This window comes from Cajanus cajan, chromosome 1, assembly GCF_000230855.2.
Source record: "Cajanus cajan strain Asha chromosome 1, NIPB_CcT2T_4, whole genome shotgun sequence".
Classification (NCBI taxonomy): domain Eukaryota; kingdom Viridiplantae; phylum Streptophyta; class Magnoliopsida; order Fabales; family Fabaceae; genus Cajanus; species Cajanus cajan.
Window position 1 is genome coordinate 35,252,307 of NC_138517.1, and position 72,089 is coordinate 35,324,395.

A 72,089-nucleotide genomic window follows, 5' to 3' on the forward strand; every position below is an offset into this window, starting at 1 on the left:
ACAGGAGGTGCATGATTTTTTCTGTTTTTCTTTTTCATAAATGTGGTCCACGTAAATGAATTTCAACCAATGAAATTGTTCTTGTCAGTGCTAAGCTCCGTTGCTTGCATAAGCAATTGTGAAAAAAATATAAACAACTGAGTTGCTACGTAGGATAAGTCCAATGACAATTTCTAACAAGCACCGTTGCTTGTCAGTAAGCAACACACTAAGAACGTGCCGCTGAAGGTGCTCTTAAAGTCTCGGTAGGACAATTGCTGATGCTCGCTGTGCTTGCTCGAGAAGGATGTTAGGATAACTCTTTTGTTATTTGTTTTGGTGGATATATTTATATTAAGATTTTATTTGTTATTTTTATTTGTTGATTTTATATAGAATTTTATAAAGGTGAGTTATTATCTGTTTGGATCTAAATTTTTATAATTTTATTTTTATTATTATTTAAAAGATTTTTCGATCAATAAAATATATATATTTTTTATATAAAAAAAATTTCTTATTTTATCGATGTAAAATTTTATTGTATTTTCAATAATTCTTTTATCAAACAAGGAACCTAACCTTTTATTTAGTGAAATCTGTCTATGTATTTCATTTTTATCATTTAACACTTTTTTGTATCATTTTATTATTTATCACTTTTTATTATAACTTATCCGTTGTCATCAAATTCAACCTACGTCTTTAAATGACTAAGATAAAAGAAAATGGAGAGAAAGGTGAAAATTAAATTGATAAGAAACAGGTAAGAAATATCGTAAAATTTATAGTTAATTAATAGAGTAAAATTAGATAAAAACAGAAAAAGTTGATATTTTAAAAATTATATTTTATATAATTAAATTTTTATATAAAAATAAATAATATATAAAATTATCATTTTACTTTTTTCTCTTTATTTATGTTTATTTTTGTCTATACTAATTTTACTATATTTAAATATAGTAATTTTTTGCTTAAAAAAAATATAGTAATTTTTACGTATAATGTATTATCTATTAACATAATGCATTAGTTGCCAAAAGGAACTTCACTTTTGATAATTCATTATCTATTACTATAATACGACACACACAGATAGAGATAGTATAAGATAGAATAAAAAAATAATATTATCTTTTGATTAAAATCCCCATCAATCTCCTCATTTTTTTCAATATAATTCTTTGTCGTATACCCCTCTACATTCCGGGGCCCCATGCATAGGTGTTTTTTTTAATTACTCTCCATTCCACACTCCTCTCTTCATATACACTCTGATTCACCTGCAGATACCTAACACCATATACGCTTATAAATGCTCATAAAATATTCATGAACAAAAAATGGAAAGCAAGACCTGCTGTGAAAACGAAGGGGCATGGTCTTCTCAGGAAGAGGGTATCCTTATCAACTACGTTCAAGTCCATGGAGAAGGAAATTGGGGTGACCTTCCCTTAAGAGCTGGTACACATGCAACTAAAAGTGTATATTTATTTATTATATTTTAATTTTTTTTTTACTTTTTTTATACTAATTTCCATATTTTATTCTGTTTGCTTTCTATATATAGGCTTGAAACGATGTGGTGAGAGTTGCAAACACCGATGGTTGAACTATCTCAAGCCTAGAGGAAGAAACATTTCTTTGGATGAACAAGAGCTCATAATCAGACTGCATAAGCTCTTGGGGAATAGGTATTACATTACTTTATTCTCATTAACTTTGTGAGGATTTTTCTTCCCTATGCTTTTTTTGCATTTTTAATTTTTAAATCCAGATCTACTATGTGGTCCAACAATACAAATCACTTTTCTTTATTTTTGGAGGTACAACCTCATGAATATTAAAACATGTAGATAATTTTAGTTTTTTTTTTTTTTGTATATTAGTGTATAGTATTTGTATTTTTGGAAGATAAATGTTTATATTTTATTATATAATTATAATTTATAAATAAACAAATCTTTTAAATATATAAATTATAGTATAATTAAAATCAGATCTCTTTTTATTTTGATTAATTTTTCCCAAATAATTATCCAAAAAAACTAATTTAAACACATTTTTAATATAATAGTTATGAGAGATGTCACAGTTTGGCACTATTTATATACTAAGCTCTCTCTTGAAATTAACCACCTTCTCACAAAGTTTTGGTTGTAGACTTGCGCTCAGCATTTGTTCATTCAATAAATACAAAAACAAATTAAAACATATTATTGGGAAAAATGAATGAGTCGATTCATTAATTTAGTGAGAAATTCTATGATACTCATCTTATTTGAGAGGGTATCAGTATAGTTTTTTATATTTTATATTTTTAATAATTTATTTAAATAATTTTTATGATATTTTATTCTTTTAAATTTTAAATTATTTACTCACTTTTTTTATTTTATATATTCTAATTTATTTGTAATAATATTATTATATATTTAAATAGTTTAATTTTAATAATTTTTTAAGTATATTTTTATCTTTTCACTTAAAATTTTTGAATTTTTATATTTTAATTTTAATAATTTTTTAAGTATATTTTTTTGTCTTTTTCTCTTAAATTTTTGAATTTCTATATTGTAATTTTAATAATTTTTTATTTTTACTATTTATTAAATTTTCTTTTTTTAATATTTTATAATATTATTGAAATCTTATAATTTTAATCTCTATAATTTTATTTTACTTTTTATTTTATAAGTATAATTTGGATTATTCATTTTATAATTAAATTAATTTTTTTTTAAAATTTTTATGAGTTTACATAGAAAAATATATTGAAACTCCTCAATCTTTGAGGGTACCGTAGCAACTTCCTAATTTAGTTAACTGAAGTACAACTTATGTATTTATTATAAAGGCTAACCCAAAGTTAATCATAACTGACTCGTGACCATTCAATTGCTAACAATAGCAGGACTATTAATCCTAACACCAGCCTCTCCTCAAGTTGGAGAGTGTATATTGAGCACTCCCAACTTAGACATGAATTCAGAGAACATTGGTGGTTCAAGAGTCTTGGTGAAGAAATTTGCCAATTGATAATAAGAAGGGATTGGAAGCAAATGGAAAAGATGGGATATATTGAAGCTTCTCATGAATTATGTGATATATCAATGTCAATGTGTTTAGTTGATTCAAGAAAACTAGGATTGCTTGCATTGTTCCAAGCTGATCGGCTATCACAATATAATAAGGTCGATGATGTGAAACAAACCTAAAGATCACGAAGAATATAAGTCAACCATTGAATATCACAAATGGTAGAAGTAAGGGCACCATATTCTGCTTTTGATGAGGAACGAGGAATTGTATTTTGCTTCTTGTATTTACAGGAGACCAATGAAAAACCAAGGAAAATGTAATATACTGTAATTGATCTCCTAGTGGTGGGCAAGAAGCCCAATTTGAATCATTAAATGCTTGTAACTAAAGAGTAGAAGAGGAAAAGCATAATAACCCTTGTGTTGGTGCAGTCTTAATATATCTAACAATTAAAATGATGAATTATGGGAGATTACATGAATTGAATGGGTTGTTGAACCACAAAACTAATATTCGATCTTGCAGTGGTAAGATAGAAAAGTATACCAATTAAGCGTCTGTAGGAAATTGGATCATGTGGTAGGGCATCAGATTGAAAAAGAAGTTTATTATTCTTCACCATTGGAGTTGCAGGATTTGGAAGCTAGTAAATCAACATCAGATAGAATATCCAATGCATACTAGCTGACATAAATGGATTCCTTGTTTTGAATGAGAGACTTCATGGTTGAAGATATTTGAGGTCACCAAGGTCTTTGATGCAAAAAGTTCTTGACTGAATTAATTTCCTTAATAGAGTTTCTAGCTAGCAAGTATAACATCAATAACATAGATCAACAAAGCAGTAAAGGAATTAATCTATCTTTCAAAGAATATGGAATGATCATGTTGTGAATGAGCAAATCCGAGAGACAACAAGGCAGAGGATAACTTGGCAAACCATTGCCTACTCACTTATTTCAAGCCATATAATGATTTGGTTAGCCAACGAATTTGATTGGATGAGGAAGGAACAAGGCCATAGGGAAGTTCCATGTAGACTTCCTCATTGAGATCCCTATGTAAGAAGGTATTATCAACATTGAGTTGCTTCAAATGCCATTGCTGAAATACTACAATGGCTAGCAATAATCTCACAGTGTTGAGCTTTCCCATTGGTGAGAAAGTATCAAGGAAGTCCACACCTTCTTGTTGTGTATACCCCTACAAGACAAGCTTTATATCGTTCAATAAAACCATCATCTTGATGTTTAATCTTGTAGATCCACTTGAAACTAATAACAACTTTTCCTGAAGGCAAATCAATCAAATACCATGTGTTATTTGCCTCTAAGGCATTCAATTTAGCCTTCATAGGATTTACCCAACCCAAGTTCTTGACTACTTGTTGGTAAGTTTTGGGTTCATAAAGGGTGAATATATCAAGAGTGTAATTTAGATGAGAAGGATAAATGGAAAAATACGAAAGAACAAAAGAAATATGACGAAAAGTATTACTTGATGATGAAGACAAATTGCTACTTGCTGAGTTAAAGTGTTGGTAGTGAAAATCTTGTAAATAATTTGGAGCTTTTCTAGTTTTGGTTGACTTGTGAATGGGTTGGGTGGTGTTCGAGTTTGATGGAAACTATTGTTGAATTGGGAAACTTGGCTGGTGATTGAGTAAGAAGCCTAAGAGGTTGACATTGGGAGTGAGCGAATGGGTTCAAGGAGAAAATTGAATGTGTCTAACAAGGAATTATCATCTTTGTGGTGTGAGGTGGGATAAGGGGAAGACTTATAGGGAAATATGTTTTCATGAAAAAAAGGACATTTCTGGAAACAATGATTTCACGAATTTGAAGATCAAAGACAAAGTATCCTTTGGTCTCATGCTTGAAACAAAGAAAAATGCATTTTTTTGATCTAAGATCCAGTTTAGTCATATGTTGTTCCAATGTCGATGCATAGCACAATGAGCCAAAGACCTTTAGATTAATGAGGGTTGGGGATGAATTGTGTAATAGTTCAAAAGGTGGCTTGTTGGAAAGTATAGGAGATAGTAATCTATTAATTAGGTGGACAACATGTGCAACTGCATAGGACCAAAAACATTTTGGAAAGTTAGAATGAAATAAAAGGTTACAGGTCACATTGATGACATAACAATGCTTTCTCTCCATTGTGGAGTCTCTACGCAAGAAGTTTGGTAAGTAATGCCAAACTGTGCATAGAATTTAGGATAGTAAAAATTCACTTCCATTAATTGATTGAATTGAGTTTGAACAAAAATAACAAAATCATGCATCATGTTTTTCATTTTATAATTTGGTTTTCATTAAAAATAGCCAAATGTGACGTTTGTGATTATCCACAACAGTGAGAAAATAACGATGTTCATGTAAAAAAGGGACACCAAGGGGTTCACTTATGTCTATATAAATGAGGTCAAAAGAATGCATAATGACAAAAGTGCTTGAAGGAAATGATATAGCCTGGTTGGTTTGGCCAAGTGACAATAGTCACAAATTTTATTTCTTTGGTATTTGACATAAGGAAAACTATTACGTATAAAATTGAGAACTTTATTTGAGGGAGACCTAGTCTAAAAAGCCAAAGATCAAAATCAAACTCAAAGTTCAATTTGCAAGATATATACGAAAACGTTGGATGGTTGAAAAGGTGCTTTTGGCTCCTTGAGATGATATAATTCACTATGAAGCTCAGCATGCCCAATCATCTTTATTGTAAGTGATACGGGTATAGGTGGGTTGAGTTGGACCCAGTTTGGATAAATCTGTTATATGATCTAATCAAAATTTAACAGGTTGAGTTAGGTCAGGTTTGTGTATTTTTTTTTTTAAATTCAACCCAACCGAACTCATTCGTGAGCAGATTGTATTAGGTTTGATCAATCAGGTCAATATAATTAAATTTATTTATTTATTTATAAAAATTTAAATTTTTTATAATAGATGTAAACTATTTAATATATTATTGCAAATGCAATGTTATAACCTATAAAATAAATAATGATATAAAATAAATTCCAAAATTAATTTATCATTTTGTTACATTGTTATTAATTCTAACAATTAATATTAATACAAAATAAAATTTAAAATAAATATGTTGTATTGTTACAATATTATCAATCTAACAATACAAAATTTATTACTAGGAGAGAGTGATAGAAAGTATTATGCTAAGTAAGTGATCATCAAAATACTAACTTATTATTATTATATTTATTTATTTTAATATATTTTTTTATCATACATGGTTGGGTAAGGTTAGGTCACAGGTCAAAAATACAAAACTCGTTACCTAATTCATATAGTGTTAGATTTTGATCGAATTGAATTGGATTTGACTCGATATTAAAAAAATCTTATCTAAACTCATTGAATCGATTTGAATTGATTCGGATTCACGAGTTATCCGTATCTATTTACATCCCTACGCGGGTTATTAGTACCTATTTACATCCCTACTAACTGACATAATTAGCAAAGGTCAGTTGACAATTTATGGAGGAAATCAATTGTTGAATAACTCAGGGATGTATAAGACATTGAAAAGTTGTAAATTAGCTGAGAAATGAAAAGTGCGCGAGTGTTTGACTACAACTATGGAACTATTTGGTAAGGTGACTCGAATAGGTTTGATACTATGGAATCTAATGAAGTTGGATTTGGTAAAGGTTACATGATTAGTGGCTCCAGTATCTAATATCCAGCAATTTTGATTGGGCTTATGTTTACCTAAGAAGGTTTTTGGATCTTGTTAATGTAGATGACTCACCAACAAAACAAGAAATTGTTGGGGAGTTGTTAACATCAGGGAGCACTCCTCATAATGGGTAGTGAGTAAGTCACACAAGTGAGCTTGACACCACAACATAACCTAAAACCTTAAGGCGTTAGGTAGGTGGGTTTTTCTCACTTATATATTACTCAACATGCCCAACTCTAACCAATGTGAGACTTCACTTCACACTTGAACTCCAACACTCCCCCTCAAGTGTGAATCCCTTCCACATGGTCATGCTCCTCCTCAAGTGGAAGCTTTTTATTTCGTCCACGAGTATTCAATGGTGACCTTATTTGCACTACTGTTGCACTTCAACGACACACGTCCTCCACACCTATAGGGAGACTTTCAGTACAAGGGATGATCCTACTCTTGGATCTCCTGCCAATTCTATTTAGGATCGCACTTTTGGATCCATCTAATACTCGTCTAAGCCGATCACCAGTCATTTGGTCGAACCATCGGCTCTGATACCAATGTTGAGGAGTTTTTAATGCCGGGGGAGCACTCCACATAATGGGTAGTGAGTAAGTCACACAAGTGAGTTTGACACTACAACATATCCTAAAACTTAAGGTAGGTGGGTCTTTCTCACTTATATGTTACTCAACATGCCCAACTCTAACCAATGTAGGACTTCACTTCACACTTGAACTCTAACACTCCCCTTCAAGTGTGAATCCCTTCCACATGGTCACGCTCCTCCTCAAGCGGAAGCTTTTTCTTTCGTCCACAAGTATTCAATGGTGGCCTTACTTGCACTACCGTTGCATTTCAGCGACACACGTCCTCCACACCTCTAGGGAGACTTTCAGTACAAGGGATGATCATACTCTTGGATCTCTTGCCAATTCCATTTAGGATCCCACTCTTGGATCCAGCTAATACTCATCTGAGCCGATCACTAGTCACTTGGTTGAACCATCGGCTCTGATACCAATGTTGGGGAGTTTTTAACGTCGGGGGAGCACTCCAGATAATGGATAGTGAGTAAGTCACACAAGTGAGCTTGACACCACAACATATCCTAAAACCTTAAGGCATTAGGTAGGTGGGTCTTTCTCACTTATATATTATTTAACATGCCCAACTCTAACCAATGTGAGACTTCACTTCACACATGAATTCCAACACTCCCCCTCAAGTGTGAATCCCTTCCACATGGTCACGCTCCTACTCAAGCGAAAGCTTTTTCTTTCGTCCACGAGTATTCAATGGTGGCCTTACTTGCATTATCGTTGCACTTCAATGACACACGTCCTCCACACCTCTAGGGAGACTTTCAGTACAAGGGATAATCCTACTCTTGGATCTCTTGCCAATTCCATTTAGGACCCCACTCTTGGATCCAGCTAATACTCGTCTAAGCCGATCACTAGTCACTTGGTCGAACCATCGGCTTTGATACTAATGTTGGGGAGTTGTTAACATCGGGGAACACTCCACATAATGAGTAGTGAGTAAGTCGCACAAGTGAGTTTGACACCACAACATAACCTAAAACCTTAAGGCATTAGGTAGGTGGGTCTTTCTCACTTATATATTACTCAACATGCCCAACTCTAACCAATGTGGGACTTCACTTCACACTTGAACTCTAACAGAAATGACCTGATTGACTTTGTGGGATTCATTGAGCTTGGATTGCTACAACAAATTCAATATATCTTTCACTTGCTTAGGACTGAATCGACTGAGTTTGGCATCAAAAGCTTTTGCTTGGGGAAAAATCGAATCATCTACATATGAACTTGATTGAGAACTTGATCCCTCATTAGAAGTAATATTATTTACTGCGTGATTGCTCTTGTTCTTGGAGCTATAGAGATAACCTAGTGGAAAGCCATGTTTAAAATAGCTGCTCGATTGTGTGGCCTATTCGAGTGCCAAAAGTGCATTTTTTGATGAATTTATTCCTCTTCCTCTTTCATTTCCTAGACCCTTTCCATTTACATTCCCTTGGATATAATTTTGCCTCTAGTTATTATTATTGTTTTTGTTTACAAAATTCATCATAACCTTTGATTCCTCTACAGTGTTACCAGTAATCTCTCTCTTGTTACAAAACTAGAGAGAAAACCTTGTTTATGTTAGTTAGGGGTTCCATCATCAAAATTTGAGTTTTAATTGTACCATAGATTTCTCCAAGTGCCATTTAGAAAACAAATCACTTGTTCAAATTCTTGGTTTCGTTGGACAGCTTTGAAAAGCTTACAATTACTGCATTTGGTTGTGTAGGAACAATATGGAATTTGCCTAAAGTCTCTAATTCTTTCCAAAGAATCTTCATCTCAGTGTAAAGTTGTGAAACAAATTTGTCACCTTGTTTAATCAAGTGGATCTCTTGAGGGATATGAAATTCTGAACTAATTATCTCCCTTTGAGAACCTTTCCTTTAGATCATCCCCATATGGATCCTTGGCATTTTTGATGTAGATATATAATGCTTTGTGCTATTTGCATTGATAGTTAATTTTCTTGTGATCCATGATATCACCATCATATTGCATATTTCCTATGCTTCAAAGATCTCATCAATTTTATTTTTTGACCCCAACGTGCTCTCTATCACACGACTCCATGAATGATAGTTTGCACCGTTCATTGGAGGTGTAACAAAAACCATACCTGGATTTTTTCTAGGTACGTAATAGATAGCAAGGGCTTGAAGGATTCTAAGATTGATCAATGAAGTCTCTATTTTAATAAGATACTGATTATGCCATCGCAAAGAAGCATGAACAAGAAATAGAAGAAATGAAACTTCAAGAACAAGAGGACAATGCAAAAGCAAAGCGGGTTGAACCCTCTTTGATACCATATTGGGAAAAATGAATGAGTTTAGTCATTAATTTAGATAACCGAAGTACATCTTATTTATTTATACAAGAGGCTAACTCAAAGCTAACCATAAGTGACTCATGGCCATTCAATGGCTAACAAGACTAATAATCCTAAATATCTTATTATATATAGATGGACCATATTTTGAGTTTGATCAAAGGAAAAGGAGTATTTGAATAAACTTCCATAAAAATACTTTTAAAGGAAACAAATAAGAAAAAAAATGTTTTTTACAAGTTAATTTATAAAGGTTAGCTAGCTCTCTCATATTAGTTTTTTCATAAACTTATTTTTAATTTATATACAAACTAGTTTTAATTTATGAACAAATTAATTTTATTATTTTCTTTTTGTTTGTTTCTCCTAAAAATATTTTTGATAAATTTATTCAAATATAATCTAAAAACAAATTTTCTGAATAAAGTATTATCCTTTATAAAATCCCTATTAACAATTTCTTTCAATATCTTCTTAATTTTCCCCTTTTTATATGACCATGTATCTATTTCAACATTATTAATTATTTCTAAATCTATCGTGTTTAAAGTCTAACATTCACTGCCATCCAGTATGACTCGACGAATAGCAATATATATAATAACATTTTCTAAGTTTGGTAGTCTCCATTTCAACTATATATCCTACTTTATATAATGTGTGACAATGTGACATCTTTATTAATATCTTTATTATTTTGTAATTAATTTTAAATATTTAAAGTTAGAAATATATGGTATAACATTCTCTAATAGTTACTTCATGGTTAGTTCATCATATATGTCTTATATAAGGTAAATATAATTGTTCTTTTTAAAAACTTTATACAATATTTCTCTTGTCCTGGATCACGTTTTTCAAAGTGATAAAAATTTGATGTAATATTATCATTCATATATTCAATAAATACAATAAAGAAATCATAAATTTAGTACTATTTTAACATGTACAATGTACATGTTAAATGTTAATTATATATAATTAAAATTTAAAATAAATTATGTATATAAATAAGTATTATATTTAAATATATAAATAATTTTAAATATATAAATTATATTTTATATTTATAATAAATAATTTATATTATAATATAAGATTATTTTTATTTATTTGATAATCTATTTTAAAAATATTAAAATTTAATTACAAATAATTATAATAAATAAAACTGAATTAGATATAAAGTTAAAGAATATCTAAATTAAAACCCCTCTTATTAATTAAATAAAAATATTTAAAAATGTTTTCAAACAACATAATCATTTGTGTTTTATATATAAAAGTTTATTTTTCTCATAATATTTTTATTTTATTTTATATAAAATAATGTTGGTCTTCCAAATTTCGGTTTTAAATTTTGTAAAAATATTTTCTTTGATTTTTACCGCTTCAAAATTTAAATTCATTATTTTTTAAGCTCTAATATTTATTTTAAGATAAATAAATAACATTAATTTAGAAATCAAAATTTTCTTAGGGAGTTAAATATTCTTTTCCTAGAAGATATTTCCTTTAATTTTCATGTCTCCAAAATTTAAAATCATTATTTTTAATTTATTACATTTATGTTATATAGGAATGATAAATGACATATAATTTAGAGGTGATTTTTTTTTTCTTAAGGTGCATGTCGGCATGAAACCACATCTGTGTTATTGGGTGTTACATGAGATGGTCATATAAATACCATTTTCTTGAGGCATAAACAGTTAACCAATGCCATATGAAGATAAAGTCCAAAATTATTGATTTTGAATTTTAGATAATGAAAACCCAAAAAAAAATAAACATTTACAAGCACTAAAATCAAAAAAAAATTACTCAATTTATATGAAAGTCAAAATCATATTTAACTTATTTATTAGAGGCATTGATAGGCTGATAAGTTGCTATACATGATCACAGGTGGTCTATCATTGCAGGAAGGTTGCCTGGACGCACTGAGAATGAGATCGAGAACTTTTGGAATACACATTTTAGTAAGAAAGAAGGAGAGAAGCCCAACAACAACGAAAAACCAAGCACAAGTGTAGCCACAACTAGTAAAATGCCTAGTTTTCAATCTTTCAAGTGCACCAAATTGTGTAGTGATTCTACAGAATCTACCTACCCTGTGATTAAACCTAAAGTTGTGAGGTTAACCAAGTCTGTCTGTCATGCCACACACAAAGGATGGAAAAGCCACTATCCTTGATGCATCCACTTTTATGTAAAATAAGATGAAAACTATCACAAAAATTCTTTAGGAAGCATTTGGACCAAGAAAAATATTTACTTTATTAAAATCTGATACCTAAAATGTTAATTTCTTACGTTTGATTTGTTATTTTAATAATATTATTAGGAAATATTATTCTTCAAAATGGCTTTTGTAAAGGTTTTCATGGAATTATTCTCATTGAAGAAATGGAAAACTAACTTTATAAAATAAAAATAAAGTTTTAATGTGGTAAAAAGATCGTGATACCTTTATTTGCTTTTTTAATGTAGTTAAAAAAATATTTTCAAGTAACATTTATAAACATGCAAGAAACATATTTACGACCAATGTAACATCTCAAATTTTTTACTAATATAATTGTTTAATTATTATTTATTTTAATATTTATTAGGGTTATTTTCTTATAATTGTTTTAATTAATTGAAGGAATTTTATAAAATATTTTAGATGTTTTTAATAAATATGACTATTTTAATTAAATAATAAAAATTTATGAAAATTATTTTATATAATATTTATTAGAGAAATATGTATTTTTATGCAATTTTGTTATAACAAGTAATTGGAGAAAAATATGTGTTTTTATTATAATTATTTGTTTATTTTATTTTAATTATAGTAGTGTTGAGAAAAATATATTTATTTTATATATTATATTTCTTAATTATTAATTATTGTATTTTGTAATAATTATTTGAATTGGGAGAAATATTTTTATTTGATATATTATTTATTTATAAGTTTTAATATTTGAGGGAAAAGAAAAGAGAACTATATGTTTAAAGTGTTTTAATAAGGGTTAAACATGGGTGGGAAAGTTTTAAAAGAGTGTTTTAAGAGTAAGGAGCCAATTTAATTACATTTTACATTTCTCAATTCTTGTTTACACTTTATGCTCTAAAAAATGAGGAGAAAAATCAAAGATCGTTGGGAATTACTTTGGAGATTCGTGCCCTTTTTCTAGCCTTCATTGAGGTAAGGAAGGAGATAATAGTCTTGCTCTAAGCATGACATGTATGCTGGGTAATGAGATTGACCCTCAATCATGTCTTTGTTATTTGTTTTGTATGAGAGGGATTTTCCCAAAAGTGTGTCTTTATCTTCTTTGTGATTCTTTGGTAAACTATTTAATGGTTATTGTTATGTATATGTATTCAATTTGGTATTTGATTTGATAATTGTGAATTTTGAGTTGCTCGTGAGTTCTTGTGAGAACCCTAAGAGAATGCATTTTAGTGTTTGTATAAGGAGATGGTATGAACATTTGAATTTATGTAATTGATCGCTTAATAGAGTAATTTTAGGCTTTTAATCTATGATTTTATCAATTAATAGATGGTCAATTTTGATGAATTTTAATGATAGGATGAGTTACAAGGTATAAGAATAAAAATTTGCACATGTTAGACTCCACCATGAGTGTGACCGAAGAGTCATGGCTGTGATTAGTCTGTCATAGGTGTGACTGACGAGTCACGAGTGTAACTAGTGAGTCACAATCATGATGTATTTGAAATTTGGTCTCCTTTTGGTTTTGCCAAGCTAGTCACAAGCGTGACCGACAAGTTATGGATGTGACCAGTCACAATTGTGATTCGTGAGTCACGATTGTAACACATTATGATGCTCATTTTTCTCATTCTTTTCTTGTCTTTTCTTCCTTTTTGTCACCTTTACTACTTAAGATGAGTTATACTTATGAGTTTGAGATAACTTGAGGATGATTAGCTTGAGGATAAGATCTAGTAAGTATAAGGAAGTAATTGAGTTAATGTTCAAAAGATGTAGGGGCAAGAATGTTCTTATAATAATTATAATTGGAATGTTTTAGTAGTGTGGCTTGGGACTATGATTCATAGTGTTAGCATGAAATGGTTTACTCTTATGTGTTAATGATATGAATGCTTTGTGATATCTATATTAGTGCTTAGGAAAGAGAAATCATGAGAAAGGACAATTGGAAATAAGTTACGATATGAGTTAATTGTTAACAACTTGAAGTATTTTTGTTGATAGTTATGCTTAAGGACTTAATGTGTGATAGTGTTAACGTTGCTAGATTAGTTAAGCTATTAATTTAGACTCTTAGTGACATTCATCTCTTAGCGATTATGACCAAGGTATTAACATATGATTAAACGATCTCATAATGATTCTTTCTTGAGGTGTATCGGATGTGGTGTAATCATTGTATTACTTAATATTGATAATTGACTGTAGTATGTGAGTATGTCATTGATATGATATATTGTGAGTCATGTATGAGTTGATTGATGTGCTTTGACATTGATACAATTAATGTGTATGGATCTTGTGAAGGTCATATGATGAGAAGTCTAAATAAGGCTTAGCCATGATATGATATCATATGACGTGTGATGTGTTATGGCATGAAATCATGTGAAAAATTATGCAAAGTCTGTTTGACATGCATCATATGCATAAAAGTGTTTTTATGGGTACGATATGAAATACACTATCAGAGAAGGCCCCTTTATGTAAAAGCTTGGAGATTAGTCATTGGAGATAACTTGGTTTAGAAGTCCTAGTCTCGCCCTTTGTGTGCATGAGATGTATCTTGTGTGGCTCAATTCACTACAAGAAAAATACAAATTTTCGACGGATACAAATCTATTGGAAAATATAAATTTTTTGACGAAAAAATCCGTCAGAAATTTCTGACGGATATTTATCCGTCGGTAATTTCTGACGGATATTTATCCCGACATTGCCGACAAATTTTTCCGTAAAAAAATCTGTTAGAAAGGTGACACGTGGAAAAACTTTTTCCAACAATGCCTTTACAATTGTAAATTATAGTGATAGAGATAATTCAATTTTGAATTTAGTATAAATATTTTTTTTTATATTTTATGAATTATAAAATAAAATAAAAAAGAATTAAAAATTTAGGTAGAAAAGAGTGAATATGTTGTTGTCAAATGTCATCTACTTACATTGAAGTGAATATTAGAATATAAGAAAGGGTTGAATTGTTTCCTTTTAAAAAATATTCCTTTATGAATCTGTTTCTCAAAAGATAAGTTATTTAAATTAGTTTTGATACTAAGTTTTTTTTTCTTTTGAAAATAGTTTCTAAATTTAGTTGTTTATGAAGTAGAGGATGCAACAATAAAACAATAAATGCAATAGGACAAATAACAAGTAAAAAAGATAAGAAAAGAGAGAATAGACACAAGATTTATATTGGTTCACTCCAATTAGGTTACATTCAGTCCTCACACAATCTTGTGAAATTTTTCACTATGAATACAATCAACTGCTATAATAACTCAACCACCTGCTAATACAAATAATTGCTACACATTCACTTGTTATTATTAGTAGCCATACTCAACCACCTGTTGAGAAACTTCATTTAACCATTTGTTGTGATCCATTTTCCTTTCCTACACCACTACACGTTTAATTTTGGGTAGGAAGTATTTACATGAATGAGTTTCTTGTGTTTTTGAAGATTACAAAAACCACAAGTAAATCCCCTACAATGGAGCTTCCACTAAGAAGAGTTCACACTTCTTTTCTATTACAAATTAGAGTTATAAATATGAAGCAGATGTCATTGAAAAATCAAATGATGAAGAAGCAAATATTTAGCTTGTTAAGCTTGAGTAATCTTTTTTCTTCTTTGTTCTTGTTTGCTTCAAAATGGAACCGTTGTTGTCCCTTTATAGGCATCTAACAAATAGATCTATTAGAGTTTGTTTTGTTCTTTTTGCTTGATGTTGACATCACTGTACTTTCTTATATCTGTCAACTTTTATAAATGAGGTGACTTCTTAGTAAGTCTTTACTTTAAGCTTTCTAAACCAGGTATTTAAGACAAGTTTTTTGAGAAACATTATTTCAATTGAAGGCTTTTGATCAACAAGTTGGGATAGTTATTTACTTACTTGGGATGGACATTGACACTTGTGCTAATCAACAATCCTTAATATATATTGAATTTCCTTTTAGGTTGTTATAAAGATGTCTTGTGAATCTTTTAATTTGTTCAAGGAATTATCAAAAGTCATATAGCCTTATGATGAATCTTATTTTTGTTAAAATACTTGAACAAATTTATTAACGCACATATGGATACTCTTTTTTTAAAATTTGAGACTAAGAATTTGTCAATATTAAAATCACATTCAGACAAAATTCAACATTCATGACATAATCTTCTTTTATAATATATACTAGATAATAGATAATACATAGATTTTATCATTTGTTTTCATTATTTATTTTAAAATTTTATTTCATATAATTTCTAATCTTAGATTTTAAATACTTTTAAATGTTGGTTCTAGATTGGATTAAACTATCAAAAAAGAAATAGGAATTTTCAAAATTTTAAACATTTTAAAGTTTTATTATAATATTGAATTGGATAAATTTGAAACGTACCAATTCATCTTAATTAGGTTAAACCATAATGTGAAAAGATAAAAATTTAAGTATAATATTTTTTTAGTATGATTGGAATTGATCTCCAACTAAAGATTAAAGAAGTTTTCCTAACTCTTGTCAAATATAAAGTATGAATTTATTATTACCCCTGACCACATGCCAGGTTATTGAGTTATTCACTATTTTTACCGCCTAAAATACTAGCAGATAGGGATATCCGAAAAAAAAAAAAAAATTATATGATTGGAGACCACCTGAACCGCACCATTCTTTGCCTGACACGTCATCATCTCTTCCCCTATAAGATTAAAAACCTGTGATTACGTGCGGTAAATATTGATATTTGATGGTATACCACGCTCCCGAAAGTACCCAATAACTTCTCCCGAAAAGGACAATCCTGAAATTGACTCTCGTTTTGAATCGCGCTGGTCACTCGGCCGTACCTAAATTACAAGCTACTCTCGAGAGACAGAGTTGAGAGGCAAAGAGGGGTTTCTTCCACGTTCTCTTCTCGCGTGCGATGGTGCTTCCTCTGTCACCAACGCAATAAGAGCGTTAGGGTTTCGCACTCCTTCGTCATTGCTTTGGAGCGTTAATGGCGTCCGTGTACATTCCGGTGCAGAATTCGGAGGAGGAGGTTAGGGTTGCTCTCGATCAGCTTCCGAGAGACGCTTCCGACATCCTCGACATCCTCAAGGCCGAACAAGCCCCTCTCGATCTCTGGCTCATCATTGCGGTTCGTTTCGCGCTTTCAATTCCGCGTTATGCCAATTGAATGCTCCAGTTTCGGTTTTCTAGTTGAAACTGCGTGTGGTTCTGAGGTTTTGCTTATGCCATCTCTGTTTTTTTGTGTTGCGACGAGTTCAATTTTAATGATAGTTGGTTATCGGGTTTTCGCTGTGTTGGTTCAATCCTCCTACAAGCTTAGAAGTGCTTTTGAGAGCTTCAGGAAAATACTCTTTATTTTAAAGTAGAGAATCTCTCAAAGCAATTGTAGTTTGTATCCACACAAGTTCGTTGTAATCTTTCTCACTGAAAAAAAATAAAAATGGACGGGCATTTATTGGCTCTAGTGGTTCTTTTGACTCCTGTTTGCAAGGAGTATATGAATAATGTCTAATATATGGCAATCCATGACGAGTTTAATGTCCATGCTCCCTGTGTAAAAAGATTACATTGTAAACTGATCAGAAATTATGCTAGTTATGACTTTTTGAAAGTGGTTATTGTAAAATTCAATAAACTTGTATATTTGGTGATTTCTGATTGATTTGACAGTCTAGAAATCCTTGACACTGTCAGTGTATGTACTATTTACTTATCTATGATTGTATAATAGTGTAAAACATTTATACTTTGAGTGTATTTTTATACCTACGCATCATCCCCTATTTAAAAGTAAAGATTGCATTTTTTTTTGTTTTCTTTGCTTTGATAATAATTGTACCCATGTGAACATCTAAGATCATGTATGTGCAGAGGGAGTACTTCAAGCAGGGAAAAATTGATCAATTTCGCCAGATTTTGGAGGAAGGATCCAGTCCAGGTTTAATTTCTTTATAGATTTTGGTGCATATTCTATTCACTTGTGTATGGGTTTGGTCTATTAACCATATTGATTAATAAACTTAACTCTGTTGATTGTTTTCAATGCATTTTGCAGAAATCGATGACTATTATGCTGATGTCAGATATGAGAGGATTGCTATCTTAAATGCCCTTGGAGCTTACTACAGCTACCTTGGAAAAATAGAGACAAAACAAAGAGAAAAGGAGGATCATTTCATTTTGGCAACACAATATTACAACAAAGCATCTAGGATTGACATGCACGAGCCCTCCACTTGGGTTGGCAAAGGTGAATATATAAATTTGCTTATGTTTTATGAAGTGTGTCTAATTGAAACTAGATTGTGATCAGTAATTTCAAAACAATGAAAGTAATGCCTGTTAGAGTTATTTTGGATTGGGTTATAGACATATTGAGTTATTTCAAAACAATGACTTTAGGTAGCATAGAGACATTGTAGCAAAATATCCAATATCCCTTTTGAGACAACATTCATAAAACTCAAATTTTCAGAATTTAGTTCTTCTTGAAATTTTGAAAGGAGTTCATTTGATTATGTTTTATGGGCCTTTTTTTAACATTTTTTTTTAATAAAATTAGTAATTTTCTACTCTTTGATGTATTTGTGTGCATTGTTTTTTTTTATATTTTAAATTCTGAATTTTTTAATAAAAAACTCTTGTCTGCCTCTTAAAAAATCACTTTTTATAATTTGTTTTTAAAACAAAATGGCCTTATATCTCATCATATGATCTTGTATATCATGATGTTGTGTATTTTTTTTTGGCATATTGACTATTTAGAAACATCTGTATTTTGTTGAATGACACTAAAACATGTTTGATTATTGACATAAATTTAGGGATTATTATTTTTTTTTGGCACATGATGCTATAGTAATTACCTTATGTCATATAAGTTACTAGTATCTAGATTTCCAGACCTTATGTTTGTCCCGTGTCATTAGAAGAATGTATCATGCACTAAAGATACTTAATGAAATTAATGCGTAGTTAATTCTTACAGGTCAGCTTTTGCTAGCAAAGGGTGAAGTAGAACAGGCATCTGCTGCATTTAAGATTGTGTTAGATGGAGACCGTGATAATGTGCCCGCTCTTTTGGGGCAGGTATACTAGTAGATATATTAAGTTTGTGTTCTCACATAAAGATTTTAGCATTTGTCATTTCAACACATAATTTTAAGAGTTGTGAGATGGTTACAAGTTGGCTTCTCTTCATTCAACTACTTTTTATTTGAACAAAGGAGTTCTGTGATTAAACAGACTCTGCATTGAATACATGCTTGGAATCTAAACCTGAATCTGCTACATTTTTACTCAAAATTTGAAAAGCATATGTTTTCATCTATGGTTTATCTGTTATTCTTTTTGTTTTCAGAATGTGAATGCTAAAACCTGTAGCCAGTTTTATGTATCACTTAGTTTCATCATATATGTATTGTATTTCTTATAATATCTTTACTGAATTTCTACAGGCATGTGTTGAGTTCAACCGCGGACGATTTTCTGATTCACTTGAGTTGTATAAGGTTGGTTGTCTAGGCATATTCTTTGCTGGTGAGAAGTGATGTATGAATCACAGTTTACATATGTCCACATTTATCTATATGTATTCACATATCTTCATTTTCATTGAGGATTTACATAAAAATGCTAAGTATTAATAAATGTAGATTGTTCTATTTTAGCACAGATTATTCCTTTTATTTTCCTTTCCCTTGTAAGTGTAGCAGATTTGTTTCTTTATTTCCTTATTAGGGGAGATTTGTTTAATCTAATTTAGCTCCATTTTGTGGGGAAGTAGTTTTAGTTATTAGTTATGTCTATATAATGTAATATCCTTTGTACAATTTTATTAAAAAAACAATATTCAAAACTCCTTTTTATTTATTCAAGTTCAAATGATTACCCTTTGAAACTAGATCAGTGTTGCTCACACTAACTTTGATAGGATTTAATTTCTGTGAGGCCATTCTCTTAACATATAACTTCGATGACGATCATGCCGAAATTCTAGTGGATTGGGGATTAGTTTTGTGATTTTGTAACTTGTCTTTTAAGATAGAATGTCAATGGATTATATGAATGATATTAAATTCAGTGGGTAGATATTTTATTTTGATGGCTGATTTCTTCAAGCTATGGACAAAAATATAGAACATGCAAATGTAATAAAATGGTGTAGAAATATCATTATTAACTTATTATGCCTTGCTCATTACTTGAATTGTGGCAGTTCTTCTGTTCCTTGAACACATCATAATACCACCTTTTTATTTGATTTGCAAACCTTAAGAGAGCATTGCAAGTGTATCCCAATTGCCCAGCAGCTGTGAGACTTGGCATAGGTCTATGTCGCTACAAATTAGGTCAATTTGAAAAGGCTAAACAGGCATTTGAGCGTGTTTTACAGGCAAGTGAATCTTTTAATAACTAGTGGTTCAACTTTGAGTTATTTGCTGGTTCTGATGTCCTAATGCTTCATGGTTTTATGCTTTTCAGCTAGATCCAGAAAATGTCGAAGCTCTTGTTGCCCTTGCAATAATGGACTTGCGTACTAGTGAAGGTTCACCTCTTCTTCCTTCATCATTTTCGTATGCACTTCATACATATTTGTTAATTACTCTAAGCTTCTTGTTTAGTTGACTAATTCTGATTCTGTATAACATCTTTCAGCTACTGGAATCAGGATGGGAATGGTAAAAATGCAGAAGGCATTTGAGATATACCCGTACTGTGCGATGGCTCTGAATTATCTTGCGAATCATTTCTTCTTCACTGGTCAGCATTTTTTAGTAGAGCAATTGACTGAAACTGCATTGGCTGTTACCAATCATGGCCCAACAAAGTCTCACTCTTACTACAATTTAGCCCGCTCGTATCATAGCAAGGTTGGAAGCTTGCTCTTTTTTCATTTTTCATTGACAATTTTCTGAAACTTTACTGGGTATGTATGGTTGGTTGAACTCTGTCAGAGGTTGAAAGATGTTTGAGTTCCAAGATGAAGTGATGCTCTAGTCTTCTAAGTGCATCTATTTTTTTGCTCATAACATGATAACACTACTGTACTTGATAGAAACCTTAGGCTCTGGATGATGGAAAGGGTTTAGATGGGGATCAACTTTTAGGCCCAGGTTCAAGTAAGCCACCCATATGGGTGGTATATTCTAGAAGGGGAACTAGGCAGTGAGGGAATGTTTTCTATGATGTGGATTTGCTGATGTCGCTGAGTTAGTTAGGCCAGACAGCATTATAGGGGGGAGTAGGGGGCTAGGTGAGAATCATGTTAAGGAAGATCATGGTTGTTTGACTGAGTGCTCTTTCAGAGGAACCTTGGCTCTGATAGCGTAGGAGAAATTGTAATTTCTCTGGTTATCTTTGAGTTAAATAATACTGTGAGTTTAAAACTATTGCTACTCTCCGCATATTCTAGTGTTCTATCAGTACCTTATTGTTTACTAATTTCATCTATAAATTTCATAGCACGATTGATCTGTAGCTTTACTATTCATCAATCCTCGAGAAATCACTTAAGAAGGAAGTAGATGCACCACTGTCAGCTTTCTTGTCATAGATTGAAGCTAGAATGATAATCAGCATAATGAACAAGAATGGGTGGCTAAAATAGTCTCTTTTTGCTTATTAATTTGTATTCGAAATCTTACTGTTTGGTTTGCCAATGTTGTGACATCCATAAAAAGTCTCTGTATCTAGTGTGTTAGACATTGAATAGCATCCACCTTCCATCCAAGTTTTATTATGTTCTCTTACAAAGTAGATGCATCAGCATTATGATGATCCTGCATCTGCAATGTAAATTGCCTTGGCAGCAAGATATTGTCCAGCACATTGGTAAAATTGATTTTTATATCTTTATTGTCTGTCCCTATATCTCATGGAAATCTCAAATTTTACTGATTTATTTGCTTTAATTGACTAATAAATTGCTATAGATCCATTATCCATATATTCTTGTTTTTTCAAATAAATACTTATCTTTTCTTGCTTGTGTTTTCTATAATCCTCTTCTTGACTTTCTTGTATTTTAAGGATGATTCTGAAAATTTTCACTAGTCACTATCTTTGTATTTTTTTTTTTGGTGTTCCAACTTTCAAGTTGCAATATTGCTGATGTCACTAATTTTTTCTTCTCACCACAGGGAGACTATGACAAAGCTGGGGTGTATTACATGGCATCTGTCAAGGAAGTCAACAAGCCCCATGAATTTGTGTTTCCTTATTATGGTCAGTTGCTTGATAATATTTGAAACTCTATCATTTCTGCATCTTTGTTATATACAATTATACATGAAAAGGGTATTAGCGATGTAACCATTTCTATAAAAATCTTCATTGCTTCTTTGGTTAGCAAATATACCTAGATTTTGTACCCTCCTATTTTGACACTAATAACTGATATTTAATGTGTACTTTAAATATTCAATTATGTTTTGGTTATTGGTTTTGTGATTGATTAGGTCTAAGGTCCTGTTTCAGTTATATGAAAATGTAGCGTGTGAATAATTATGTTATTCTTGATTCTATTATTAGACACTTGGACTATTTTCTTTCATGTATTAATTGTTTTGTGACCTTTTGAAAATCTTACGTTATTTGAAGGAAAATTATGACTTAGGAGTAGTATTGGATTTTATGCTTGTGAATTTTTTGCTTTTGTTTAATGATGTGATTCAGAGGTTATTTTCATTGTCTATGTGATATCTAGGCGTTTGTATATGTTTTATAATTCTCCATTGAGTAGAATCTTAAGATCTATGTGAAAGCTTGATTTTGATAATATTGCTTGAACCACAGACATTTTGCATAGTATCATTAATCATTATAATTGCCCACCTATTTCACTGTTTTAATTTTTAATGTTTCCAGGCTTGGGTCAAGTGCAGATAAAGCTGGGAGATTTTAAAAGTGCACTCTCAAACTTTGAAAAGGTCTTGGAGGTGTACCCAGATAATTGTGAGACATTGAAAGTAAGTGCTTGAAATCAAACGAATTTTGATTTTTCACCCTTTTTACATCATTTCTCCTTTTAGAGCCTGAATGATTTTGTTGCCACAAAAAGCATCATTTAACTTCTATGTATGCCATAATGTAAGGTTCAAGGTTGAAAAATATCAGTTGAGAACATGCCATTCTGTTTGGAGAAATTGGTTTAGATTCCATAACATGTAGATTAGTCTTCAAAATCATTCATTGTTCAACATCAATCCCTACAAATTTCATGATCATGTATATATTTATGTTTGCTAATAAGCCCATCAGTGCAGTAATTGTTTAATTCAAATTTGTTTGGGAAAAATTAAAAAAAAGGAATTCATGGTAAAAAATATTATTAGTTGAGGAGGGATTGGTTTATAGTTATACTTGTGAAAGACTTAATATCCTTACTCCAGGACCAGGACTAAGTGGATACTCACTTACTCAATAACCATCCTTTGATTATCCGTTATCGTTAACTAGTCTGGTTGTTAATTATTCCTTAAATGAAATAATTTCCCCAATTTTTCACTGAAAATTATTGAAAAAAATACCGAAATTTAGGGTAATCAAATGTACAAAATATTTGTATATTGGAGTACAGATGTCTTAGCAAAAGATATCAATGATTAGGTTTGTGTATGAGGCAAAAGCTATTAGGAGGATTAGATCGTCTTTCTTTTTGTCTGTCAGTGGATGTTATTTCTTCCTTCTCCCCTATTGTTGTGTTGATTTATTGTCTTTCCTTATAGGCGCTTGGGCATATATATGTTCAACTTGGTCAAACTGACAAGGGCCAGGACTTTATTAGGAGAGCTACAAAAATTGACCCCCGTGATGCCCAGGTGAAAGCTTCTGGTATTTTTTTTTGTATAATTTATTGAACACCTTTGTAAAGATATATTTTGGATTATTGATAGTGTTATCTGTTGGAAACTGTATATGTTCCTACTGTTTGTGGCGAATTAATTTCTAGGAAAGCTGAATAGGCATAGTGGCTTATCATGCTTCTAGGAAGTTGCATTTTATGTTTATTGCTCTAGAATGTATACTCAATCAGTGTAATTACGAATAGTGTTGCTGCTGAGTGCTTACTCACATTTTCCCAAAAATCCAATCTTCCATGGCCACTGTGGTTGTTGAAATGACCACAAGAGCCAGTTCAACCACCCCGATGTTGGGAAAACTGAGATCTAGGTTCTTGATGGGCAAAGATTTGTCTGTGCCGGTAGGGCGAATTAAGTCCTATGCATCCAAACGACCGCAGAAGGGAAGGGATGGATAAGACTTAGTTCCCTTTGTTTGGATGTCTTTTTTCCCATTTATGTTGCCATGAGCCCTTCCTTTTCCTGAAATGATTATTCATTTCTTAGTTCATAATCTTCATTAATTAAGATCCATAAGATTCTCTAAATTGATTGCTTGTGTTGCTAAAAGTGAAGTTTATTTGACCAACATTCTTGATCTACCTATTTGTTTGTCTTATAATTTTTTTTTCACTGTATTACAGGCATTTCTTGAGCTGGGAGAATTGTTAATTCTTTCCGACACAGGAGCTGCATTGGATGCATTCAAAACTGTAAGGGGCCAAGAGCTTATGATATGCTGTTTTGTAGTTTGGAAATGTCATCTTTACGAAATTTAATTAAATATTTCATTTTTTAAGTTCCATAATCTGTTATAATCTATGATATTGTAATTCTGGTTCAGGCTCGTACACTTTTTAAGAAGGGAGGTCAAGAAGTACCGATTGAATTACTCAATAATATTGGTGTCCTTCAGTTTGAAAGGGGGGAATTTGAGGTTTGTGCTCTTGCTTAAAATGCTGCAAAGATCATGTTGTGGCTCCTTCACCTGCACACATACACTGTTAAGCTCTATTTTCTTCTATGTATCAGCTTGCTCAACAAACTTTCAAGGAGGCTCTAGGTGATGGCATTTGGCTATCTTTCATCAATGTGGAAAATAAGTCTTCCATTGATGCAGCTACTTCTACACTTCAATTCAAGGACATGCAATTATTTCATGACCTTGAAAGCAATAGTCACCATGTGGAAGTTCCTTGGGATAAAGTCACTGTACTATTTAACCTGGCTAGGTTACTTGAGCAGTTAAATGAATCTGGAACTGCAAGTATATTGTATCGCCTTATCTTGTTCAAGGTATGTGTATGAATGTAGCATCTTGTTCATCAAGATGCATATGTAAACATGTATGAATGAATAGACTCACAAGATTAACCAATGTGTGTCTCCAGTCTTGGTTTTGATATACTTGTAACTTCAAAACACCAATTATTATTATTGTATTTTTGTTGTTGTTGTTACTCCTGTGATGTTTGAAACTTATTTCAATTAGAAGTATTGAATGTGTAATGAAGCAATCTATTGCCAGTTAATGATTTTAATATGGTAAGGGTGTTTGAAACCATACAGTGACCTCCTCATTTGCATAATACATATGGTACTGTTTCACTCTTTTATTTTTCTATTGAACATAAATCTTAAAACATCAGTTGGACTGCAAATAACCAAATTAAAACTTAATGGTCTAAAAACATTCATTTTTTATTTTTTGGTCAATCATTAAATTATCATTGCCCTCGGTCAGATTTTCAGGTAGCTTCTTTACTTTTGTTTCCGTGCTGACCTGAATTGAATTTTTCCTTTTAAATAAATAATGTTTGTTATTTCCTGCTCACTTTGAACCAATCTGGTAATGCCTATATTATTGCATAGGGTTTTTCAGTTACAAAATGCTTCTATCATGCAAAAGTTTAACTGGATGATAACTAACTCTCCATTTGAAGACTATTTTAGTACATGGGATGTGATTTATCAATGGCTTATTTGTTTCTTTTGATTTTATTTTGCCTCCAGTATCCAGACTATATTGATGCGTATCTGAGGCTAGCTGCAATTGCAAAAGCTCGGAACAACATTCTGCTAAGCATTGAACTGGTTACTATTATCCCTATGGCCTTCTTGCTTTTTCTTACTTACAATTTATATAGATTTACTATTTGACATTCCTTTCTGTAGGTTAATGATGCCTTGAAGGTGAATGACAAGTGTCCCAATGCATTATCTATGCTTGGTGAGTTGGAGTTAAAAAATGATGATTGGGTTAAGGCAAAAGAAACTCTCCGAGCAGCTAGTGATGCAACTGATGGCAAGGACTCATATGCTACCCTTTCTCTGGTATTTCTGCTCTTCAGTGCACATTTCACGTTATTATATTTGTATCCCAAATCCCTGTAATCCTGTTCCTGCAGCATTTTTTAGAATATCAATGGAAAAAATGTGTGGGCATATGTAACAAGTCCCACATCGGGGAGGTCTCCTTACCAGGGAGGCCTTATAAGGCGGGAGGTTCTCCAACCTCTTGGGCCGGCTTTTGAGGGATGGTTCCCCTCCTTAGCCTTATGCTCGTTACAATGGTGCTCTCGTTGAGAGCCAGCCAAATCGAGAAGGGCTACCCACGGAGGGTTCTGACCACCGGAGGGTTCTGACCGGCAAGGGCCGAGTGAAGTACCGGTGAGTAAAGTACCGTGGAGTGCAGCCATCGAGGACGCTGGCTTTCGAAGGGGGTGGTAATGTAACAAGTCCCACATCGGGGAGGTCTCCTTACCAGGGAGGCCTTATAAGGCGGGAGGTTCTCCAACCTCTTGGGCCGGCTTTTGAGGGATGGTTCCCCTCCTTAGCCTTATGCTCGTTACAGCATGTGGCTATTCTACCAGTTGTTCATCCCATCTGTAGCTTCATAATGATTATGTCCTTATAATTTTGTTACTAAGATAATTCAGTTGATACAATGGCGTCTGCCTCTGAATTGAATAGGGAAACTGGAACTACTTTGCAGCAGTTCGTAATGAAAAGAGAAATCCAAAGCTAGAAGCTACTCATTTGGAAAAGGCCAAGGAACTATATACTAGGGTAGGTCTTTTCATTTTTATTGCTATCTTATGAGAATAAGAGCTATTTTTTTGTATTTTTTTTTTGTTACTTCTCAACTTTTGGTTTGTAAACTTATATTTGCTTACAATGTCTCCATTAATCATAGCATTTCATTCACTTGATGTGCAAAGAAATTGTTAAATATATAATTTGATATAATTTATTCCTTTATTAATTAGGAAAACTTGTACAGAAAAATTAGGGATTCTACTTATTTACCTGTTATCTTTTATTACCATATTTTCTTATTTTGTATCAATATTACATGTGTGGTAACAAATACACACAATTCCTACAATTCCTCTATGGTATCAGAGCTAAAGGAGCTGTAGGTTTTCCAACGGCGGCGTTCCACCAAAAACGTTGCCGTCAGTCCCCCGCACATGTCCTCACATGTGTTGCCTTACTCTTAAACACCAACAATGTGGTGAACATTAACCACGCGGTTAACAATGCTGGATCTTCCATTTGCTGCTCCACGATGCTTCCGATCAACAGTGTGCGATCACTTTCAGCAAGGGAAGTCTCCGGTGACCTGTTCAGTCCAAGAACTGCTACTATCTGTCGCCTCATGTGCCACCACACTCTGACCCGTAATGCTCACACGCTTGACACAAATGTGTGTTTTTGCCCATTTCTATTCCCGAGTACAATGACCTTCTCTGGCTTGTACCTATTAGAGAAGAGACTAGGATAATAAATACTTCTATTATTTTATTGTATTGATATTGTATATTTTTTGTTTTCTGTTAAGAGTTGCCAACTCATCAAGTTGGTTAGATTTGTTAGGTCTATATATGTAAGTGATATCTCACGGATATCACTATCTTGTTTTTCATCAATAATACAATCTACTGAAATTCGCTCAACTCTTTCCCTCATGGTATCATTGTGAGCACGGTGAGATCTTGGACTGTTTTTTCTGCTCGCGCCCTCTCTGTGCGGCTCTGTTTTTCTGCTTGCGCCCTCTCCGTGCGATTTTTTTTTTGCTTCGCTCGCGCCCTCTCTGCGCGATTCCGACTTGCTCGCGTCTCTTCTTGATTCTCGTCTCCGATCGCGTCGTCTTCGTCGCGTTGCTTCTGTCTATCTTTCTGCCTGCACTTGTCCTGCGAAATTTGTTATGACTCTTCTTTTCCCAATCTTGCTCCAATGGCCTCCGCTTCCGCAACCTCTGACAATTCTGTTTCGCATACATTCTCCCAATCTATCACATGCAAACTGGATGAGAAGAACTTTATGACCTGGCAACAACAGGTCACTGCTGTGATTTGCGCACATGGGCTTGAACGCTTTGTCGTCAATCCAAAGATTCCACTGAAATTTCTTACTGCTGAGGATCGTGACGCCAATGCTATCAATCCTGAATACACTGCCTGGGATCGCAAGGATTCGCTGCTGTTTTCCTGGCTCCTCACAACACTTTTTGAATCAATTCAGGCTCGTATTGTCTTCTGTCGTCACTCGTACCAGATTTGGGATTTGGTGTTTCAACACTTTCAGTCACTCACCAAAATCAAAGCGACACAATTGCGTCTTGAGCTTCGCACTATGAAGAAAGGAACAAGATCGTGTTCTGATTATCTACTTCGCATCAGCACCATCATTGAGACTCTTGCTTTGATTGGTAGCCCTGTTTCAACCCGCAAACATGCTGTGTGCATTCTTGGTGGTCTCCCACCAGAGTATGACTCTCTAATTTCTACAGTCATTGCTTTCGTCAGTCGTGATGATATCCTTTCCCCCGCAGAACTTGAGAACATGATTCTTGCTCAGGAAGCAAGACTTGAACAAGCAAAGGCCGTTGTAATTCAAGACCCCTTATCCATCAATCTTGCCCAAACTACCTCTGTTCCAAATGTCCATTTGGCTTTCCAGCAGCCTCAGATGTCAAACTCTCAGCCTTAGAATTTCCCGTCTCAATCCCAAGGTGGCTTCAATAATCGTGATGGAGGACGTGGCCGTGGTGCTCGTGGTGGACGAAATCGTGGTTCTTCTGTTCAATGCCAAATTTGTCACAAACGTGGCCATGAAGCCTCCACGTGTTACCAGCTTTCCAATAGCTTATCCTTGGGTGGTTTTGGATTGCCCTTCCACTCACTGTTTGCTCCTTACCCCACCTATGGTCCCAGTCCTCAACGTGGGTATGTGCATCAGAATCCTGGCCCTGGTGTTGTTCCCTACTATGGATCTGTCAATATGCTTGGACATTCAGGTCCAGTCTCGTGGCCTACTTATCCCTTGGGTGGCTCTTTTTCTGGTCCTGGTCTTCCACCTCCTGGCTTCACTTTTCCTGCAGTGACATCCAACCAGTCAAGTCATTCGCGTGCTGCATCCCCTGCTCAACATGCTGCTCCAACTCTAAACACTGCTACAACATGGATTTCAGACTCTGGTGCTTCCCATCATGCCACCCCTGATCCTCAATATCTCTTGCAGAGTGCTCAATTTACAGGAGCAGAGCACATTGCTATGGCCAATGGCCAAGGTACATCTATTGCCTCAATAGGTTCTAATATGTTTCGGTCTCCTATTCATCCTTCCACAATTTTGTCTCTAAAAGACCTATTACTTGTTCCCACTTTAACCAAAAACCTAATAAGTGTTTCAAAATTTGCCAAAGACAACAATGTCTACTTTGTTTTCTATCCTCATTCCTGTTTTGTCAAATCACAGGATTTGAACGAGACTCTTCTTGAAGGGAAACTTGGTGAAGATGGTCTCTATCATTTTCACCCACATCTAGTGAAGAAGGAATCCATCAATATTGACATTGAGAAGAATTCAGCTTTTCTTAAATCTAACCCTTGTATTTTTCTTTTTGAAAAATGTAATCATGTTGTTTCCAATACCTATAAACAGTGGCATTTACGGTTAGGGCATCCACATCATGATGCCCTAACTAAAGCCCTACAAACTTGTAATATTCATCTTCCCACTGTTAATAAAATTTCTGATTTTTGTGATTCATGCTGTATTGCCAAGTCTCATAGAATTCCTTCTCAATCTTCAACTACTGTTTATTCCAAACCACTTGAACTCGTTTTTCTAGATGTTTGGGGACCTGCATCATTAGAATCTAGTTGTGGTTATTTGTATTTCTTAACGTGTGTTGACGCTTGCACCAGATACACGTGGATTTATCTCCTTCGTAGAAAATCAGATGTGTATTCAAATTTTCTAAATTTTAAAGCTTTGGCTGAGAAACAGTTTCAAACTCCTCTCAAATCTGTTCAAACAGATGGTGGTGGTGAATTTCGTACTTTAATCCCGTTTCTACAACAAGAAGGCATTATTCACAGACTTACTTGTCCCTATGCTCATCATCAAAACGACACTGTTGAACGGAGACACAGACATGTAGTTGAACTTGGATTGGCAATGCTTCACCATTCGGCCTTACCACTAAAATTTTGGGACCATGCCTCTTTAACTGCAACTGACTACCCTCCTCTTCAGTTGGTTTTCAATCACCCTACAAACTGATTCATAACAAGGATCCAGATTATACATTTCTAAAGGTCTTTGGTTGTTCTTGTTTTCCATTACTTAGACCCTACAATCAACACAAGATTCAACCTCAGTCAGAGGAGTGTCTATTCTTGGGATACTCTCCTAGTCATAAGGGTTACAAATGCTTAAGTAGGTCTAGCCGAATCTATATCAACAAGGATGTGGTATTCAATGAAGGCAGATTTCCCTACAATGATCTTTTCATTACAAAATCCCAAGCTTCTATCCCTGCCACCTCTGTTTCTACACTTCCCTCTCTTGTTTGTTCTCACAACCCATCTTCCTTTACCACAATACCACCTGCCATTTCTTCGAGTTTTGGCTCCTTAGAATCCAATTCCCTTCCTCTGATCAGAGTTCTTGGTTTGACAGATTAACATCTGTCTTGCTGAAGCTTGGGTTCCACAAAAGCAAGTGTGATCCTAGCTTGTTTATTTTCTCTACTCCAACTGCTACTGTCTACATGCTTGTTTACGTGGACAACATTATCCTCACTGGCAATTCTCCCTCCTTATTGCAAAAATTAATTGATCAACTCAATGAAATTTTTTCTCTCAAAGATCTTGGTACCTTGGACTACTTCTTGGGTATTGAAGTCAAGCCAATCTCTGACGGGCGGTTACTGTTATCTCAACACAAATACATTTTTGATCTTCTTACCAAGGTAAAAATGGAAGACTCTAAGGGAATATCCACTCCTATGATTGGTGGTCAGCAACTTGCTAAAGCGGGGACCTTGTTTGATGATCCTACTTTGTATAGGTCTGTAGTTGGTGCATTGCAATATGCCACATTTACACGACCTGAGATTGCTTTTAGTGTTAATAAGGTGAGTCAGTTCATGTGCTCTCCAATGGAGGAACATTGGAAAGTGGTTAAAAGGATACTTAGGTATCTCAAAGGAACTATTAAACATGGTTTGGTGTTTGCTCCTGCTCGCTCATCTTCTTCCTTCAATCTTACAGCCTTTACTGATGCTGATTGGGCAGCTGATCCCAATGATAGGAGATCTACTTCGGCAGCCTGTATTTACCTTGGTCCTAACCTGGTGTCTTGGTGGTCCAAGAAATAGTTGCTTGTTGCAAGGTCAAGCACTGAAGTTGAATATCGAGCTTTAGCTCAAGCAGTAACTGAGGTCTTGTGGATCCAATCCCTTCTAAAGGAATTGAAAGTTCACCTAAACACTCCTATAGTGCTCTGTGATAATCAAAGCACAGTAGCACTGTCTCACAATCCAGTTCTACACTCAAGATCTAAGCATATGGAACTTGATATCTTTTTTGTTCGAGAAAAAGTCATCAGTAAAGCTCTTGTCTCGCATGTCCCTGCTCAGCATCAATAAGTAGATGTTTTAGCCAAGGCACTGTCGCCCAAAAGATTTCTGTTTTGCGTTCCAAGCACAATGTTGCTGATCCATCTGCTATGTTTCATCCCCCTTGAGCTTGTGGGGGGTGTATTAGAGAAGAGACTAGAATAATAAATACTTTTATTATTTTATTGTATTGATATTGTATATTTTCTGTTTTCTGTTAAGAGTTGCCAACTCATCAAGTTGGTTAGATTTGTTAGGTCTATATATGTAAGTGATATCTCATGGATATCACTATCTTGTTTTTCATCAATAATACAATCTACTGAAATTCTCTCAACTCTTTCTCTCATAGTACCTACTATTACTGCCTGATCAAATGACCCATTGACAAGTATATATTCATCAAATCCCTCTAGGGCTCTCAAACAAGCTTGGCTCATATGACATATATGCTCCAGGTTGAGGGGGAGTGTTAAATTTATGATTTGATATGATTTTTTCCTTTATAATTAGGGAAACTTGTATAGAAGAAAATAGGGATTCTACTCATTATTGCCTGTTATCTTTTATTTTCATATTTTCTTATTTTGTATCCTTATTCATTATAAATAGAAGATTACATGTGTGGTAACAAATACACACAATTCGTATAAAAATAAAATCAGCTAAAGTCATTTGGGAACAGCTTAAGCTCCAGGTAGACTTGGTCCTTGATATGGAATTATAGTGAGTTTGGTCCATGCAGTCTCCACAATTCTTCATATTTGAAACTAAATTTCAGCTGCAGGCATATGCATTTTCTGTACTTTAAGCCAAAGAGTTCGGGCATGAGTTTTTTATTTTTATTTTGTTATAAATCATTCCTTGTTCTTAACCTAATAGCTGTTGAATACTATAGAGGAAGATAAAAAATAATGTTTTTGAGAATTTAGAGAATGAGAACATAATGCACAACTATATCGGCTTTTTAACAACATTGTTCAAGAGAATGTTCTACATAGGTTTTGCATATCATCCACACATACACATTTTATATGTTGATTTGAATCTATATAACGAAGGATCATATGATTTTTAAATTTGTTAAAGTTTTGTAGACTTAATCTATATATTAAAATTTTTTAATTTAACGGTTAAATCTTGAAATTCAACATACATCATGAGTTATTGAGTGAAGTAATTTTACTAAGAGTTATTATTCTTTAAGTAATTTGATTCCCCTTCATATATATATATATATATATATATATATATATATATATATATATATATAGCCTCGTGATAGACTTGATGGGGACTATTTCTTAGGCTAATAGTAATTGAGTGTAACTCCTTACACACTAATACCCATGAACAGTAGATGCATTTTATCATGCGACACATGAAGGTACTATTTACCAAGTGCATTACTATTATTATTTCCAATTCCAACAATAGCTTAGGCATTTTGGGAGAGATTTTCATGACCAAAACAAAGAAGAATGAAGAAGGAAATTTTGGTAGTCTTTATTACGTCCCCCGTCCCATTCGTAGAAGATGAAATTTATTAGGAAGCAGTATGAACTGGGATTATTTGTGTATCTTATGGCGATTCAATATTTCTGCTCTAATTATATTTTCCTGAAGCTATGTATACTTACACAATTTAAATATTGTCCTAGTAATGTAATTGTATTATTTGATATGTATTCCTCTTATTTTCATACATTTGCAGGTTCTGATTCAACATTCAGCTAATTTGTATGCTGCCAATGGTGCTGCGGTAGTCTTAGCAGAAAAGGGCCATTTTGATGTGTCAAAGGATATCTTTACTCAGGTTACTGTCATATGTCAGCTTAACCTTGAATATAATAGGCATAAACTTTTATCTATAGGATTTACTTACTTTTATTAATTTTTGGTAGGTTCAAGAAGCTGCCAGTGGTAGTGTTTTTGTCCAGATGCCTGATGTTTGGATAAATCTGGCGCATGTTTATTTTGCTCAGGGGAATTTTTCTTTGGCTGTGAAAATGGTGAGCTTATCCTATTTTACATTGTATCTCTTATTTGCTTATAAGTTCCTAGTCTTTAGCAATCATATGCTGATGACCTTTCTTACTATGCAGTATCAAAATTGCTTGCGGAGGTTTTATCATAACACAGACTCTCAAGTACTGTTATATTTAGCTCGTACCCATTATGAGGCTGAACAGTGGCAAGACTGTATAAAAACTCTACTGCGAGCCATCCACTTGGCACCCTCAAACTATACTCTAAGGTTTGATGCTGGGGTTGCAATGCAGAAGTTTTCAGCATCAACACTACAAAAGGCAAAGAGGACGGCAGATGAGGTTTCTTTTTTATCCATTGAATATATCTTACTAGATTTTTTTTTAATATTTTTTTCATTATAATTGCTCATAAATAGTGTAGGATGTCTATTTTCACCTTAAATAATAGTGGGGTTCTTTGAAGTAAGAATGTCGAATAAATTGCTCCCTAAGTTTGATCATGGAAAACTTTATCTTACTTTAGTATATCAATAATATTTTTTTGTTGAAATTTTCTGTAATTTCATTATTGCTCTGTAAATTAATCTTAGAAGGTCAGCAAGAGGCCAAAGTAAATAAGACTGGAAACCTATGAAGCCAAGATACTATAAAATGGAAAAGCATCATTCATCTTATACCTGTATATTTATGATATGCTTCTTCTATATATATATATAGATAGATAAATAGATAGATAGATAGATATATCCAGGGAGTATCCTCCTGGTTTATTATTATTATTAATTATTAATGATATGCTTGGGATATGGTTTTTGATACTTAAAAATGACTAAAATTACATATGCTTCTCTTTTTCTCTATATCCTAAAAGTTATTGTATATAGTAGTTGATTATATAGAGCCAAGATTTCTTTTGAATATTACGCAGGTTGCTTTTTTTTCTGACATGTTCAGAAACTATGTCAACATGTACAAATTAATGGTTAACTAAGTTTTTTTTTACGATAACCATTATGGACATCACAGAAGGAACTAAATTGATACAGCAGTCTTGTACAGAGGCAAAATATAAAATATAAAATATATAAATCTAACAACTTTATTACTTTAATTTGCTTTATGGAGTTGGAATGTTGAATAAAGGATATGTTAATAAATAACGTGTGGATGCTGGAAGATGTTTTCTTACAAAGGGTCATGTCATGCTATCAATTGCTATAAAAGCACTAGTGAAGAAACATTACATGTTTGATAAAGTTTTCCTTTTCACTAAACATCTTGTACTTTTGTTAACCAGTATCCCAAGGACTCCTGATCTCCTTTGTTAGAAACCACAAACAGAATTAAGGAACAATAATAGTGAACAACAAACACTACTAAGAAATCAGTGTATTATGAAGCATAAAAGAATACAGAGGAATACTAATTCCCACTTTCCAGAGCAACGCTCCTTCAAAGGCACAAATGCTCTCCTGCCCATAACCAACTTCAACCTCCAAAATTACCTCTCAACCCCTTCAAGACCCCTATAACAGAATTCCTTTCACAACCCAAAATCTACTACTCTCTCTCTGCCACCTCAGCACTCACTCCTTTTCTTATTTCTTCTGGAATAAACCCTCCAAATTGTGGGCCTTGAACTTGAGCCTGAGCCCACATTTGGTGTGCTAACCTTGTCCTTTAAATAATAATATTAGTTTATGGATCAAGGTAATAATAATTTGAGTTTATCAGGGCTATAACTTTTAAGAGATGTTTAGCTTTTGTAGAAGGATAGCTTAAGCTGTCAAGTCATTAGAATTTGTTTTCTGCTGTATGACTCACCTTTTTCAAGTTTTTATTCAAATGATTCCCTTACTAACCGTCTAGTTTTTATAGATGATCATACTTAAGTAGGATCTAGTTTGATTCATTGCTTTGTGATTGATATTGGTTTCTTAATGTTAGGTGAGAACAACTGTTGCGGAGCTGCAAAATGCTGTTCGTGTATTTAGTCAGTTGTCTGCTGCTTCAAACCTACATATTCATGGGTTTGATGAGAAGAAAATTGACACTCATGTTGGATACTGCAACCACTTGCTTTCAGCTGCAAAAGTTCATCTTGAGGCAGCTGAGCATGAAGAGGTACAAGCACGAAAGAGACAAGAACTTGCTCGTCAGGTTGCATTTGCCGAGGAAGCCCGGCGGAAGGCTGAAGAACAAAGGAAATTTCAGGTGTGCTGTTTTAATTGCTCAGTATCTACTACATGTCTGTTGGTTGTGATGTACAAGTTTTCTCTATATAAATTACTTTCCTTTTATTTTAATTTGAAATAGATGGAAAAGAGAAAACAAGAGGACGAGCTAAAGCGAGTGCAACAACAGGAGGAACATTTTAGGCGTGTCAAGGTGAGGATTCGTAAATGTTCTTTTAAGAGAAGAAAGCCACTTAGGGCTAATATGCTTTTTGTCTCAAAATATCTTATTTTACAAAAAAGGGTTCTCTCTTTAAAAAGAAGTTTTGTATTGAAATTGGTTAATCACCAGTTACAAGCAGCAGAATAAAAGAAAGTAATAAGAGTCAAATTGATAGTTCTTGTGGTAATCAAACTAAGTGACTAAAACAAGGTGATTTTAAGATTGTGTAAAAAGGTGTTCTTTCTTTTTAGAGATTTAATGAAAAGAATAAGCTATTTTGTGTTTGGTTAAAATTATAAAAAGCACTTAGAATTTTAAAAGTGGTTTTAAGTTGTTTAAATGTAACAACTTATTACTTTTTTTGTCCTCAGAAAACAATAAAGGACTTTACATATCATTTCTCAAGAAAGCTTACTAATTAATAATAAATTTTACTCTTTTTTTTTGGGACACTCAATAAGGATATTTTGTCTAAAAAACTGTTCAGTGCCTTGCTAACTACTTTCCCTCATCTCCCAGAGTAGATTATTTTGAAAAGTCATTCACAACAGCTTCTAAAAAAGAGCAGAAAGCATATTTTTTTATAGTCTTTTTCTTTTTTCAATCTTATTCTTATCCATGCAACTCAATAACAGTATTTTTTTTATTATTAAAAGGGTGTTTTATTTTTGTATAATAATCTCAAGTGAACAGGCTTTAAATCTCCCAATTGCAGTGTTGTGTATTTTATTTTGAAGGTTTCTGGCTCGTTGCCATAGTTGTTAGAGTCTTATGGTTCCTGATTAGTATTGCAAGCCTCCATATATTTCAGCTAACATTTGTTTGGTATCATGTGATGAATTGCAAATGCTTTTAAATTGTGCGATACAGTGATGAATCGATGTGATTCCATGTAATTGATGTGAATTACATGATTTAGCAACTCATTATTTTATTTATTTACTTTTCCTTCTCCAATTCTCATCAAAGAAATTGAAAACTCAAATAAGTTTAACTTGTTAAATAAAAAGGTACTCAAGAAGCACTATTGAATGCTTCCTATTTGGTTATTCCACTCTTCTGAAACAAGGATTTCACATTGTCACTCATTCTATGCATGCTATTTAGCTGTTCATTTCTATTGTTGTCATACTTCTGAAATAGAGGTTTTACTTTCACACTCATTTATGACGCACGATTATGTTGTGACGTTGAGCACCATACATCACTTGCATTCTTTCAAGTTAATTTTCATCGTCTTTGAATCTTATAACTCAATATGGTTTTTGATTCATCATTCAAAAGTCAGCTTAAAAAATCATGATTTGAATCAGAGTTTGGTAACCTTACTCTTGGCTGTAACCTATATAGCCTGAAATCAAGTCCTGTGTAACATTACGTTTACATATTTATAATGCTGTGCTTGTAGATGCATTTCTCCTTCCAAATGGATTTTTTATCATATAAAAAATGTTCCTTGCAAATGCTCTTCATAACTTAATGGTAGTAAAGTTGTTAGCTGAGATGGATAATGTCCCTTGTCCTCTGTTTTCATCCAAAAGTAAGGATGTTTTTCCAAAACTCTAAGGGGGACTAAGGGGATTTATTTTTAAGTTTGCCAGGAATGGTAGATTGTGAATGTTAGTTTCTTATGTTTGGTATGAAATTTTTAAAAAGCATTTTCAGGAAGCTAATATTCCCAGGAATTTTCTTTTAATTATGTTTCCAACAAAACATTCCCGTGGGAGGGGGTGAGAATCCAAGATTCCCATGAAGGTAGAAAAGTTTTAGCCATATTCGTGATAACATTTCCAGGAATCTTTTAAACATACCAAACCCAACTGGAAGATTCCTGGAAATATAATTCCCCAGAAACATGAATCCCAGGAAATATAGTTTTCAAAAATAAAAATATAATCTACATGTCAAATGCCCCCTAAACTTCCATTTGCTATTATAGGAGCAATGGAAGAGCAGCACTCATTCAAAACGGAGGGAAAGATCAGATGATGAAGAGGGAGGGACTGGCGAGAAGAAGAGAAGAAAAGGTGGAAAGCGGAGAAAGAAGGATAAGCACTCAAAATCACGCTACGACAATGAGGAACCAGAAACTGATATGATGGATGAACAGGAAATGGAGGATGAAGAAGCTGACATAAACTACAGAGATGAGCCCCAAACTCAGATGAATGATGATGCTGAGGAAAATGCTCAGGGTCTACTTGCAGCAGCTGGGCTTGAAGATTCCGATGCGGAGGATGAGACGGTAATTAATTATTTAACTGGATTTATGACTTTTGAAAATTATTTTGTTTTCCTCGCATTATCCTCTGTTGGGAATTTATTTTTCTCCATCTGACAGTGGACTAATTGGTAATAAAACATCTGTTTGGATTTGTATTGAATATCTAACTGCAGCATCACATCAAATGAGTTGGTTGTTGGTTAAACCAATTTATTGTAAGCTCATAATAGTAGAATCTAATTACAATTCAGGAAACATTTAAACTTGTTTTGCTGTTTTAAGCTATATAGATACATTATAATCTATATCGTTCATAAATTTTTATTTCCATCTTTCTCTTCGTTTCTTCCAATAACCGAATTTGCTTTGCATTCAATCTCTGAAACTTTAATTTAATTCGGCTGGAAGAAATAATTGGCTGCTTTTTCTTATTGTACAAGGCTGCACCTTCCTCAAGCATAGCCCGCCGAAGACAAGCATTATCAGAATCTGATGATGAACCATTACAAAGGCAGACAAGTCCAATAAGAGAAAATTCTGCTGATATGCAGTTGAGTGATGGAGAAATCAGGGATGGGGATAAGACAAATGGAGATGATGTCAGTGATGAGGAGAAACAATATTGAATTTTGGACCCTACAAGTTAGTCTATATTATCAGCCAAATGATTTGTTAGTAATAACATAATTGAAATTTGATGTACATATATACTTGAAAAGTTAAAAAGGTTTTGTTTAAAAAAGCCAATTTCCTTTTTTTTTTGTGGTGCCAAAATAAAGAGTTAATCATCAATACACTATCAGTGTAAAGTTTTTTTACACTGGCAACCAATCAGATCTTTTAATAGTACCATGTTAGTTGTTTATTTAATGAAATAATAAAATAAAATAATTTAAAAGATCTGATTGGTTAATGTAAATTTTTTTTATACCGGTACTGTATAGGTGATTAATTCAAATAAAAAAGCAAAGAAAAACTTTATTCTTATGTCAAATGTAAGGCGTCATTCGTAGCCCATTATCACTACAGAATTTTAGGATTCGTGTACCTGTATTTTCATTTTTATCTCAATTAAAAAATGTCATTGTTTTTAATTTGTTTCCTGTTTTCAAAGATTTATATACGAAATACTGAGAATGTTTTTTTTTTTCCTTTTTGTATTAATTTTTTTAAATAAAAAACATTAAAAACAATGTGACATTTTTGTAATTATGTAAGTAAAAACCCGAGAAACGAAAGAAAATGTTTTCCCGTTTTCGGCTTCAGCACAGTTGAAAATGAAACGGAATACGGCAAAAAGAAAAAAGAGTAACCCCAAAAAGTTGAAACATAGATATAAATAATCTGAGAATCTGTTATTCCCCGTGGACGGGCTTTTGTAGCTATTATGAGGCACAAAAAACTGTACTCTTTATCTACGCCCGACAAGATTATTGCCAATATTAAAACTGGTTAGTCTTTTCGCTCATGTTTAACTATAGATGATTTTTCCGGCATTATTTAATTTAATCTACCAACACACTACATACATATATGCAAAATCATTCAGAAATGGAACCGGTATTTTTCGAAAATTACATTTTATCCTTAGTAGTTTCATTACTTTTCTAATAACTCCTAAACATTTTTAAATCATCGCAGAAGATATATTTGTTCAAGCTTTTTTTAAAAAATTATAATACAACGATTTTCGGGACTTTTTACCAGTCTATTAGTTTTAATATGAGAAATGAAGTATAACAAGTTTTAATAAGTGGGGGTGCATGTCTTGCTCTTCTAATCTTAATAAAAGATAGAGCAAGTTCTAATTCGGGCTTAAAAGAAACAAGTTCGTATTTTTAGAATTTATCTCCATCTTTGTCGGGTTTGAGTAAAAATGTGGTAAATGTCATTTTTTTATAATTTTAATTTATTTATATTTTAAATTTTAAGTTAGATATTAATCTATTAATTATATATTAATTCAAATAATATATAAAAACTAATAAATAAAACAATTTAAAAATAAAAACTTGAGCATTAAATTATATTTTTAAGTTAAATGCATATTTTAAAATCTGTTATTTTACTATTGTTATAATTTAAATTATTTAATTATTGGAGTATATCATTTTTAATTATTATAAAGTATTAAATCTAACACAGAGAGAGAGAGAGAGAAAGAAACAAACTTATAATAAAACAAAATCCAGTGGGACGGGCACGTGGCGTGTCGAGGTATTACAATCCGATTCTCCATGTTTAAAAAAACAATCCAAACCTAAACTTTGATCAAAGTAGGTTTTCTACCATTAAAGTCGGGTTTGAGTTGGACATGTATCCGTGAGTTCAGATTTTATAGTCATGCTTAATCTTGTTAATGAAACAAAGGTTATAACACCGATTATTTTACCAACTCTTGTTTTAAGTTATTTTAATGAATTACAAGAGAAATTTAAATTTTATTTCTTGGAAAATGTAATAAATGAATATTCAGTGATTTTTATGTAAGTCTTGACAGAAGATTCTACTGAAATCAAAACTGTATTACGAATTAATAGAGTAGGAATTCACTGTTAAAGTGGGTAAATAATCAGAAAATTCCTGAAATTAATTATGACTAATATTTGTTAATTTAGTTAAGTCTCTAGAATTGATTTGTTTTGTTAAGAACCATTCATTTAAAATAATGATACTTTATCCAATTCTCAGTAGTATTCAAGTTTATAAGTTGAGAAAGTTTCTTTGAGCCAATCTTTTTAATTCCTGAATATCTCTAATTATCTTGGGGAATCACTTAGTTATTTAGTTTTGAGTTATTTTGACCCAAAGAGAATGAGATATTTTGAGAATGTTTAGTAGTGGTTAAAACGAGTTTAAGATTTAAAGAACTCTCATTTCCATTCATTTTATTTACCACCAAGAAACCCCACTCTTCCCCGTATCCAAACTCTCTTTTCTCTCGTCCCCTCATAAACATTTTCATTACTCTCAAAGTTTGATTTTGATTCTCAAGAGTATATTTTTCTCCCCCACAAGCCAAAAGAAATTGTATGTACTTTATTTTTATTTAATCCAACACAAACGCAAGTCTTTCTTGTAAGTTAGGCGATCTTCTTGTCTCCTTTTTGTTTGATGTTATTGTTATTGTAAATCTTTCACTTAGATTATATTTAATCATTTTTGTTAAAGGCAAGATACACCTTAGTTTGTTCTTTGTCAAGAATGGAGTACAAGTTCTATAGCTGCAAAACTGCTAAACAAATGTGGGAAGTCATTAAGGTAACTCATGAGAGTATTGAAGATGTTAGACTCAAATGAATTACTACTCTTTAGAGATACTATGAGTTGTTATCTATAAAGGAGAATGAAGTCATTTATGAGATGTTTAAAATATTTCAAACTATTCTCAATGGGCTAAAATCCATGGGAACTGAGTTCTCCAAAACTTAAAACAATTTCAAGATCTTGGATAGTCTTTCAAAGATTTGGGAAATTAAAGCCACCACTATGTCAAAAGCTTGTGACCTTAAAACTATTACACTAGATGAACTCTTAGGAGTCATGAGAGTTCATAAAGTTCATCTAAATAATAAGGATCATCTGAAAGCTAATGATTTTATAACTTTAAGGACTAGTGAAACCATCAAGAAGAAGGATAAGGGCAAATATTTAAAGATTGAGTCTAAGCATAATAATTCAGACCAAAGTTTTGAAAACTCCATGGATGATGAGATATCTCTCATGTCCAAGAAGTTTAAGAACATGCTCAAAGAAAAGGAAGACTTAGGAGCTTCTACAAAAAGAATGCTAAGTTCAAAAGACCTTTCCAAGAAGAAAGTAAAGAGGTTATTTGTTATGAGTGTAAGAAGCATGAACATATGAAGGTTGAATGTCCAACACTCAGAAAGTGCTAGACCAGCAAGAAGAAGGCCAAGAAGAGTCTAATGTCTTACTTATTAATTTGTCGTATATTATTTTATTAATATATTTACTTAAATGTATCGTCTTTCATATGAAAAGGTATCTCTCACATTTAATATTTTTCAATGATTATAAAAAAGGGATTAATAAATCATGCATGGAATAGTGAGACAATGAGAGATGTTGTTGAATCAAAATTGAATGATCTGTCATATCTTCTATCATGTTTTTTCATCTTACCAACCACATTTTCAAATAACAAAACCAACTTTTCCCCATTACTCTAAAACACTTAACCACTCTCACATACACTCTCCTCTCTTAAAGAACCTTAAGACTTTCTCTCTTAACCTCTTCTCAACTTCTCATAGAAATGACACCCAAACCACAACCCACTCGCAGAAGCAAGGTCCGGGGAATACCTAGAGCCTTCCTTCCTCACTAGAAAATATGTAGACCTAACCCAATCGATGGATAATGGATTTCCTATCTAGCATTACCTTGATAAGGTAGGGTGGTCCAACTTTACATAACTATGGTACAACTGGTATCTTGCACCTTATTCATGTTTTTGGGCATCTGTAGTGGCCAACGATAATGTCATTGTTGGACTGGTCAATGGCTTGGAGGTTAAGATCACTCTAAATTTGATCACTAACCTTTTGAGATGCAAGGGGGACAAGATGACCTACTCTAATGATTGGGAGCAAGTCATTACCAAGGAAATTGTGGATGTCATGCTCTATCCCTCGAAATGTCCATTTGACAAGGTGAAGTTGAAGAATTTCATCCATGCAACAAACACGAAGTCTTTGTGTAGGTTGTTGCATAATTTTTTGTTCAACACGTTTATCCATCAGTCTAGCTCCAGGAATAATGTTTTTGATGTTCATAGATTCTACCTCTATCATCTCTGTCTTGGAGTTGTTGTGAATCTACCCAGTCTAACATTCAACCACTAGAAGACCTATCTCGGCTAGAGAGATCAAGAATGGAGCAATAGGACATTCATTCCCTATGGATGCTCTTCACAAAAGTCATTAAGTTTGTCAATGTCGATACCAACAACTTTGAGCAAGGAAAAAAGGTGATAGAGATCGATCTCACCACTTGAGAATAGGTCAGGCCAGACTTTGAATATATAGGTTAAACATGTTTAGCAAAATTAAAGTATAAACTTGACCTATTATTTATCATAGAATTTTTTTATAGGTCTAGCGTATCCTTTTTAAAGCCTAGCCTGACATATTAACCTTTTTAAAAACCTATTTAAATTATTAATATTAATTAGGTCAATAAACATAATTTTTAAAAATCAACAAAATTATTTTTAAAACATAATTTACTCAATATTTTTAAAATTTAAATTTTAAAAGAAATATAGGAGAAAAAATGAATCATTTTCTATTGAAGAAACAATTCATGTGTAACCATATATATTAATGTACTTCATGCACAGGTCATAAACTTATAAATCTATAATGAAAAAAATAATTGTATAAAAAATATTTTAAATATTGATAATTTATTTTTGATTTATAATTTATTTGTTTATTATATTTTTAATAATATATATTAATTTTTTTATTAAATTATATAAATAAATAAGTTGATCTATTAGGCCTAACAAACTTTTTTATAAGCTTAAGCTTGATTTTTTTTATATAAATAGATTTTTTTAAAAGTCTAAACTTTGCCTTTTTATTAAATAGGTCAAGCTAGGCCAAACTTTAAAGAGACCAGACCATAGGTCCCCATTTAAGGCCTAGCCTATTCCCATCCCTATTCACCACCCTCAAGTTTATGAGAATTGCTCACTTTTTTCCTAGACTGAAAAGGAAGGAAGGTGAAGTGAAGACTAAACAAGGTTTTGAGTCCCTACTCAAGAAACCCACTATTGACAAACGTTCTTTTTGTGGCCCTCCACTAACCCAAACAGCCCAAACACCTATACCTTCTCCATCACCAAAAACAAAAGCCCTTCCATCTCACCAAATTTTATCATCCATGACTCATCATTTGATTTAGATGATAAGCCCCTCTCCTTTCATCTCACTTGCCCTTAGCCAACTAACCCACTAGATCCTTCATCTAAAGCTCCTCTACCACAATAAACAAAGAAGCATTGTCTTGTTTGTGGACTACCTAAGCACAAGACAAAGTGTGGGGGAAGTTATTACTTGAAACACGCCAAGAACCTTTCTCAATAAGAAGCATAGAAATAGGCTGAGCTAGCCATTGAAAACGATAGAATGCTTCAGGAAGCCCTTCAATTATCTACTAACATTGCAGTAGTAGTTGTGTATCCATCCTCATCACTCTTAGAGAGTCTTTGTTCAACACAAACAAGAGTGCCTATTATCGACAAGAGTCTTCGACCAACCCAAACCAAAGTGTTTGTTGTTGGTAAGAATTTTTGTCCTACTTAGATTAGAAAGTCTTTTGTAGAAGAAAGTTTGTGTCCAATACAAATAGGAGCGTCTGTTATTGCGAACCAAACTACTAAAGCCACCCCACAAGTCCAATCAACATCCCCTACATCGACTACTGGAACAACCAATGACATTACCCGATCATCTACTAAGTCAAGTGCAATTGAGGTTGAACCTTTAAGCATGGCTACCTTATTGGTGGAACCAGACTTAAGATGGCCAAAGGACTTTGCCTGAACCATTTCACCAAGTGAAATTGTAGAAGCATCCAATTTTGAATATGATGATTTAGAGCAATTGATGCAACAACTCACAGATGAATAGGATGACTTTGATTAACCTCTTGTAAGTGATTATTTGCTGAGATCGTCTTAGTTAAATATAGAAGAGTAGCTGCATATTTGCTATCAGGAAGAGTGCTCCATTATCTTCTATCGTTGCATTGAAGAAGTGCTTGAGGTGAAGCTCCTTGATCTGTTTGGTCTGCATCATCTAGATGATCAAGCCATGGAACTCATCAAGCAACAACACTTAGATTTCCCTCTTCTGATTACGCGCCTCGACGACTTTTCCAGATCCAACCTTGGACAAAATTCTTTCAAAATGAGTCCCTATTCAAGATTGTCCAACACTTAGACTATAAAGGGAAAGAATGCAAGGTTGAATACATCAAGGATACGAGGTATTTGCATTATGCTAAGGCACATCAATTTGTGATGCCTCCAACATGAACAAAAATTACCCCATCATCACAATGGGTCACGGTATCTTGCAAACTCCAATCCCTCCAACCACTTGCCCTTTTCAGTATCAAAACTAAAATCTATAGTCAACATTCTAGTATCAACAACCCAACAGTCCATCCATCAATAACATCGCTTGTTGAAGTCAACTTTGATGAGGTGTCCTTGGACTAGTTTTTTGTTCCCGACTTTTATTGGTGCTAAAAGGGGGAGTACAATTTTTAGTTTTTGAATTTTTTTAAACTATTGTTTTAGGCTTTTCCATACTTCAAAAACTATTGCTTTATCCCAAGGGAGTTTATTTTATGAAGTTTATACATATATTCTCTAACTGATATACTTTTGCTATGATGTTTATACATGAATTTTTCTGATATACATAGTTTGATAAAATGCATGAATACTCATATATATGCTTTGATTAAGCTCTGAATGGCTATAATAAAAATGGACATATAATTTGTCTGAACATATCAAGAATATTTATTTTATATATATATATATATATATATATATATATATATATATATATGTGCTATGATAAGAAACATTCTTTTGATAAATTGAAATCAACTAAGATCTATCGTGCTTAAAATTTTCTCTTTTCAAAAATGTGTTTATCATTTTCAAAGAGGAGAAGGTTGTTAACTCAAAATATTATCCTGGATCCCTCAAGATATAAGTTTTAACGATAAAAAAACTCAGACGTTTTTCAAGAGAATTTTTTTTAGATCAAACTATAAGACGAGTAGTGTAACGACCCGCCATGGTCTCTACACTTAGTGGAATCGCACTACTACTAGTGAACTAAGAAAAATATTAAATTGGATAACTCATACATACAGGTATAGATAAGAATAAAAATAACCAAATTCTTTAAATACAAAATAAAATGACATATATGTACAGTCATCCCAAAAATAATATTTTCTAGTGCCGGTCAAACAGACAAAAATCGCTACCCAAAATGGTAACCCTAACACGAGGATCAAACTCCCCGTCTCGCAGCGGTCACCTCGACTCCAAGCTAGCCCTGACCTGCTCCCATACCAAGTATGATCATCGCAGTTCCACCACATGGAAACAGAAGGGTAAGCTAGAATTCACAAATGAATCATAATAATCTATACTACACAATCGTATTCATAGAGTCACACCATACACTCTATCCAATACTACTCATGCATAAAATACAATCCACCAATCATGAAGTCAAACACCACACTTCATCATATTAATAATCATGCAATAAATACATCTCATGACAGATATCAATGCATATCAATCATCTAATGCGTCGTCACACATACACCTAGGAGATCTTCATAACAATAGAGCTGTATAAGTGACATTCCATCTTACCGAAACCACCCCAACTGTTTTCACGCCCAAAGCGCCCGCTCGGTCACAGCTAAACAGGATATAATCCTCCCTCGGGTTTACTCGGATGATGTCACTTACACACTTGGAAGTCCAGATCCACCGTCAGGTATAGCACAGCTGGGTACGGGTTTACCACGACCTTGGCATGCATTAACCAAGTCAATTGTGGAGTTCACCCACCGACTATCCGCAAGGATCCACGCACCTTCCCGAGTACTTGGTTAAGGGAATAACCCTCGACCTCATACCCCGCTCCAACACTAGCTAAGGACTTAGAGGAGACTCACCCAACCCAGTGGCCTATCTGAGCACCACTCTCCCAAATCTAGTGGCCTCCCAGAGCACCACTCTCATATATCAGTGGCCTATCCAAGCACCACTCTCAAGAGACTCTATGTGAGCTCTTCCAGTTCGAAAATATTTTTCCTCTCCTCAAGTCCTAGGCTAGACTCATGCCATAGGCATCACATGCAATCATGCATCATACATCATAATGGTCTGCCCACCATCATGATCAACAATCATACACATGTCATAAGACATCACATGCAATAATGCATCATACATCATAATGGTCTGCCCACCATCATGATCAACAATCATACACATGTCATAAGACATCACATGCAATAATGCATCATACATCATAATGGTCTGCCCACCATTATGATCAACAATCATACACATGTCATAAGACATCACATGCAATAATGCATCATACATCATAATGGTCTGCCCACCATTATGATCAACAATCATACTCATATGAACATATACGCATGTCATATCATATTCAAACATTCATACGTATCATCACAAAGCATACATATGAATCACACCTCACTATACATCATATATCATACATACATGATCTAAAACTTCAACTTTAAACATGCATAAGCATCAATTCATTCATAAACTTATTCACGCTCAGCGTAGCCTGAGCTCGCCCAGCCTAATCCCAGCCTGAGAGTCCCAAGACTCATCCACGCCTAGCGCATTCAACCTGCGCCCGGCCTAAATTCCAATAACAGAGTTCACAAACTCTCATCCACACCAACAAATCCAGCCACATGCAAACACAAAATACAATGCATAGGCTCCATACAACTTAAATAAACCTAGAATCAACATGCACCCATCTGATGCATCAAATTCACCAGAAACCCCATTTTTTTCCAAGACTTTGAACAATTAGCGAATTCTCCGATCCAGCCATGGATCCTCAACTTTCATGCATCAATTGAGTTTCTAAACTCACATGCAACTTAAATAACAAACATTCTAGCTTCCCTTACCTGAAGATTGGCTCAGATAGCCAAAGACTGAACAAAAGTAGAATGTCCCCTCTAGGCTTGTAGACCCCTAAAATTGTCCGGGTCGGAAATAAGACTCAAAGACTCTCGAAGACCGAAGGAAAGTCAGCCGGAAGGACTCCTGGAAGACCCTATGATGATTCTTTGTAGGTCTAGAAGTCTTAGAGTAGCTTAGAATAAGGGTGTGCGAGGATTGGAGCTCAATACACCCTCCCAGAGGTTCAGTACGTGTTAAGTCTCAATTTTACCTCTTTTTGGATGAGACTTATTGAACAAATTCCACTCATCCTTTGAACCATTGCAATATAATTGTTCTCTTTTTGGTTCATTTTGTGTGCAGATATAACTAACCCAAATTCATCTAACAATACCTTAATCCACCTCATTTTTTGTGCAGGTATTGAGGAAGAGTGGAAAGTTGAAGACTCTTAGGATTGGAAATCTAAGAAGCTAAGGAGCAGAGAAGAGGTTCTGCGCCGGGCGCAAGGTGATCCGCGCCAGGCGAGCAAAGCAGAGTATTTCGTCTCTGGGAGCCATTGCGCCGGGCGTAATGTGAATTGCGCCGGGCTTGTCCTAAGGCAGAGAGTATCTGGAAGGCCCCGCGCCGGGCGCGAAGACTTATGCGCCGGGCGCGAAACCCTAATCTGACTCCCCAAGCTCGTATTTGAAGCCATTTTCGGGGGAGAAACCCCCATTCACACATTGGGCGCGTTTTGGGAGCTGTGGAAGGGATTCCCGGAGCTTGGAGCCGTTCGTGTGTGGGTCTTTCCTTCGGTTCTTCATTTCTCCCTTCATCTCTATTTTGTATTTACCCTCTTTGTTGAGTGGTTTCACCCATTTTTGTGGGGTTAGATGTAACCAACGAATTCTATTGTAATCCTTACGGTTTTTATGATATATATACATGTTGTTTCATTCATTGTTGTTTATGTTTCTATTCTTAATGCTTGCTTTGGATTTAATCTCATTGCATGATATAGGTTCCATTGGGTATTGGAAAATAACCCTTGAAACTAGCTCTGAAACAAATGCCTAGTGGGAAATGTATCTAGGAATGGAGCTTAGCCCATTAGTAGTCTTAAACCCTAGCCCGTAATGCGGATGTAGATATTGGGTACTCAAGGGATTGATATTCAATATCCACATCTAGGCTCTTGCTCTAAGGGATTAGGTTTGAGTAAACTATTGGGTTGACTAAGCAATGAATTTAACAAGAGATTAAGGATTCATTAGTTTGACGTTTGGTGAAATCTGACCCCACAATCTCACAAAACCATAAAATCATTTCTACCCTTTCCACTCACAAACCAATATTTATTTACAGCTTTCATTCCAATAGTCTTAACTTTGAATTCACATGACAAATTATGAAATTGGAATTATTTTTTAGTCACGAATAGTCAATAAATGCTTATTTTACCTTCTAATCCCTGTGGATACGATATTTTTACTACTTGAACGGCCGGTATACTTGCCGTGTTTGAGACCGTTGATAGAATTAAACTAAATTTCAATTATAACAAAAGTACTTCAACGGAAATCTCAACAAGTTTTTGGCGCCGTTGCCGGGGATTAGAATGGCGATTTAGTATTTATAGCTATTTGTGATTTAATCCTTTATTGTTTTTGTTATTTTTTGTTAGCAATGAATTGATGAAGCTAACTTGTGTACTCTAGTCTTCAGCTTTCTCTTTTATGCAAGGTACTGTTCAAATTAGAATGACCAATCCTTCTGAGCCGTTGTTGAGCAATCATTAGGTTGAACACAGGGCAAAGGGGAACAAGAGCAACAGGAGGAGAAGGAGAGTAGAGCACTTCAATTTGGTCACCGTCAGGCTCGGGACAGTAAACAAGCGCTTCCTGGGAGGCAACCCAGAGATCTGAACTGTGTTTTTATCTGTTTTTTTTTTTTTCAGTTGCTTATGTTTTCAGCTTTGCTTGTTTATGATTGAGTTAGAATTGTATGTTATACTTGTTTCTGGGACTTGTTTTGTGATTGTGCATAGTCTATGATATGTATGTTGTATTATATTATATGTGTTTTGTGTTAGGTATTAATTGTGTGACTCTTGCTTGAGTGGGTTAATATAGATCAGAATATGTTAAGAGTGTGAGGAGTGGAAAATCTAGGTAAAAGCTTCACAGAGTTAATCACGCCGGGCAAGACTTAGCCACGCCCAGCGCACCTAGAGTAAATTGGCCTCTGCCAAGACCCACGCCGGGCGCAATTCCTATTGCGCCCGGCCCAGCCTTCATTAAAACCCCTAGAACGACCAAGCCCGGCGCATTTATTGGGGGTGCCAGGCACATTAAATACTGTAAGGTCTGAGCCTTAAATACGCCGGGCGCGAATCTGTCCAAGCCCGGCGCATTGAATGCTTGCACGTTGTAACCCTAGATAAGCCCGGCGCGAAATGGCAGAGCCCGGCGCGACACCAGAAAGGGAAACCTTTGGGCTTCTACTGATATGGCGCCCGGCGTGGGTAATTTCACGCCCGGCGCGACCCTGCAGATGCCTTAACCTCTCAACTTCCTCTCCCACGTTCCCACTCACTCTCAGCCTCTCAACTCCATTCCCTTCTCTCTCAACCTCCCACTTCACATTCTCAACTCTCAAATCACATTTCCCTCACTCAACTCAGTCTCACAACCCTTTTCTCCGTACTCCACCTCAAGGGCACGCAGCTTCTTTTCTTCTCAAGTGCACGCGGCTTTCCTTCTTCCTCCACGCACTCCACCTCCAGTAGGTTCACACTCAACATTTTCTTGTCTGGTCTTGCAGTTTTCCTTCTTCTTTTTGGGATTTTGGGGTGTTGTTAAGGGTGCAATCACGCCAGGCGCGGTGCCTTCGGCTGAAGCTGCGAAACGGCCCGTTCAAATTCCAGAACGGCCCGTTTTGGACTTTGGAACGGCCTGTTCCATGTCCAGAACGGCCCGTTTCGGAATTTGGAACCGACCGTTCCAATTCCAGAACGGCCGTTTCGAATTTAAGAACGGCCCGTTCTGATCTTGGAACAGCCCGTTCTGGCCACTTTTCTAAAAACGCTTACTTGCGCCCGGCGCAATTTATTTTTGCGCCCAGCGCAGTTGGTTCCAGAGAGTCCTCCCTACTCTCTGCGCCCGGCGCAATTATGTTTTGCGCCCAGCGCACGCGCTTCCAGAGAGTTTTCTGCACTCTCTGCGCCAGGCGCATGAACTCCTAAGCCCGGCGCAATTCCCCTCTGAAACCCATATTTTGGTTGTTTTTAGTTCCGTTTTAAATTCCATTTCCAGTCTAGGGCTAGTTTCCTTTTCGGTAAATTGCACTGGTCATCCTTATATATTTTTATGCTCATGTCTGTCTGCCTGGGATTTCTATTGTTTATTTTCTGCAGATGGCCTCTTCTAGCAAACGCCCGCGCCAAAGCAAATCTGGGCAAACTCCGCGCAAACCGACTCGGCCTTATTCTGATCTCTTCCTCACCGAGCGCAACGAGAAGCACTTTGAGTCAGTTAGTGCGAAGAAGTTCATTCTTGAGAGGAGAGTCGAGTTAGAGCCAGGTGAGGCCCCTGAGTTTCAGGCCGAGCTACGCCGACGCCGATGGGGAACGCTCGGTTCTTACCCACTCCCGGCCAACATAGCAGTAGTCAAGGAGTTCTACGCCAATGCCCTGCGATTGGAGGAGGGCATTGCGCCATTTGTTAGCTATGTTAGGGGTGTGCGAGTCCCCTATGACGCCCAGACGATTAATCAATTTTTGGGGACTGCGCTGAGGGATGATGAGGAGTCAGAGTATAGCAACTACACCATGGAGACGATGGACCCCGCTCTAGTAGAGGCTGCTATCTGCGTACCTGGACGTGGGTTCCACAGGAACCGATCTCAGTTGCCTCTCCACGTGAAGCGCCGGGACCTTCTTCCAGTGGTCAGGATCTGGTCAGCCTTGGTGCATGCCAACATTCTCCCGTGCTCCCATGTATCTGACCTGCACTGGTCTCGGTCCATGCTCATGTATTGCATTATGACTCAGAGAACCGTGGACCTGGGCGGCATTATCTGTATGGAGATCGCTGGCTGCGCCAACTCCGCACCTGGCTCAGCACTAGGACACCCATCCCTCATCACCCAGTTATGCCAGTTGGCAGGGGTGGATGTCCACTCGCCACCATTTGAGGGTCCTGGCAGGGCCATTGACAGCAGATACATCTCTGCCTATTGCCAGGACCGCGCGCCACCAGCAGCCCCTGCCCCCGAGCCTATTCATATTGCTGGGCCCCAGGAGGACGTACCCATGGATGATGCTGCTGCCTCAGACCCTCCACTCACTATCCATCAGCGTTTTGACGCCTTGGAGGGTCGCATGGCCACATTCATGCAGCGCCAGGAGGACCGCCTGGATACTTTCATGCAAAGGCACGAGGGCCAGATGGCATCACTCCACCGTGGACAGACTTTCATGTTTGATGCCTTCAGGAGATTCACACTCCACTCTGCCCCTGATTACCAGTTCCCCACCACCGCTGACTATCATGCTTACACGGGGTGGCCTGGGGACCAGGCTCCTTTCTTTGGGGGGGGGTGGAGCTTCCGAGGATGCTGGAGGTGCTGCTGAGGAGGGTGGAGCTGACCCCGGAGCTGCGGATGATGACCAGGCCCATGATGATGCAGATGGAGCTGGCCTTGGACCATTTTAGTTTTATTATTTGTTGTCATTTAATTTTTCTGTTTTTCAGTTGTAGTTATTTAACTGTTTTAGTCCCAGAACCTTATTTTATATATCCATTTCTTTTTGGTGATTACTTTGTTGGTTCTTTTTGTGAATATTCTGCTTTAGCATGGTTTTTGATCTTGTTGATACTTGCTTTGCTTGTGGTTGATTCTGGATTGTAGTTTGCTTGATGTTTATAGTGTTTGTACCCTGGACATTTTCAAGTCACATTAGATCTTTAGTTCATGACTAGTTGCATACGGGTTTCAATGTTGATCATAGAACTGAGCTGAGCTTGATAGTTTGTGGATGCATAGCCGGGTGAGGTTTGAGCCTAAACACTGATGAGTGAACTACGCTTAGGTTGCATGATAGACTTTGCTTGAGTTTCCCTGGTGGTTTGCTTATGTTATGCACTTATATGATCAAGGCATTCACACTTCCATATTTTGTTAACCATCTAAGCCAAAAAGCCATATCCATTTTCCACTTGACCCATACCTTCCTAAGCCTAAACACCATACCTTCCACTTGTCCCAAACCATGAAAAATTAACCATAACCCTTGCTTTGGTTAAGAGAGCAAACTGAAGACATCAAATAAGTTTGGGGGAGTTGAAGAATGGGAAATTTTGGGAAGAAGAAAGTATGTGGTCAGCCATTCAAAAAAAAAAAAAAAAAAAAAAAGAGAGAAAAACAAAGCAAAACAAAAACAAAAATATTAAGATGCAAAAATGTAAATATGCATCTCATAAAGGCTAATGGCTTGGATCCGGTTAGGGGCATGTGCTTAATTGTTGTAATGGGGTATGGAGAGGGACATCATTGAAAAATCTTATTTGCTCTCTTAAGCTATAGCACCTTTAATCCTTGAAAAACCATAAAACTGCTACCGCTTGACCCTGCTTGACCCAGATTGCCCTAATAAAGACCTTGTGATAAGTGTCTGCATTTATTTTACCACTGGTTTCATTTGGAAACGAAGAGCAAAGTTGAATTATGTGGCGTGAGTAGTAGACTAGAGAGAAACACTCACCCTGATACACTAGTGTGCATAGAGAGAAACATTTTCCTAGTGAGGATGCATACACAGATAGTCATTACTCCTCTCAGCTCTTTGATCTCTTTTGAAACCTTTGTTTGCACCTTGTCATGTTCTATTGCAATAATTGTGATTGGAAATTCATCTGAGGTTCATGCTTGCGAAAAAAAAGATACAAGTAAACTAGGATGTAGAAATTGACTCACTTGCATTGCTTGTTATCTGCTAGATTAATTACCTTTTGCTTGAGGACAAGCAAGGTTCTAAGTTTGGGGGAGTTGTTAAGTCTCAATTTTACCTCTTTTTGGATGAGACTTATTGAACAAATTCCACTCATCCTTTGAACCATTGCAATATAATTGTTCTCTTTTTGGTTCATTTTGTGTGCAGATATAACTAACCCAAATTCATCTAACAATACCTTAATCCACCTCATTTTTTGTGCAGGTATTGAGGAAGAGTGGAAAGTTGAAGACTCTTAGGATTGGAAATCTAAGAAGCTAAGGAGCAGAGAAGAGGTTCTGCGCCGGGCGCAAGGTGATCCGCGCCAGGCGAGCAAAGCAGAGTATTTCGTCTCTGGGAGCCATTGCGCCGGGCGTAATGTGAATTGCGCTGGGCTTGTCCTAAGGCAGAGAGTATCTGGAAGGCCCCGCGCCGGGCGCGAAGACTTATGCGCCGGGCGCGAAACCCTAATCTGACTCCCCAAGCTCGTATTTGAAGCCATTTTCGGGGGAGAAACCCCCATTCACACATTGGGCGCGTTTTGGGAGCTGTAGAAGGGATTCCCGGAGCTTGGAGCCGTTCGTGTGTGGGTCTTTCCTTCGGTTCTTCATTTCTCCCTTCATCTCTATTTTGTATTTACCCTCTTTGTTGAGTGGTTTCACCCATTTTTGTGGGGTTAGATGTAACCAACGAATTCTATTGTAATCCTTACGGTTTTTATGATATATATACATGTTGTTTCATTCATTGTTGTTTATGTTTCTATTCTTAATGCTTGCTTTGGATTTAATCTCATTGCATGATATAGGTTCCATTGAGTATTGGAAAATAACCCTTGAAACTAGCTCTGAAACAAATGCCTAGTGGGAAATGTATCTAGGAATGGAGCTTAGCCCATTAGTAGTCTTAAACCCTAGCCCGTAATGCGGATGTAGATATTGGGTACTCAAGGGATTGATATTCAATATCCACATCTAGGCTCTTGCTCTAAGGGATTAGGTTTGAGTAAACTATTGGGTTGACTAAGCAATGAATTTAACAAGAGATTAAGGATTCATTAGTTTGACGTTTGGTGAAATCTGACCCCACAATCTCACAAAACCATAAAATCATTTCTACCCTTTCCACTCACAAACCAATATTTATTTACAGCTTTCATTCCAATAGTCTTAACTTTGAATTCACATGACAAATTATGAAATTGGAATTATTTTTTAGTCACGAATAGTCAATAAATGCTTATTTTACCTTCTAATCCCTGTGGATACAATATTTTTACTACTTGAACGGCCGGTATACTTGCCGTGTTTGAGACCGTTGATAGAATTAAACTAAATTTCAATTATAACAAAAGTACTTCAACGGAAATCTCAACAGTACGGCCGTACTGAGCCATTTGAACTGCAATACGGCCGTAGTGAACTCAATACGGCCGTACTGAAGTTTTTGAACTTCAGTACGGCCGTACCAAATTCAATACGGCCGTACTGTAGTTCAAAAAACTTCAGTACGGGCCGTACCAAATTCAATACGGCCGTACTGTAGTTCAAAAACTCAGTACGGGCCGTATTGACCTCCCAGGCCGTATTGCGCCTCAATCCTATAAATAGGACGCCATTTGCACGTCCTTCCACACTTTTTACACATTCCTCAACTCTCCTACTGAGTATTCTTGGGTTTTTGAGCTTTTCTCTGCCCTAGATATCTCTCCGGGAGCCGATTCGACGAAGTTCTTGAGTCATGAGCCATTAGCTTGAGATTCGAACAAGTCGAAGGGAAATCTCTTTGATTTCCATAGTAAAAATTTGTCTTTAGGGGAAAGGAGCGAGCGGACGTGTAGTGGGAAGGAGCGCCAAAAAGCCTCCTAACGTTGTTCTGATATATATAAAAGCCCGCTTCGGAGGTTTCTTTCTAAATCCTTTCTTTTACCGCTTTTATTGATTTTTGATTGTCGCATTGCATGTTTAGAGCTTTCATCATGTAAATATTTTATCTATAATCGTTTCTAATAAATAGGGGTAATCTAGTAATTTTACATTGTTATTTATGAAATAATCCGTCATAGGGAACCCGAAAGGGGCGTTGTGGGGTGCTAACACCTTCCTCGCACGTAATCGACTCCCTTACCCGACTCTGGTTGTAATGGCCAAGGTTGATTTATGAAAATCAATTGCCTTATATCTTTTTCCAATGTTTTGAGTAAAATATTGGTGGCGACTCCAAGAACCCTTCTTTTTACGAAAACCACTAATCCATGGAGGGTCCCGCTTGGGATTAACATGGATTGGTGAGAGTCATTTAAATAAAATTGTTAGCTCGATGAGGTCTCAGTTTGAGAATAAGTCGTTCTAACAAACCAACATTTTCCAAAACTTTAAAAAGAGTCCAACCATCGTCGCGAATGCCAACGTCCGTTTCGGCGGGTGGCGACAGATGGCGACTCCACTGGGGAAGCCTCGAGAGTCAGTCCCATTTAGCGATGGATTGTTTCTAAAATAATAGTTTAAAATTACTTCATTACCCCTCGCTTGTATGATAACATGTTTTTCCTAGTTGGCTTCAATAACTGTTGGATGTTTAAAATTTTTGCAATTGTTTGAAATATAAACTGCCCACGAACCTTTGCACACAACAGTTCCCTCTATACCCGGGGGCATGAGTGGAAAGCCATAGGGAGTGAATGTTAGTACGACCGGTTGTCGAATGGGTCTATAGGTACCCGTAGACCGTTGTTAGAAAGCATCACTCAAGGTGATAACCATGAACTCAAGTCCGACAGTGCGTTGGAACTTTCCATCGACTTACGACGAGAGGAATTGGGTCCCTATAATGGGGGCACCTTGGGGGCCTCAGACCAGTGAGAACAGTTAGAACCTCCTTGAATATGCACTTTTCTGCAGGATACCCCTACCTCGTGATTCGCTCGTGACTGTTCGTGGATGAGTGAATTGTTTGTGCATCGTTTATGTGACATTGTTTGAGCATACATTGCATTCTTTAAACATACAACATTCCCTTTTTTAAAAAAAAAAATAATAATAAATAATAAGAATAAATAGGAATAAGAATCTTCCCTTACATGGTGTTAACATCTACCTTCATCACATTCATATAGGTAGTTTCCATTTTCACCCAAAAAAAAAATAATAAATAAATACAAAAACAAAAAACTCAAGAAAAAGAAAAAAGGGTTATTTATCCAAACCAAGCGATATCATGCATCATCTTAGGAACATCCTAAAAACATGATAATGCTTAGTTGAATAAACACAATGCATGCATATTCAACGCCATCATCTCATATCATGCATTCTTATCAAAGATCATGGAGGGATCTAGGTTTGCATTTCATACATCTCTCCTAGTAATTTATTAATAACATTAATAAAAAGAAAGGATTAATCGATGCGTATGTTCGAAAAATGGATCGCACGCCGTTTGTTATTAAGTGTAAGCCAACAACCGCGCCAAGCGAATGCACATCAACTCCGTTGTTGGTAATCAAGACGAATAAAGGGGAAGGTCCGATACCATTGAAGATCACTGCTCCAAGACCTTTTCCCTACGAATCGAATAAGGCTGTGCCATGGATATACGACATCCATTTTTCTGCCGACAGCGATATCTCTAACATCGCTGGACTTGGGGGCATGACTAGGAGTGGCAGGATCTACACTCCCGAGGATCTTCATGATAAAGCTCCCAAGACTAAAGAAAAGGAAAAAGAAAAAGAGAAAACCGGGGAAACAAGGGTTAGGATACAACCCTAATAAAGATCAAAGGACGAAGAGGAACCAAAATCCTTCTCGACGTTCTTTAAGCCAGATCTTTAGGAAGGTCGGTTCACAAGCGTCAAGGCTGGTCGTCGTCATCAAGTGCTCTTCTTCTTCCGATAGGGATGTATAGACCTGATGACTGTTAGAGATCACTCCTCGGGGACAGCCCGACCCCCGAGCCTCGATAGGGCACATGTTTCCACTATAATTATAATAAAATCGTTCTCTATTCTTTCTTATTGCTTCTTTTCTTGCTTACAATAAATTTCTAGACCACATTATTCTTAACCCTGTTTGAATAAGCATGAATGAAGTTGAAATTGTCTTAATAACAATAAACCCGCATCATTTTTATGCGAAAGTGTGTGTGATAACTTGGAGCACCATTCCTTGGCCTCGACAAGTGCCATCATGGATAAAAAAAAAAAATCCTTTAAAGAACAAAAATCATAAAAACAAAAAAAGGCTCGGCAGGAAACCCAAAAAGGGGGCTGCGCAAAAATGAGAGCAAAAGACCCGCTAGGAATCCCACGAAAGGGTGACCTAGGCAAAAGTTAGGGTTGCGAAAATAAACAAAAACAAAGGTCCGCAAAGACGCTACAAAAGGGTGTTTTAGGCAAAATAAGGATAATCAAAAAGCGAAAATAAATCCATGATGGTACCATGAGCTGAATTCAAAAAGAAAGGTTCAAGGAAACTATCTAAGTTGTCGAACCACAACGTCAATAACAAAACTTACTTAACTTCATAAGTGTTTAATCAAACAAGCCTAAACACATAAGCCTACCTTGGCCAGCCATTCTTACAAAAACCATTTTCAAAACAATAATAATCCCCTCTAAAACACAAACTTCTGAACAAAAAATATCTTTCCCTTCTTTTCTCTTGTCCCAAACGATTTTAGAGTAATCTAGCGGAAACATGGAGATATAGTGGTCAATAGGAGGGTTGATACATCTTCTAAAGGAAGGGAAGGATCACTGGGTTGATGACACCAACCTCAATATAACACGCATCATTCCTCGGTTACAGAAATCGGCAGCGCACAGCCCGTCTAGAGGAATTGCAAAAATCCAAACAGAGAAACGCATCGGTTAATTCTTTTGAAAAAATAAATCAAATAGAATTAGGTGCATCATACCGCATACATGCATACAGATGATAGGTGTACTGGAAGATCACTTATTCTCTGTTTATCAAAAAAAAAAAAAAAAAAACTCAATACGGCCGTATCCAATTCAGTACGCCCGTATTAAAATTAGGGTTATGCACATATTTTTAACTCAATACGGGTATACTGAGTTGAATACGCCCGTATTGGCCATAACGATCACACCAATACAGGCGTATTGAATTCAATACGGCCCGTATTGGCCCCTCCTTTTGTACATTAACGGGAAGGTCAGTACGGCCGTATTAAATTCAATACGGGCCGTACTGACCTACTTTTTTCTATAAATACGTCCCTTTCCCCTCTCATTCTGCACAGCATTCTCATCTCTCTGCATACCTTGTCTGTGAGTGAGTCTGAGATCCCCCTAATTATGAGAAATGGCCGAGTCATCAAGAAAGAGACAGAGGGTCCCCGCGCAACTCGAAATGACCGCGCGACATCAAGAGAGGCTGGAGTTCCTTGAGTCGTTCATCTTCCAGTCGTCGAGGGTGCTCGACTTCACCATCCTCCGGGCAATGGAATGGGAGGATGAGGTCAGAGGCTATATCAACACCATAGGATGGGGATTCCTCCTTGATCCCCACCCTCAGATCTTCCCGACTGCGACGAAGGAATTTCTGGCTACCGTCGGCGTCACAGAGTCGACGAACAGCTTTGGCGCGACAGTCTACTCAGTGGATTTCTGGATGAGGGGAGGATACCGCTCCCTGACACTGGACGAATTCAACGTCCAGGCTGGCTTCTTTCAGCGAGCTGATCAGTTGGAATATCGGGACGCCATCTGTGAGTGCCCCGATAATCTGACCCCGAAGGAGATGTGGAGAGAGCTCACGAGTCAGATGGACTACCAAGCTGGAGTAAAGGGTACTCGGCTCCCGACGGCGCTCCGGATTTGCCACAAGCTGATCACCGGCTCCATCCATGCTAGACCGAAGAGCCCAGAGTCAGTGACGCGGCAGGATCTACTGGCTCTTTACTAAATGGCCACCGGACAGAGGGCCAACCCCGGATTCTTTTTCCTCGAGCATATAAAGAATCTGGGGGCAAGAGAGGGTAGCGACGCTCGGCGAGGGTACATTATGGTCTCCACGCTCCTTTCATGACTCGCCGAGACTTGGGGGTGCCCCGATGGCGTAGATGCGGGGGAATTGGCGCCAAAGCCCATCAATGCGGCCACCCTGCTCAACATGAAGATTATTGCCAGGGCAGGGAGGCAATATGTACGAGCGACCGCCCACGACACCTTCAGCGAGCTCTTCGAGAACATCGAGCTCCCGGGTGATGTGGACCCGCAGCCAGAGGCCAACACCTCGCAGCAGGACAGGGCCTACTTTGATGCTCGTTTCGACGCGTTGCAGCAGAGCATCGACGCTCGATTCGACACTGCTCAGCACAGCATAGACGCCCTGAGACAGGATTTTGATAGCCTGTCAGTCTGGCTGCATCGTCGCTTCCCAGACCCTCCACAGGATCCGCCGGCAGAGGAGTGAAGACCGGCTATTTTTCTTGTTTTTTGTTTATTTGATTGATCGGGCTGTGCCCCACTCCTTTCATTACCATTGCACAAATTTCATTACATTTAATAAATGAAATTTTCCACTTTTGAATCCAAAATTCTTTAGCGTCTTAATTTCTGTACAGAAAAAGCCAAAAAATCGACAAAAAAAAAGAAAGAAAAGGCAAAATTCAGAAAATACAGAATAACTGAGCCTGGAGAGGCTTGCCGAAATAATACTCCCCAGAGACATCTCAGCTCGCACTCTTGGGCTGAATTCCCAGTGAAAGCTATCAGAGCAAGATCAGCAAGATTCCTCAATGGAAGCATGATCATCCAAACGAAAACATCCAAGTCAAAGAACTCAGACTTCCTCAGTGGAAGATGGCTTTCCAACTCAAGCGACGAGTGAAGCTAAGCCTGCAGAGGCTTTCTAAATAATACTATGGGATACACAAGATCCTCAATTCCCATTCGCCTACTCAGAGGCACTCCTTCAAAAAGAGAAAATCCAAAAAGATTAATACCCATTCCCCAAGCGGAATTCGGTATTCAGATACACACCGAACGTCAAGATAATCCGCCTAACAGAAGAGGCCAATCAAAATCATCACAACAGAATCCCCCAGCGGATAACAGCCTACGCAGAGGCAACAAAACCATAAAATCAAAAGAGTCACCCGAATAAGGATAACCGGGATACTCCACCACCGTCGAAAGGACGTCAGCCAACCATAAGGCACCGCTCACATCAGAAAGAGCATCTTTGTGTCTACATCCCCAAGGAATCAGAATTTCCCCAGTGGGCACCAACTACGCAATGGAAAGTTGGGACACAAGAACCTATGAGTAACTGCACATCCCCTAGACGGATCCCTGCGTTATCCAGCCCTCAGCGGCACCCAAATCGAAAACAACCGTCGAAGCAGCATTGTGGACTGTGGAGACGAAATCATCTCAAATCCCTGGAGAGGGCAAACTCACGCTACCAAAGTGACCAGAAGCACGGAGGTATGCAACCCTGGGGAGGGCAAACCGCAGACCCTGGAGAGGGCAAACTCACGCTACTGAGGTTGTCAGAAACACCGAAGTATGCACGAGCCTGGAGAGGCGACGACTAATACTCAGCTACCCCGTCGTCAGAAACACGGAGGTATGCAGCTGCCGAGGTTGTCAGAAACACCAAGGTATGCAACGAGCCTGGAGAGGCGACGACTAATACTCAGCTACCGACGTCGTCAGAAACACGGAGGTATGCAGCTGCCGAGGTTGTCAGAAACACCAAGGTATGCAACGAGCCTGGAGAGGCGACGACTAATACTCAGCTACCCCGTCGTCAGAAACACGGAGGTATGCAGCTACCGAGGTTGTCAAAAACACCAAGGTATGCAACGAGCCTGGAGAGGGCAAACTCAAGCTGCCAAAGTGATCAGAAACACTGAGGTATGCAACGAGCCTGGAGAGGCGACGACTAATACTCAGCTACCCCGTCGTCAGAAACACGGAGGTATGCAGCTGCCGAGGTTGTCAGAAACACCAAGGTATGCACGAGCCTGGAGAGGCGACGACTAATACTCAGCTACCCCGTCGTCAGAAACACGGAGGTATGCAGCTGCTAACATCGTCAGAAACATGGAGGCATGAAGACCCTGGAGAGGGCAAACTCACGCTACCGAGGTTGTCAGAAACACCGAGGTATGCAACGAGCTTGGAGAGGCGACGACTAATACTCAACCTGGAGAGGCTACTCAACAGTTTTCCCACCTGAAGACACTACAAGTCGGAAGGGTGGCCTGTTCCCCGGACAATTGGGTCAACTCCTTTACTTATCAACCGGTACACCAAAAAGCCGTTTGACTAAGTAAAGGGGGGGCAGCTGTAGACCCCTAAAATTGTCCGGGTCGGAAATAAGACTCAAAGACTCTCGAAGACCGAAGGAAAGTCAGCCGGAAGGACTCCTAGAAGACCCTAGGATGATTCTTTGTAGGTCTAGAAGTCTTAGAGTAGCTTAGAATAAGGGTGTGCGAGGATTGGAGCTCAATACACCCTCCCAGAGGTTCAGTACGGCCGTACTGAGCCATTTGAACTGCAATACGGCCGTAGTGAACTCAATACGGCCGTACTGAAGTTTTTGAACTTCAGTACGGCCGTACCAAATTCAATACGGCCGTACTGTAGTTCAAAAAACTTCAGTACGAGCCGTACCAAATTCAATACGGCCGTACTGTAGTTCAAAAACTCAGTACGGGCCGTATTGACCTCCCAGGCCGTATTGCGCCTCAATCCTATAAATAGGACGCCATTTGCACGTCCTTCCACACTTTTTACACATTCCTCAACTCTCCTACTGAGTATTCTTGGGTTTTTGAGCTTTTCTCTGCCCTAGATATCTCTCCGGGAGCCGATCCGACGAAGTTCTTGAGTCATGAGCCATTAGCTTGAGATTCGAACAAGTCGAAGGGAAATCTCTTTGATTTCCATAGTAAAAATTTGTCTTTCGGGGAAAGGAGCGAGCGGACGTGTAGTGGGAAGGAGCGCCAAAAAGCCTCATAACGTTGTTCTGATATATATAAAAGCCCACTTCGGAGGTTTCTTTCTAAATCCTTTCTTTTACCGCTTTTATTGATTTTTGATTGTCGCATTGCATGTTTAGAGCTTTCATCATGTAAATATTTTATCTATAATCGTTTCTAATAAATAGGGGTAATCTAGTAATTTTACATTGTTATTTATGAAATAATCCGTCATAGGAAACCCGAAAGGGGCGTTGTGGGGTGCTAACACCTTCCTCGCACGTAATCGACTCCCTTACCCGACTCTGGTTGTAATGGCCAAGGTTGATTTATGAAAATCAATTGCCTTATATCTTTTTCCAATGTTTTGAGTAAAATATTGGTGGCGACTCCAAGAACCCTTCTTTTTACGAAAACCACTAATCCATGGAGGGTCCCGCTTGGGATTAACATGGATTGGTGAGAGTCATTTAAATAAAATTGTTAGCTCGATGAGGTCTTAGTTTGAGAATAAGTCGTTCTAACAAACCAACATTTTCCAAAACTTTAAAAAGAGTCCAACCATCGTCGCGAATGCCAACGTCCGTTTCGGCGGGTGGCGACAAGGCTCAACTCGGAACTTCAGTCCTCCCAAAACAAGCTTTCTAATCTGAATTTCAAGAAAAGTCAGAAGGAGTTAGTGATCTAGAGGAGAAAAGGAGTCAAACAGAGAAATTTGGGAGAGAAAGGAGCTCACTGACCTAGAGACCTTCTCTCTAAAACTTCTCTCTAAAAACTCCAAAACTCCTGAAGGCCCCCAACCCCCTATTTATAGACTTTCGGATTGGCCCAGAACGGCCCGTACTGAGTTCGGAACGGCCCGTTCCGAACTCCCAAATCACGCACAAAATTAACGCCCAGAACGGCGAGTTCTGAAATCAGAATGGCCCGTTCCGGGACTCATCCGGAACGGCCCGTTCTCCCTCCGGAACGGCCCGTTCTCCCTCCAGAACGGTCCGTTCTCCCTCCAGAACGGTCCGTTCTCAACTACAATATGTAGTTCAATTCAGTAGCTTGGAACGGCCCGTTCCAGTTTGGGAACGGCCCGTTCTGGGCTACTGAATCAGCCTCTTTTTTTTTTTTTTTTTTTTTTTTTTTTAACAATGTTACAATACTCCCCAACAAATAGGAATTTTCGTCCCCGAAAATAGGTCTACCTGAAGAGAAGAATGGATACTGCTCCTTGAATTGACTCTCCACCTCCCAGGTAACCTCACCAGTAACTGCATCCCAAACAATTCTCACCAAGCTGATGGATTTGCCACAAAGCTTCTTCAACTTGTGATCAACCACAACTACCGGTTTCTTCTCATAGGTCAAGTTCTCTCTAACTTGCACCTCATCCATCTCTACCACTTGACTCAGATCTGGGATTTACTTCCTCAACTATAAAATGTGAAACACATGCTCTCCCTCATCAAATCTAGAGGTCTCCTCCTCCTATCAACATAGGACTTTCATCAACTCTGGGTAGCCCTCAACCTTTGCTGAATTTATCTCACCATCTCAGTAGTCTGAAGAACTAACTCTGGACCAACCACTACTGGCTCACCCTCTTGATACCAACATAATGGAGTCCTACACCTCCTGCCATATAAAGCCTCAAAAAGTGTCATGCCAATAATTAAGTGATAACTGTTATTATAAATAAACTTTACCAATGGTAACACCTCTTCCCAGCTACCCAGATGATCCAACACATAAGCTCTCAAGAGATCCTCCATTGACTGAATTGTCCTCTCCGACTGACCATCTATCTGTGGATGATAAGCAAAGCTCAACCTCAACCTCGTCCCCAAAACTTGATGCAGAGTATGCCAACCTGAAAGTAAACCTTGGATCTCTGTCAGAGATAATACTGGAAGGCACTTCATGCAACTGTACTATCTCTCTAATATACAACTGTGCAAGCCTCTCCAAGGACCACCTCTTGACAGGAAGAAAGTGCGCACAATTGTCAACCTATCAACAATCACCCAGATAGAGTCAATGTTCCTAGCTGTCCTAGGCAACCCAACCACAAAGTCCTTAGTGACACTATCACACTTCCACTCGAGAATCTCCATCAGCACTAAGCTCAAAAACAACTGCCCTCTTAATACCAAGCAATCCCAAAATCCTCAACAATTTTAGATCTTGTAATTGCTTAGTTCCCACCTGTCTCAAGAACTCATTAGTTATGGTGATCATACCGCAACTAATGTGATCTTGGACAACCTCCACTTCTAGTCTCAAATCTCTAAACTACTCAATCAGCTCCAAGTCCTTAATCAACATAACCGACATATGAATGAATTTCCTACTCAATACATCTGCTACCACACTCGCCTTTCCAGGATATACATCAACTTTGAAATCAAAATCCTTTAGGAATTCCATCCACCTCCTCTGCCTCATATTCAAACTCCTTTTTATCACTAAATACATTGAATCTCGTATCATACAGATAGTGCCTCCACGACTTCAAGGCAAACACCATAGCTGCAAGCTCCAAATCATGAGTAGGATAATTCCTCTCATGAGTCTTATGTTGCCTCGAAGCATACACTACTGTTCTTCATTCCTGTATCAACACACAGCCCAACCCCTGGTGAAAAGCATCACAAAAACATATCAAAATACTCACCAGTGTCAGGTAACACCAAAACTGGAGAAGTAGTCAATCACTCCTTCAATTCCTAAAAACTCTGCTCACAAGCGTCCATCCAAACTAAAAGCTGATCTTTCCAAGTCAGTTAAGTCAAAGGCATTACTATTCGAGAGAAACTCTTCTATAAATCTCTGATAGTAACCCGTTAACCCAACAAAACTCCTAATCTCCGTAACAATCCTCGGACGCTCCCACTGAATCACAGCCTCCACCTTGGCTCGATCCACTACCATCCCCTCTGCCGATATCACATGCCCCAAATCTCACCTGAGACAGTCAAAACTCACCCTTGGACAGCTTGACATACAACTACCTCTCTCTCAGTACCTGTAAAACCAACCTCAAATGCTCATAGTGATCCTCCAAAGATCTAGAATACACCAATATATCATCAAAACATCGAAGCTCCTCTCAGTTGATCCATCAACTCATCAATTCTCAAAAGTGGATACCTATTCCTTATCGTCAATTTATTCAGTTGCCGATTGCCGATAATCACACAAACGGGCCCCACCATCTTTCTCTACTAACAGTACCAAGGCACCCCAAGGAGAAACATTGGACCTCACTACTATTTCTCCAACAAATCCTCAATCTGTTTCTTCAGCTTTACCAACTTAGCTTGAACCATCCTATAAGAAGCCACTGATACCGATCTTGCACCCAATACCAGGTCAATGCTAAATACAACATCACGCATAGGTAACAATCCCGGCACATCATCTGGGAACACCTAAGGAAACTCACTGACAATTTCAATCTCAGTGATGGCCCTCTCCATCTCAATCATTCAAAACGACAAACAACATGAAGCACTCAGCTCCATCTTTCATCAACTACTCAGCCTGACCCGCTGACAACAACACCTCATCTTCCAACTGAGGAAATACCAATCTTCTCCGAGCACAATCTATAAGGATGTGATGGGCAGATAACCAATCCATCCCTAAGATTATGTTAATATCTATCATGAGCAACCCAATCAGGTTCACTCAGAACCTCCTATCAAAACACCTCTATTAGGAATCTCACACACATCTCCAATGTCATCAAAGAAATTGAAGCCAGAGTAGATACATACAAAACAATGTGCCTTACAGACACCAACAACCCAATCTCCCCACACAATCAACAAAAATAAATGAATGTGTGGCACCAGAATCGAACAAAAATAAAACATCCTCACCTGCTGCCTTCCATTTCCCCTTCACCAAGTCTGATGAAGTGGAAGCCTATGCACCTGATAATGTAAACACTCTCCCCGTAGTTGTAGGTCTGGGTGGCCTCGGGGCACTCCCAGATGAAGTCGGCGGTGTCTGACAATCTCTAGAGATGTGGCCTGGCCTACCACATCTGAAGCAAACATTCCCCGGATGAGAACAATCTCTAACCATATGTGCTCTTTCACATCTGTAGCACCGCACCAACTGTGCTCCGCCCTGAGAAGTAACAGGTCGAGGTCCCCTACTAACAGCTCCTCTCTGAGACTGTACAGGTCTGTCATAGGGTCCCCTCTACTGGCTTCCCCTCCTGAACTCTAGCAGCCTTACCACTGCTACTACCACCCTCCAAACTCTCAACAGTCTTTGCCTTCTCAACCAAGGCAGGAAACTCCACTATGGACATAGGGACTATGACCCTCTTCAGCTCGTGCCTCAATCCCTCTGCAAACTTTCTACATCTCTAAGCCTCAAATATGGCCTGAGAGTAGAAACGAGTTAAATGCTCAAACCTCATAGCATAATCTAGAACAGACAGGCTCTCTTAATGCAATCCCTATCAACAGGTACACTCCTATTCTCTAACATTTGTTTGGTGTCTCTCCACCAGTACTCAGCCTCACCTGCCAGTATACATATTGCATAGGCCAACTTCCTTTCCTCAGAAGATCTCAAAATACTGAAGATCTTCTCCATCTCACACAACCACTAATATGCCACATCAAGATCTGAATCCCCCTTGAACTGAAGAAGCTAACATCTCCTGAACTCTGCCTGAGAGACCACCGATATAGCTGCCTCAACCGCAGCTCTACTCACCTCCATCTGAGCAAAGTAAGAATTTACTATTGCATCACTATGGCCATCATCTCCATAGTTCTAGCGATATGATCAAACTGAGACCTCACCATACTAAAAGAATTCAAACATTCTTTTACTAACACTTTACCACTACAACTCACCAAAATTAACACATATCAAAGATATGACACAACAGAAACATAGAAGGATCACTCCCCACAGAGCATCCTAACAGACTCGACCGGCTCTGATACCATAAAAGTGTAACGACCCGCCATGGTCTCTACACTTAGTGGAATCGCACTACTACTAGTGAACTAAGAAAAATATTAAATTGGATAGCTCATACATACAGGTATAGATAAGAATAAAAATAACCAAATTCTTTAAATACAAAATAAAATGCCATATATGTACAGTCATCCCAAAAATAATATTTCCTAGTGCCGGTCAAACAGAAAAAAATCGCTACCCAAAATGGTAACCCTAACACGAGGATCAAACTCCCCGTCTCGCAGCGGTCACCTCGACTCCAAGCTAGCCCTGACCTGCTCCCATACCAAGTATGATCATCGCAGTTCCACCACATGGAAACAGAAGGGTAAGCTAGAATTCACAAATGAATCATAATAATCTATACTACACAATCGTATTCATAGAGTCACACCATACACTCTATCCAATACTACTCATGCATAAAATACAATCCACCAATCATGAAGTCAAACACCACACTTCATCATATTAATAATCATGCAATAAATACATCTCATGACAGATATCAATGCATATCAATCATCTAATGCGTCGTCACGCATACACCTAGGAGATCTCCATAACAATAGAGCTGTATAAGTGACATTCCATCCTACCGAAACCACCCCAACCGTTTTCACGCCCAAAGTGCCCGCTCGGTCACAGCTAAACAGGATATAATCCTCCCTCGGGTTTACTCGGATGATGTCACTTACACACTTGGAAGTCTAGATCCACCGTCAGGTATAGCACAGCTGGGTACGGGCTTACCACGACCTTGGCATGCATTAACCAAGTCAATTGTGGAGTTCACCCACCGACTATCCGCAAGGATCCACGCACCTTCCCGAGTACTTGGTTAAGGGAATAACCCTCGACCTCATACCCCGCTCCAACACTAGCTAAGGACTTAGAGGAGACTCACCCAACCCAGTGGCCTATCTGAGCACCACTCTCCCAAATCTAGTGGCCTCCCAGAGCACCACTCTCATATATCAGTGGCCTATCCAAGCACCACTCTCAAGAGACTCTATGTGAGCTCTTCCAGTTCGAAAATATTTTTCCTCTCCTCAAGTCCTAGGCTAGACTCATGCCATAGGCATCACATGCAATCATGCATCATACATCATAATGGTCTGCCCACCATCATGATCAACAATCATACACATGTCATAAGACATCACATGCAATAATGCATCATACATCATAATGGTCTGCCCACCATCATGATCAACAATCATACACATGTCATAAGACATCACATGCAATAATGCATCATACATCATAATGGTCTGCCCACCATTATGATCAACAATCATACACATGTCATAATACATCACATGCAATAATGCATCATACATCATAATGGTCTGCCCACCATTATGATCAACAATCATACTCATATGAACATATACGCATGTCATATCATATTCAAACATTCATACGTATCATCACAAAGCATACATATGAATCACATCTCACCATACATCATATATCATACATACATGATCTAAAACTTCAACTTTAAACATGCATAAGCATCAATTCATTCATAAACTTATTCACGCTCAGCGTAGCCTGAGCTCGCCCAGCCTAATCCCAGCCTGAGAGTCCCAAGACTCATCCACGCCTAGCGCATTCAACCTGCGCCCGGCCTAAATTCCAATAACAGAGTTCACAAACTCTCATCCACACCAACAAATCCAGCCACATGCAAACACAAAATACAATGCATAGGCTCCATACAACTTAAATAAACCTAGAATCAACATGCACCCATCTGATGCATCAAATTCACCAGAAACCCCATTTTTTCCAAGACTTTGAACAATTAGCGAATTCTCCGATCCAGCCATGGATCCTCAACTTTCATGCATCAATTGAGTTTCTAAACTCACATGCAACTTAAATAACAAACATTCTAGCTTCCCTTACCTGAAGATTGGCTCAGATAGCCAAAGACTGAACAAAAGTAGAATTTCCCCTCGAGGCTCAACTCGAAACTTCAGTCCTCCCAAAACAAGCTTTCTAATCTGAATTTCAAGAAAAGTCAGAAGGAGTTAGTGATCTAGAGGAGAAAAGGAGTCAAACAGAGAAATTTGGGAGAGAAAGGAGCTCACTGACCCAGAGACCTTCTCTCTAAAACTTCTCTCTAAAAACTCCAAAACTCCTGAAGGCCCCCAACCCCCTATTTATAGACTTTCGGATTGGCCCAGAACGGCCCGTTCCGAACTCCCAAATCACGCACAAAATTAACGCCCAGAACGGCCGGTTCTGAAATCAGAACGGCCCGTTCCGGGACTCATCTGGAACGGCCCGTTCTCCCTCCGGAACGGCCCGTTCTCCCTCCAGAACGGTCCGTTCTCCCTCCAGAACGGTCTGTTCTCCTTCCCAGAATGGCCCGTTCTCAACTACAATATGTAGTTCAATTCAGTAGCTTGGAACGGCCCGTTCCAGTTTGGGAACGGCCCGTTCTGGGCTACTGAATCAGCCTTTTTTTTTTTTTTTAACAATGTTACAAGTAGTGATAACACCATTGGTTGTTTTGGCATTAAGTCTATCAACCAAATCATTTTGTCCGTAAGAAAAAATCATTTATTATGTATCATTTATGATGTCTTATAACCAAATCATCATTATCTATGTTATTCCTTAACAGATCAAAAGGAATAAAAAGCCTTTTTGATACTCACACTTTGAAAAAAAACACAAAAATGCTTTTCGTAAAAAAAAGAAAAAAGATTGGCAAATCTCCTAAAGCACGCAAAAATTATTTATGACTAACACACGCATTTGTTCCTCTCTTTTGGTACCCTAAAGGAGATAAACAACTTTAATTAGATAAAAAGTGATAATTTGGTGAAACACATTTAATGTTCGCTTTTAATGCATCAATAAACACTTCCTTCCACAAGGAACGAAAATAAAGACAAGCGAAACAAGTCCGTAAGAGACACTCATGGATTTACAATGGTCATTTTCATGAAGTGCCTATATAAAGAAGCTTGAAGATTTAGAAAAAAATATACAAAGAGAGAGACACACACGCAAAAAATCATATATAGAATATCATTTGTAAAATTCATTACATTCTTTATATAAAAAAAAACTTTGTACTTAATTGATTGTATCACGTCTTGATAGTAAAATGAAACAACATAGTGATTTCTTAGCTTTAACTTTGTGTTATTGCTTTGAACCTGAAAAGGCTTGAGTATAATAAAAATACTTAGTTGTTGAAGCCTGTAGAGACTTTGTGTTGAAAAAATACTTGGATAATTGCTTTAAGAGACAAGTCAAAGAATACTTAGGTTGAGCCAAAAATTTGTGAAAAAATACCTATATCTTTATAAAAGATAGTTGGACTTGATTAAATTGATAAATAAATAAAAAATTGTACGTAATATTAATAACTGAGGTGAACTAATATAAAAAAAAATTATATGTTATTTCTCTTAACTTTTTGTGTACACCCAAAAGGTCTTATTATTACTTTATCGTTTAAAAAAATGTTAAGATTTCGATTCACATAATTCATCCCCATCCCCACTTCTAGTGTCTTTATTTTCTCTATAAGACTACTAATATTCTAGTTTTAAGCTCACCAATTAAAATTATTTTCTACTAAAAAGTTTAATTGATGTGCTTAAAACTTGAGCTATAGTATTAGATTTTCTAAAGAAAAAAAAGAGTCATATATATTAGTAGAAAGGCTCTACTATAATTTTTTTATTTCAAGTATATTTTTTCTCAAATTCAAACAAATAAGACGTATTTGAATATTTCCCTTCAATTCAAAAAAAAAAAATTTACATATTTGATTGGTTGAAGGGAACTCTGCAAAGAAAAATGAATAAATTGAGTGTGTGATTGGGCTATATATATATATATAATATTGAACATATCAGTTCAAAAAAATTAATAAAATCGACATTTGTGAAAGATAAAGATAAAATTTTAGGATCTAAGACACTAATTATACATCTGCCACCAATTCTTTTAAAGAATTTATTCAAAGTATGTTCGACAAAAAAAATGTAGGTGTCGTGTGCGGAACTAACATTTTCTAAAAAATGTAGGTGTCGTGTGCGGAACTAACATTTTCTATCTTTGCCACGTATCTATTATATTATGATGATGCTCGTGGGACAATCCTCATCTGA

General features: G+C 36.5%; 2 protein-coding genes across 3 annotated transcripts; both read left to right on the top strand.

The window, feature by feature from the left end:
• The first annotated feature begins 905 nt into the window (after nt 1-905).
• On the top strand, nt 906-12,461 carry LOC114915461 (transcription factor MYB114). Of its 2 annotated transcripts, none has more exons than XM_029270267.2 (3): nt 906-1,446; nt 1,553-1,676; nt 2,894-5,406. In XM_029270267.2, exons 1-3 carry the CDS (start codon nt 1,326-1,328, stop codon nt 3,198-3,200), a joined length of 552 nt encoding a protein of 183 aa, XP_029126100.1. In that variant the 5' UTR covers nt 906-1,325; the 3' UTR covers nt 3,201-5,406. The 2 variants fall into 2 exon arrangements, with proteins under 2 accessions (XP_029126100.1, XP_082915932.1); XM_083059806.1 differs by lacking the exon at nt 2,894-5,406 and adding an exon at nt 11,566-12,461 and having other exon boundaries at nt 932-1,446.
• Nucleotides 12,462-16,687: 4,226 nt separating this feature from the next.
• ELF8 (binding protein) lies at nt 16,688-39,033 on the top strand. The gene is made up of 24 exons (XM_083059808.1): nt 16,688-17,036; nt 17,780-17,846; nt 17,964-18,158; nt 18,897-18,997; nt 19,366-19,419; nt 20,187-20,294; nt 20,393-20,456; nt 20,567-20,781; nt 22,051-22,135; nt 22,778-22,878; nt 23,638-23,730; nt 24,396-24,464; nt 24,596-24,688; nt 24,784-25,047; nt 25,765-25,845; nt 25,927-26,085; nt 26,725-26,820; nt 33,378-33,479; nt 33,568-33,675; nt 33,769-33,993; nt 35,602-35,868; nt 35,971-36,042; nt 37,991-38,296; nt 38,716-39,033. Exons 1-24 carry the CDS (start codon nt 16,896-16,898, stop codon nt 38,899-38,901), a joined length of 3,252 nt encoding a protein of 1,083 aa, XP_082915934.1. The 5' UTR covers nt 16,688-16,895; the 3' UTR covers nt 38,902-39,033.
• Nucleotides 39,034-72,089: the final 33,056 nt, after the last annotated feature.

What these genes read in the sequence shown, in the direction of transcription:
- LOC114915461 (XM_029270267.2), top strand. Translation starts at nt 1,326, where the DNA reads ATGGAAAGCAAGACCTGCTGTGAAAACGAAGGGGCATGGTCTTCTCAG. An exon ending in TGACCTTCCCTTAAGAGCTG is followed by an intron (nt 1,447 to 1,552) that starts GTACACATGCAA and finishes TTCTATATATAG; the next exon opens with GCTTGAAACGATGTGGTGAG. An exon ending in CATAAGCTCTTGGGGAATAG is followed by an intron (nt 1,677 to 2,893) that starts GTATTACATTAC and finishes TGCTAACAATAG; the next exon opens with CAGGACTATTAATCCTAACA.
- ELF8 (XM_083059808.1), top strand. Translation starts at nt 16,896, where the DNA reads ATGGCGTCCGTGTACATTCCGGTGCAGAATTCGGAGGAGGAGGTTAGG. An exon ending in CATTGGATGCATTCAAAACT is followed by an intron (nt 24,465 to 24,595) that starts GTAAGGGGCCAA and finishes ATTCTGGTTCAG; the next exon opens with GCTCGTACACTTTTTAAGAA. An exon ending in CAAAGAGGACGGCAGATGAG is followed by an intron (nt 33,994 to 35,601) that starts GTTTCTTTTTTA and finishes TCTTAATGTTAG; the next exon opens with GTGAGAACAACTGTTGCGGA.